This window comes from Hibiscus syriacus, unplaced genomic scaffold (genome assembly GCF_006381635.1).
Source record: "Hibiscus syriacus cultivar Baekdansim isolate YM2019G1 unplaced genomic scaffold, ASM638163v2 tig00110633_pilon, whole genome shotgun sequence".
NCBI lineage: Eukaryota > Viridiplantae > Streptophyta > Magnoliopsida > Malvales > Malvaceae > Hibiscus > Hibiscus syriacus.
Genome location: NW_024062806.1, coordinates 1,688,610 through 1,760,698, shown reverse-complemented (window position 1 = coordinate 1,760,698; position 72,089 = coordinate 1,688,610). Strand labels below are relative to the sequence as shown.

The window sequence follows — 72,089 nt, the reverse complement described above, 5'->3', positions numbered from 1 at the left end:
AATAAATTGAGTTTATTTTGCAAATTAATTTATTTTAATTCAAACGATGCAATGCATGTTTTTTATATAGTTATTTTATACTCGATTTGAGTTTTTTGATAAAATTGGGGAGGGGGAATATTTCTCGTATAAAGGAGAAATAGACGAGATAGTTTTCCTATTGGAAGATGAGGAAATCTCGTGATTTCTTCTCGATTAAGGAATGTTCTCTAATAAGTAATTTGAAACAAACTAATCAATGTTCAATAAATAGATCATATTTTAACTTTATATTTTATTTATAATTTTCACTACCGCGACAATATATAAGGGGCTGAGTACTAATTTTGGTCGTTGGGGTGCTAATCATTCTCCATGCGTAATCGACTCCTGAACCCGTTAAATCGGATTTTCGGTAAACGCATACCAATTTTTTTCTTAAAAAACAATTTTTCTTAAAACTTGTTTTAAAATACGTTTTTAGGTATTCGACCTACCTAGCCTAAAGGTCTATGGCAACTCCTGTTCAATTTAATTCAAATTTATTCAAAATCATCAGTTTTTCAAAATAAAATCATAATTATTTAAAAAATAGTTATGACAGCTTTCATTGGCAGTGCTTGAGTTCTTGATGCAACCTCAGCCAAAGGAAGTGTATGGTGTATTTGGAGGAGGCTGGGAAAGACCTGCAATGTGTTTATGGCAGCAAAGGCTTTTGGAAAGCAGTTAAAACAGCAAGCTCAGGCTGCTCAAGGACAACACAGAAATGGTATAATTAACTTGAAAATTCTTTTAATATTTACATTATAATATAATATATACAATTTTTATATACTATAAATTTGGATGATAAAATGGTGCTATAAACTTGAGTAATTTATATTTTTTTCATTTTTTTAAAGGAAATATTTGTATGATTTAAAAAGGAGAGTCGCCATACAAACAAAGCTGCAATGATTCGAGCCCCATTAAAAAATATTTTTATGCTTAAATGGAAGAAAAATAGTGCAGCAAAACATTGTCGAGCACAAAGTATACAACCGATCGAATATTCATCCTTAATCCAAATCCATTTTTTGGGCTCGAACGAGTACTGATGGCATTTGTTTTAACTGCTGCAGGTAGAGTGAAGTGGATGAAGAAGAGACCCCTGCTCAGGCTGAAGCTCGAGCTAATGCTAGCATGAAACTAAAGATGGGAAGATTCAGCAAATTTTGGAGTAAGTTTAAACCGTTTTTTGGATCAAAATACTAGGGATTGGAAATGAAGAAAAGTCCCTTACACAAATTTAAATAATTTATGTATAAGTACGAACTAAACGATCTCAGTAATAAAGAATTGTTGTTATTCTTTGAGGTCTCATATTCGAGCATTATAAATACTAGAGGTGCGAGGATTCAATGTCAAATGATTAAGAGTTATTTTTTAAAAAAATACTATATTGTACTTACCTCTATATTATAAAAAATAACTACAAATTGCATACTAAACTTTACGATTAAGTGTTTGATTTCCTTATTTCTTTAAATTTTATTTTAAGTTTATTTTTTATTAAATTTAAATCATACGTTCTTAATCTACTCTAAAATACCTCATTTTATTGTTTCGGTTCAATATATCAATTTTTTAAAGGTAAAATTTGTTTAAATATTCATGAAATAATTAGCTAATTTATTTTAAATTATTTTATAACATTTGAAAAAAATCATTTAATTATACAATTTACATTTGAAGTACCTTATACAGTACACGAAATATTGGAAACAATAAAGATAAAAATTACACATAATTATACAATTTATTAAAATTTATATAAGTAAAATTAGCATCATTATAATATGAATGCAGTATGATATAGATTTAGATTTTCAATGTCCTTATTTTTTAAGAAATATAATGTTAAATCTATTATTACGATTTATTTTTAAAAGAATTTAAAAGGTTCTAGACCAGGTTGTGGAGTTTTGGACATAAACAAAATAATGGATTCACGTTCAGGATATTAAATAAGAGCGAAATAAAAAATTTAAGGTCAAACAGTTCTCGGCAACTGACATTGATGGGCGATGGTAATTAGTGGCGACGACCATGTGGATTTTGATTGAATTTAGAGATAAAATTAATATTTTATCTTAAATACAAAGATTAAATTAATATTTTATCTAAAATTTAAAATTAAATTAATATATTAAAATTTAACTATTTTTACTAATCTGTCACATCAACGACCTAATGAAACGATCAACTAAAATAAGACCTATCAAAACACTACAAAAGTGTTTATAACTTTAAAACGGTGACCAAAATTAAATAAACCGAAAATAGAGAGATCGCCAATTTATTTACCCTTATTATTTTTAGGATAAAATTAGTTAAATATTATAATCATATAAATTTATATTCTTTATATTTTATATTTGGTTTAAATCTACTTTTCCAATTTATTAACTTAAGTGACGCCTTACAATAATATTTGTTAGATTTAAAAAAATGGATATGATAGTAATTTCTGAGTAAATTGATGTTCAAATAAATTCATGACACTAACTTCAATCAAAATTTTAATAAAATAGTATAGATTTATAGACACGAAGACCTTTTTCGCTAAGTGAGTTTTCGGGCTATATGATCAAGTTTAATCCAAATCACAATTTTTCCCCTCCGGATTACCTGATTTAGTTTTAATTAATTTTGATTTATCCATGTTGCATATTAATTTTGATAGATGAATCTGTTAATAGAAATTTTTTACATACAGAAGACCTCAAACTTAATACATACTTAAACGACATCAAACTACTACTATTTAAATCAAACCATGTTAGTTAATCCAAATCACAATTTAATTTAACCACTTGAACACTTATAGTTCAATCTGGAATTAAATATTAGTCTTGGTATATTATATATTTTTTGTTGCTCTCCTGGTTTCTCATAGTTTTGCTCTGACTAATTCGGATCGACATGTATTTCATACTTTATTTTAATAGGTGAGCGTATCAACGGAGATTTTCTTTTTGAATTAATCATTAGTATCGATCTATTGACCCACTAATCCAGATCGGGTACTGCAGTGGCGAGGGTGACCATCCCAACCCTATAAGCACCATTTTTACCTCCCCATTCCAACAGTTCCACGTTACAAATCCCATCAGCTTCTAGTACTGCCAGCAGCCCCTCCACGTTGCAAATTCCAGCAGCTTCCAGCACTGCCAGCAGCCCCTCCACATCCTCGTTCCAGCAGCTTCTAGCATGCATCAACCGCACACCTTATCTCCCCTAAGATGGCCACCGTCATATGTGGGTGACCCACTGAGTTACCTTCCTTTAACTGGTCCAAAGGGAGAACGAAGGAGCCTATAAAAAGCCCCATCGATTGAACCTGAAGGAAGGGAATAGATCACCAACAACACACAGCTACAAAACCGAAACAAAAAAAATAGAGGAATAAGGAGCAACCAACATCGACAGCAAGCAAAAACGGACGACAGCAACCCGAGAGCAAGCCAAAACATACCAACAAAGCAAAAACAGAGAGCAAGACAGAGAGACCACGACAACAAACAAACGAAAAAATTGAAAGGAGTGCTTACCATCGGCGTTGTAGCTTCAACACCATCTAGAAGTCTAAAAGCCGAAGGTATTAACTTAGATCTATAGAGTTTGGTAGATTTTTAAGCAAAATTAAGCTTAGATTTGGGTTTAAGATAAACAAGGCTTCGATTTGGTGGGTTTTGGAATTTCGGCCATCGTGGATGGTGGCCGACGACGGCGGTGATCGGCGGCGGAAGGCTGTCGGTCGGTGACCGGCCTTCCTCTGTTGGATGATTTTTTAGAGAGAATGAGGAGAGAAATTTCATTCTCTCTCTTAGAGAGAGAAATGAAATGAGAAAATGAGAGTATTTAGCTCTTTAGGGCCGGTTGGGAGGCATTTATACCCTCCCCAAAACGACGTAGTTTTGGGGAGGGGCTTTTGGGTAAATTCGCGCAGGATCAAACCACGTGCGTAGTCATCTGGTTTTGTAAAATTCTATTATAGTCACTGAAATTAAATTTAGATCCTTATAATTCGGTCTTTTAATTTTATTTATTTATAATTTAGTCATTGATATAAATATATAGATTTTAAGCAAATAATCGATTTAGCCATCATAATTTTGTTAATTAATATTTTAATCCCTAATAGCATGTTTTAATTTAATTTAATTTGATGTCCGAATTTTATATATATTTATTTTAGTCCCTAAATTAATAATAGGAAAAATAGCATATTTAGTCACTGAAATATTAAATAATTATTTATAAATTAGATATTTAATTTTAATATGTTATAATTTAGTCACTAATTTTAATACTTTTATTTAATTACAAGTTTTATTACTTTTTATCTTTAGTTTTAATTTTATTTTAGTTACTGTTTAAATATATTTTAATTTTATATGTTTAATATTTTAATTATTATTATTTTATTTTTATTAATATATATTATTTGATTAATTTAAAAATTAATAATATTTGTTTATTTTTAAATAATAAGAAAATAACAGTCTTAATGGAACTAGATGTCATATTTGGTATTTTAATAAATAAATATCTTAGTTATAAAAATATGAAAAATAATATATTTTCATAAAAATTATTAATAAATTTTAAATAACAGAATTATAAATTAAATATATCTTTGAATTTTTAAATTTCCAATAATAGACAATTTATAATTAATGAGTATCAATTTTGGGCATTGTGGGGTGTTAATCCTTCCCCAAACGTAACCGACCACGAATCCCTTTTTATCTATTAAAAAGATCGAATTTTTGGTTAAACGCAGACCAGTTTATCTTTTAAATGATATTTTCTTAAAAACTCTTTTAAAAGATAATTTTTAGGTATTCAACCTACCTAACCCAAAAGGCTGATGGCGACTCCCAAAACATTTTTTAAAATCAAAATCATTTTTTATTCGCTTTACTTTCCCGCCAAGTAAAAATTTCGTGCCCGGGCGAAAACCGGTTACGACAGCTTGACGACTCCGCTGGGGACCTGGTTAAGCTTTGAAATTAATTATAAATTGTCTCTATCAATTAGAAATTAAAAATTCATATATTTAATTTATAATTCTTTCCTTTCAAATTTTTTATATATATACTTATTATTTTCATAATATTTTATATATTCTTCTTTATTACTGTTTTTATTTTATTTTTAAGTATTAAATTTCATTGTTTATTTGTTTGTCAGAGGTTTGAATATTTCTCCTCACACACAACACATTGCTTTGCATAACATAAACTTTATAATCAAGCTTGTACCTTTTAAGTGGGAGTGAAAGCGACGTCTTTGTGAGAATTTATTCTCCGTGTTAGACCTAGCAAGTAACTTTTGGGGTTCATATACTCTATATCTTCGTGAAAATTTATTGTCCGTGTCAGGCATAGAGAAATGTGTCCCTCGATCCGTTTAAGTCTGTAATGGACTAGGATTGAAGGTTTGGCAACCCAAGGGGCACAACAAGGACAGTTCGAGTACCTTTACTCCTAGAATTGAAACATTGCATATAATAAACCCTAGAAATTCTCCTGATCAAGACTGTACTGAACTTCTATCCGTAGGAGTACACAAAGGAGAAATAAGCTCTAGCTTTTAATTTATTTTATTTTCTTTTCTTTTTCTTGAATAAATGCATGCGAACTAGAAATCAGACAGTTAGGTTAATTTTTCCAAACAAAGCATGGAACTAGAAAGCATGAGGTTAGGATTTATACCTTGATAGATAGAAAAAAAATTCTTTCCATTAATTGGTACTAACCAATTTATTTTTCTTTTCTCATTTTTATTTTTCATACATTTTATTTTGCTCTAACTTGTTTGTATTAATTTCTTTTGTTTGCATTGCATGATCATGGCATAACAAAAAGGTGTTGAATTAAAATAATGTTCATCAAATTGGAAAGAAATCATAAATGGACAAAAAGTTTTATGATCAAACAAAATATGACGCGACCAAGGAAATACATCCTGAGGAAACTCAGAGGATTAAAGCGAGCAATGCACACAAAGATCCTGTTATAGTAATACCAAAAGTATTATACAAAGATCCTTCCAGATTGTTACCAAAAGCAGTCTATGGTAAGAGTATCAGTCAGGGCATTCAGGATAAAAGAGGTTTTTATGAAGCTCAAGCATGTTATTTGAAGGATCAAAACAAGAAATTGAGCACAGAAGTGGAAACCATGCATGAGATTTCCAAAATATCAGTCAAGCCTTTAAAAGTGCTGGCATAGGAAACACTCCAGAAGAGTGGATAACAGGGGTCACCAAATGAAAAAGAATTGCAACATATATGAAGATCTTGTCCAAGAACTTCTTGGACAGAAAGGTTCTCTTACAAGGGAAAAAGAGCAACTCCGAGAACTGAACAGAAGATGAAGGAACACCAGAATGTCATAGAAGAAGCTATAGTCTAGACAAACAATATGGCCCATAAGCTGATAGACTAACTTGGCTTTAGATAAGTTAGGAGGGAAGTATCCCCTATATGTAAAGTTTTATTGAAGTTAGGACTGAAAGTTGTCCCCTACATGTAAAAGTTTTGTTTGATGCACAGAAACTTTTGTGTTCAATGAAATCTGTTCTAAGATGATCACTCTTGAGTAACACCTTTTCATACATGCATTTGCATTTTGCATTTTTGCATTTTTACGTTTGTATTTACATTTTCATTTTTGCATTTGCATCTTTGCATAATTATATTTTATTTCAAATTATTTTACATACATTTAATATTGACAACGTGGAATAATTCATGGAGAATTCCATGACAGAATTTTTGAAATCAAAGTAGAGCTAATTAGATCTTCCCAAAGAGGGATAATAGCCATGAATGAAATTTTATCAAGGGTTGGTAGAATCAAGAAACTGCAAGAGCAACTTACCAAGAATCAACAAGATATGATTGATCAAATAAAAAAGTTCCAGGGTGATTCAAGTGAACAAATGGATCAAGCAAAAAAATTCCAAGATGATTCAAAAGAGCAAATGACAAAACTAATGGATATGGTGAATATTGTGATCCATGGAGAGAAACCCTTAGAGGATCCTGTTGTGAAAGATTTGAATGGGATTATGAATGATGTAGCTGATGCAATAGAAACAAATGACCAAGAACTCGTCAAGAGATGTGGAAATCCAATAAGGCTCCCAGAAAAGGCGACAAAGATCAAGCTGAAGTGAAGCATAGAAAAGGTTCAAAGGCCATTGAAGAAAGCTAAGAAAAGCAAAAAGAAAATGAAACCTTGCATTCCAATTCCAATCTCATATTCAGATTTATTACCCTTTCTTTTTGAAAATGACCTCATAACACCAATTCCTCCAAGGCCTAATACTTATTTGCGTCCAGATTGGCAGGGTGTCAAGAATTCATGCAATTATCATTCTGGAGAGTTTAGCCACTCTACGGAGAATTGTAAGGTTGTGAATTTAAAGGTCCAAAACCTCATCGTAGAAGGGTTGCTATGTTTTGAAGATGGGAAACCTAAGCTTCTCAAAAGCTCAGAACTGGTCGAAAAAGAGAAATGTTCGAATTACTATCTGTCTCATGATGATGGTCAAGAATCAAACATTTTGGTCATCATTCAAATGGTCTTCAAGAGAGAAAAATAAACAGTTGTAAGGAGACAGTGATGTCAAGGGAAATTCTACCCAAGTTTCCTTCAATTTCGTGTAGCAAGTTATATCCTGAGTTACTCAAAGCCCAACTTATTACCCCATATCAGGCTAAGCCTTTATTACCTCCTTACCCGAGATGGTATATTGAGAAAGTCTTCTGTGACTATCATGCTGGAGCACAAGGGCACTCCATTGAGAATTGTGGTAACTTCAAACGAAGGGTTCAAGACCTTGTGGTTTAGGGAATCATAGAAGTGGATATTAGTCAGTCTGTTTTGGTCAAACAATCGGAAATTAAACACCAAAATGAAGTTGGTAGTATCAAAACAAGTGAAGTACATGCCGCAGAAAACGAGGAAAACAAAGTACTTGAGCCAAAGATAAAACGTTCAATTTTCAATACCTCTCTGATTATAAATAATAAAGAAGTAAAAGGAGAGGTAATTCGAGACTGGCCCACAGGTTTAAGAATGAATGAAAAAGATGAAACTCTGAAGAAACCTCAAACGCCTGTATCAGATTTTCTGAGAACCAGTAAAAAGAGTATGGATACAAAGAGTCTGGTGAATATTACTCCAATTACAGCCGCTATATGTGTTCAGAATCAGGACAAGGCTATTATTCGCAGTAAAAGTTATTCTGAATCTAAAAATGAGCTCAATTTCTAGCTAAAGAAGAAAAAGATGATGATGGAGACTACTCAGGAGGAAGAAGAGTTTTATCTGAAAGTTTATCCGAAGGGCTTGACACAAGAAATAATCAAGAAATGGGGGGCAAATGAGGATGAAAATTCTGGGCCAAGTACACACCCAACATTAGAGGAATGATATAGCAAGTTAAACAAAATAAGTGGAAGTTGTTATCTACCACTGTAGTACCTTTCTATTTTCAGCATCCTGTTTAAACTTGTTTTTGGTCCTTTCTTCACCTTTTGTGCAATAAATAAATTTGTGTTTCTTTTAAGGTTATGAGCATTGAGTCAATTTTGCAATATTGCAGTTCTTTGAATACCAACTGGATTAAAAAGCTCTTCATGATTAGAGTTATAATCTTTGACAAAATATCAGGACTGAAAACCAGAAAAACAAGGACCCTTGACCTTACCTCAGAAGAAATACACCCAAACACTATCCTATTACAAATATGAGATAGCCTTCTCCTATTGAAAGGAATTACAAAAAGGCTTGGTATTTATATAGGAACGTACAACATAGGGCATCGTTGGTGTATTACATTACAAAACCGACTCTAATATTTTTCTATTGATGATGTTCGATGATGAACATAATCTTTACAAATAGGTAAATTTAGTTTAAGTCAGTTGCTTGGGAATTGAACTCTAACAAAGAGAATTTCTGAATTCCACCAAAACACCTAGACTATAACAGGTTCTTCTTAACAAGCTTAAGAAATTGAATTTGGATACCCATGTTATATTATTATATATACAATAAAGCGTGAGTTATCCCCTTAAAGCAATTGGTTAATCACCCCAGCTTTATGGATAATATTTAGCTAATTTGTTATACTATTATATACAATAAAATTGTTCCTCTAGAGCAATTGGTTAATAGCCCAACTTTATGGATAAGTTTCAACTAGTCTGATAAAGGTAATTATATTATTATATACAATAAAGCTGAATTCAGCTAGCCAAAATGGCAAACAAAATCACTGAATAAAAATGGACAAGGGAGTTGCAAAACACCTGTTATAGTCAACTTCACACAAGCACTCAGAAATTTCATTTTTAGACCGATATTTTTGCACTACTTTGGTTATATGAGTCTAAATGAAGGATTTCAGAGAATTGAAATGGAAGTATTCTAGAAAGTCCAGTAATGAGCAATCCTAGTTGTGTCATTTTGTATGCATCCGGTTAAAATACCAAGTCCTTAAAGTGAGGCATGTGACAAAGTTCACAAAGAGCGAGAGATGAGTGACATCTTAAATAGATGTAACCATAGAAAATAGGAAAGCCATCCTGAAACTAAACCAAATTTTGATACTTGTCAAAGAGTTATAATTCTCAAACATTACAGAGTTGTTAATTCTTTTGATATTCTTTGAATTCATTCTTATGATTTGATTTTATTGTGAACCTGTGATAGCTAACATTTTACAAAAATCTTTCATTCTTTGATAAAGAAATGAGAAAAAACATTTTCAAATATGACAGTCTCAAATGAGGAAGGTCCTTGAAGCAAGTTGTTGTTTATTCTACCTCTATTGTAGAAAAAATGAGACCAGAATGATGAAACATTTCACTTTTTTGAAAACAAGTGGTTCAAAAGCCAGAAAGTCTGGAGAATTGAACTTGTAACGCTCTCCTGTGACATTATTAGCAATTCATCAAGAAAGATTATCACTTATCTCATGTTGAGGGCGATAAGTATTACCAGACAAATTATTTTCCTCAGACATTAATCCATGTTCTCTAGAAGATTACATCATAGAGCTATATGTCCCATTAAGGTGTATTATAGGAATGAACAAGCCCCCACTTACACTCTGGTTATACCGTGATACTGGCTCAAGTCTTGATACATCATTGCTGCTTCTTTTATGTCGATCATTTTCCTTGTCAAGATTATATCCATTATATCCTTCAGAAGATTGTTGAACTTGAATTTGAGGAATTATGGCACAGAATAAGACATTGGAACAGATTCTACACTTATAGACCTTTCATATGGGGTAACATTGGTTACAAGATTCCAAAAGTAGAGATAACCAGTTTTACTATCAACCAAACTTTTCCATGTTTCGGGAAGAGTGAGATATAGCAGTGAGTATCTTGGAGCAGCAGAAGAGGCAGTCACTGTAGCAGTCATTTGCAAGAAAATGCACCAACAAAAATCTTCTAGTTCATCCCGACGATGTTTATTTCTTCCAGTAAGGTTGTTATACGGGATTCTACCAACAACAAGGTCGAATTCGCCAAATCTACTCATTAATTGCTCCAACTGATCATCATTCAGTTCTTGCGCATCTGTTTTCAAATGTATGCCAAGCTAGTAGAAGGCAACCTCTGTACCACTAATCCTAGAGAAAAGAGACAGGACATTGATACCACCGAGGAACATCTCCAGCAGATTCTCCTATTCGTGTATGGTTTTTAGGGAAACCTAGAAGCATTTCCACCTCATCAAGTTCAAGTGGAACAACTTTATTCCTTCCAACCCATACCAGATTCCATTTTCGGCACTCATCAAGAACATAATTCTGGACACTAGAAGATCCCAGGAAGGTCATCATCTTTTTGTCAATGGAAAAGCATCATGTATGGTGCGTGGAGGAAGCAGAATAAGATGAATTTTTTTCTCAATTGGTAGATTATGAATATAGCCCCTTTTTCGTGCAGCAACACAAAAATACTTCGAATCTACAAATTCTAGCTCTACATCATGTAAGTACTGTGACATTTCGGTTCAAACACCAACTGGAGCAAGTGCCACATTCTCGTAGTAGAAATAAAGAGGCCCAATAGCATCTTCTGGAAGTGTTCTTTGAGTTATCTGATCTGGTTCGGTAGAAACCCCAAAACCAATCATTGGATTTGGAAGATAAACTACATGATCGTCTTCATTAAGAAGTTTCTTTTCAAGCTTCCTCTGCTTCTTCTTTTTCAAAAAATCATAGCCCGAGTTTTGTCTTTTCTTGTAATTGTGGTCATTGCATAATGGCTTCCTATCTTCTACCGGAAGAAGTGCGTCAGCAGCCTTAGCCATTTGAGCAGCACATATAAAATATGTCAACTTTGCAATTGATGTATCCGAACCACATCTCTCCATGTCTATTGAAGCCTAAGCCTCTAAGTACCCATTTTCGTCAAGTATAACAGTTTATTCTCCTCATCAGAAACAGAATTTAGGACTTCCTCGGTATCAGAAGAACTATATGTTAAATCATCCTAGAAGATCACTTCATAATCAAAGAAAAGTATATTCCAGAAATAGCCTTCACTGAAAACAAGGTTCACTGTGTCAGCCTGGAATGAATTACCAAGCAATTTATACTATTTTGTCCGACTAGATCCCTCCAGATATAAAAAATGGGCACCTCATTCAGAAGAGGCACATATCTTAGACATTTCCGTCAGAATGATTGAATACTTCTTAAGTTTGTGACAACATGAAGAGAATTCCTCAAATTACTTGACAACACTGTTGTTTAGTGACATCAGAATGAGAGTATCCAAGATAAATAGATTTGAGGCACAGATAAAGCTGCAAGTACCCACAATAGTACATTGTCAAAATTGGACCTCGTGGGGATCATGATATTGAAATCAAACAAACATTGAAAGTAAGCCTTACAGTTTAGAAGGTTGGGGCATTTTGAAGGCCCAATTCAGACAGATCCATGTGGGACATCTTGAAAGCCCATTTCAACCAGAAATACAATGGTGGGGCATTTTGAAGGCTCATAGTAATATGAATATTTAGGCATTCTTGGAGGTTCATCTCAGCAAGAGGCCCACGGTAATATGAATGTTTGGGCATTTTGAAAGCTCACATCAACAAGAAGCAAATATTGGGGCATGCTGAAAGCCTATTTCAATCAGAATGAGGAATGTTGACGCATTTTGAACGCCTGTATAAGCAAATATTGGGGTATACTGAAGGTCTACATTATCATGTGTTAAAGATTATTGACTTGATCAAATATTTCTAATGAGATAGAAATGTATGAAGAATGAATATGATGAAACAGTGACAGTGGAGCTGAATATACATAATTGCTTCATTCATCAGGCAGTCATGTTGTTGAACAAATATCTACTCAGCAAGTATGGTTTCAAATACCCAATCTTCTTAACCATTTTCACATGACAGTGTGTTCTTTATTGAACTACATCATGATTGCATGAATAAAGATGGTCCCCATGTAACCATTCGATCCAGGGTTCCGTTTCTCAAAATCTCGACTTTAAATTTTGTATTTTGTATATCGGTGATGATTGGAAATATTTCTTTGAGATTCCGAGCAGTTAGTTTCAATCATGCTGTTGAGGCTACGAAGTCGTTTTTCACATCAGTTTTCACTTACTTGATGACATTGAAGAAATAGGCTCAGCTTACGTATATTACCCTTATTCCTATTGTTACTGGGGTTATCATTTCCAGTCATGGTGAACTGAGTTTTCATCTATTTGGTTTATCATGTGCATTTCATCTACAACAACAAGAATTCCATGAACCTCCTTCTGTACATGGATCCTATAGCTGATGTATTTCTACTTCCTACAACACTCATTATGGAAGAAAACGTGATCGGTATCACACTTACCTTGCTCAAGATGATATCAAGATCAGTTGATATCTCTTATTCAATTTGTCACTAGCATATCTCGTGAATTTGACCAACTTTTTGGTCATACCATCATCTCACTTGTATTCCCATTGAGTTTTGGTCTCAAGTAGTCTTATGATATCATACAAAAGTTCTGAACACTATGAAAGAGCTTCCATGACCAGAAATCTATGCAGAAGCCACAGGAAAGGATGAATATGTTGTCGAATGTTTTACGATCATCTAAGCAGAAGCCACAGGAAATGATGAATGTGTTGTCAAATGTTTACGAAACATCTGTGCAGAAATCACAAGTAAGGATGAATGTGTTTTACGAACCAGTTATTATGGTGTTAAACCAATGTTGCTATCATATGGTGTTTTCATTTATTGATGTGAGATAAAGTTTGTCTCCTTCAACCCCAAGGTTAGAAGTGAGATATGATGAAGATTTCTTTCCACAGAAGGGAAGCTGAAATTCTAACAACAAGAAACTAGTGGAGCCAACTAAGGATGAACGACAGGTTGTTGTTAAACATCTCAACATGATATGGTCTGAATGGCTTTGTTCGAGATCCAATTAGATGTAGAGACATGAAAGGAATTAGGATGAATCCTCCTTATGATGTGTTTCAAGAGTCAAATCAGAACAAACTCTATTCTCCTAATTAATTTGCTGAGTCATGCATATCTACATCTACACTCTTCAAAGATGATAGATTCTCTCTCCAAAGATGATAGATTCTCTTTTCAAATATGAAAGCTTTATTAGATTTTTACACAAGTCCAAGCAAAGAAAGCCGATGTTATCAAAGACAAAAATGGGGCATCAAGTCATAATTCTAATTACGACAAGAGTTTCATAAATGAAATATTTCTTTTGAGACTTTAATGAAATGAATAAGACACAAAGATACAAGTTGATCAGATGGTTCTTTAGAAATGCAAGCTTGATAGCATAAGTTGCTACACTGATATATGCAGAAAAGCCTGTAAAGGAATAACTAAGTAAAGGAAGACTGAGTTCGCCACTTTGAAGTCAAATGAAGATTGCATCAACATTTTTTGCATTCATAAGAACATCATTTGCATAAAAGAAAATGCATTACACTGATAAATTTGATTGCATTCAAATATGAAGTTTTACAGATCTTCGTATGAAAAAGAAGATTCATGATACCTTACAAGAAGAAGGTAGAATTCAAAATCTCAAATACAGGAATCACGCAAAAATCTAAAGAATAGATGGACGCGATCCACAGAGGAAACATTATTTTGAAATGGGGCATGTTACCCAATCAACAAGTTATTTTGAAAAATGAGAAAATGATTTCCAAAGTTTCTCATTCAATCTTTTCTGAAAATGAAATTGTTGAATAGTAAGAAAACGATTTCCAAAGTTTCTTACTTAGTAAGCTATTTCCCAAATTTATAAGCCTTACAGGTCATCCATAAGACCTTCAGTGCAAGATGTTTTTAAATAGTAATTTATCTCACTTGAGATTGTTTTTCTTAAAACAAGATTCGTCTCGCTTGAGACAGTTTCATTAGAAACAGAAATTTCCATCACTCTATGGATCAACTTTTTCAGAGAAAGTTCATAATGAGAAGAACTTATCTGAAGAAGGAAGAAAAAGTTCATAATGAGAAGAACTTGTTCAACATTTTGCTTGATTCTATCCCAGAAAGAGATAAATCAGCATCATATTTTCCAGAGAAAGTTCATAATGAGAAGAACTTATCTGAAGAGGAAGAAGAAGTTCATAATGAGAAGAGCTTGTTCAACCTTTTGCTCGACTCTATCACAAAAGGAGATAGATCAGCACCAACATTTCCAGATAAAGTTCATAATGAGAAGAACTCATCTGAAGAAGGAGAAGAAGTTCATAATAAGAAAAACTTATTTGACCTTAGCTTGATTCATCACCTATGAAGCTGAATCAACAACCCCTCTTTTGAATATCAACATTTCCAGAAGGAGTTCATAATGAGAAGAACTCATCTGAAAAAGAAGAATTTGTTCAACTTTTTACTAAATTACATCACAGAAAAAGATGGATTATCATCCCCAATGGAAAAATGGAAGAGTTCATAAGGAGAATAACATTGTTCAACCTTTTTCAAATCCATCACAGAAATAGATATATCATCATTCCTAGTGGAAAAGTTCATAATAAGAAAAACTCGTTTGAAGTGATCGAAAAATTCATAATGATAAGAACTTATAGCTCATAAGTTGAACATTTCAAGCTAAAAATGGTGCTTTACGTCTTTGCTCCATTCCTGCTCCACAGCAACGAGCAAAGAGGGGCACTTGTAAGCACCATTTTTACCTCCCCATTCCAGCAGTTCCACGTTACAAATCCCATCAGTTTCTAGCACTGCCAGCAGCCCCTCCACGTTGTAAATTCCAGCAGCTTCCAGCACTGCCAGCAGCCCCTCCATATCCTCGTTCCAGCAGCTTCCAGCAAGCATCAACTGCACACCTTATCTCCCCTAAGACGGCCACGTCATAGGTGGGTGACTCACCGAGTTACCTTCCTTTAACTGGTCCAAAGGGAGTACGAAGGAGCTTATAAAAAGCCCCATCGACTGAACCTGAAGGAAGGGAAGAGATCACCAACAACACACAGCTACAAAATCGAAACAAAAAAAATAGAGGAAGAATGAGCAACCAACATCGACAGTAAGCAAAAACGGACAACAGCAACCCGAGAGCAAGCCAAAACATACCAACAAAGCAAAAACATAGAGCAAGACAGAGAGACCACGACAACAAACAAACAAAAAAATATTGAAAGGAGTGCTTACCATCGTCGTTGTAGCTTCAACACCATCTAGAAGTCTAAAAGCCAAAGGTATTAACGTAGATCTATAGAGTTTGGTAGATTTTTAAGCAAAACTAAGCTTAGATTTGGGTTTAAGATAAACAAGACTTCGATTTGGTGGGTTTTGGAATTTCGGCCACTGTGGATGGTAGCCGACGACGGCGGTGATCGACGGCGGAAGGTTGCCGGCCGATGACTGGCCTTCCTCTATTGGATGATTTTTTAGAGAGAAAGAGGAGATAAATTCCATTCTCTCTCTTAGAGAGAGAAATGAAATGAGAAAATGAGAGCATTTAGCTCTTTAGGGCCGGTTGGGAGGCATTTATACCCTCCCAAAAACGACGTCGTTTTGGGGAGGGGCTTTTGGGTAAATTCGCGCAGGATCAAACCACGCGCGTAGTCATCCTGGTTTTGTAAAATTCCATTATAGTCATTGAAATTAAATTTAGATCCTTATAATTTGATCTTTTAATTTTATTTATTTATAATTTAGTCATTGATATAAATATATAGATTTTAAGCAAATAATCGATTTAGCCATCATAATTTTGTTAATTAATATTTTAATCCCTAATAGCATGTTTTAATTTAATTTAATTTGATGTCTGAATTTTATATATATTTATTTTAGTCCCTAAATTAATAATAGGAAAATAGCATATTTAGTCACTAAATATTAAATAATTATTTATAAATTAGATATTTAATTTTAATATGTTATAATTTAGTCACTAATTTTAATACTTTTATTTAATTACAAGTTTTATTACTTTTTATCTTTAGTTTTAATTTTATTTTAGTTACTGTTTAAATATATTTTAATTTTATATGTTTAATATTTTAATTATTATTATTTTATTTTTATTAATATATATTATTTGATTAATTTTAAAAATTAATAATATTTGTTTATTTTTATATAATAAGAAAATGACAGTCTTAATGCAACTAGATGTCTTATTCTGGTATTTTAAAAATAAATAAATATCTTAGTTATAAAAATATAAAAATAATATATTTTCTTAAAAATTATTAAAAATTTTAAATAACAGAATTATAAATTAAATATATATTTGAATTTTTAAATTTTCAAAAATAGAGACAATTTATAATTAATGAGTATCAATTTTGGGCGTTGTGGGGCGCTAATCCTTCCCCAAACGTATCCGACCACGAATTCTTTTTATCTATTAAAAAATGAATTTTTGGTTAAACGCATACCGGTTTATCTTTTAAATGATGTTTTCTTAAAAACTCTTTTAAAATATAATTTTTAGGTATTCGACCTACCTAACCCAAAAGGCCGATGGCGACTCCCAAAACATTTTTAAAATCAAAATCATTTTTTATTCGCTTTACTTTCTCGCCAAGTAAAATTTTTGTGTCCGGGCGAAAATCGGTTACGACAAACCTAGTTTGCTCTATTCGCAAACTAGATTAACAAATATTTTCTACACAAAAGGTCAGTAGATCGAATCATGACGCTTGTGAATGGATCAAATTGAGTTGGAAGGGTTGCAGAATAAAACTGTAATGCTCGATCTGGATTAGTCAGTCAATAAATTTTATTATATTTTGTTAGATGAATGAAAATATTGTGTGTTTTTTTTTCAATTCATATTTTTTCACATAAACTGTACGAATATAAATAAAATACACGCATTAACAGGCAATGACATTATTTTTCCCGTAACCATTGAAGGCAAAGAGAAACCCTAATCATTGAATTGAAACAATGAAATTTTGTGGGGGCAGATACAAATGAGCGCAAAAATTTCTTCCTTCACAAATCTCTCATTCCCATCGGGACAACGTCCGAATTAAAATCTACCCCCTCGATTATAACTTCATTACGATCACGCCATTCACCGCCTTCTCTCTCGGACCTGCCTTTTTTCTATCTCCCCAAAATAGCCCTCCGTCTCATCGTAATTTACCTTCTCTTGTTTTCAAGTCGGGTCGTATTGGATCCGGAATCAGAAGGTAGCTCCGAAGGCATTGTTCATTCTGCTCTTCTAGAATATTCTGTAAGTTCCCTTTTTCTCTACTATTATATAGATTTTATTTATTGATTATTGTTTTTTCTGACAAGCCTAGATGGCTAATTTCGTTTTGATTTTTTTCCTAATCATTCAAATTTCGTTTATGTGATTGGATATACATGGAATTCTTTAATTTGAGCTCTTTTTTTTTTACAAATTTTAATAGTTTTCGGGTTAGGGTTTGTTTCTATATTTCCCCCTTGATTTTCGACTGAATTTGCGTGTAAGATTTTCGTCTTTTCAGCGTTAATGTAATTTAACTAAAGAATTGTTGCTATTGAGCTTGTCATCTCTAGGTTACTAATTAAGATTCATGCTCAAGGAGCAAAGAAATCAGTTATTCCGAATTTTATTGTGTCATTTCCATAGCTTTGAAGCGATATTGAGTGTAGAAGCAGTTCCATAGGGGTATTCAATTATTTTCTGTAACTTTTAGTTCTGTTATGAAGTTAAGCATCATGAAAAACGCAGCAATACTCATGGTGTTTTTGGTAATGGCATTTGGTTTAATTGATGTGTTCTTTGGTATTTATGTGAGGATGCCTTTTCGGCCTTTCAAAGGAGGTTTTATTGAACATAAGTTATTCGATGTAGTTTATAGGAGTAATTTTTCGTAGAAAATATAAAATGAAGATTGAACACAAAAGTAGTGTTGGAGATGTTCTTTGTGGAGACTAATGAATATTGTTTTAGAATTGAACTATGGAGGCTAAGCGCCTAAGCCGTATTTGGTTTTGGTTCTGTAATTTTGGTAGATGGATTTGAATTGGAGACTTCGAGTGTTGGATTTGGGCCTACGGAAACAGCTCATCATAAAGCTATGAAAGTTTAATTTGTTAGCTTTGAACTTAATATTCTTTGATTGACTATTGGGGTACAAAATCGGGTTATAGAAATATGAGAGACTTAATTCTGAGGCATTCGAAAATATAGTCAACTTTTTTGTAGAGGCTATCTCATTTGCCTTGCTTCCCTAAATTGATTTATGGTTTTCGGGGCTATGGGTTATATGATTCATTTGGACATATGGTTATCATAATAAGTGCAGTAGAAATTGTGTTAAAAGCAGATTAATCTGCTCAAGGGACAAATATGATATCAAACAAAGAAGTATATTGATAAGTTATGGAGTTTACTTTTTTTTATAGAAATAAGAGGCCTCATTAAAAATCTCCCTCTTAGAAGTCCTTTACCCTAAGGCAAGAACCAACTAGCGGAAGGAGGAAAAGAGTGCCTCAATATATTGATTTCAAACAAAGTACATAAGACTTAAAAACACTCCTGCAGTTACATAAAACTTAAACACACTCTTACAAATCCTTACTGCTAAACACCCAAACCCACTGAAACAAAGATAACAATCGCCCAATCCCTCCTTTGCTAGCTTATCAGACTCGCAGTTACAACTCCTAGGAATCCACCTCACAATAATCTCATTCACAGAAACAATAGATACTATATCCTTACAAAATTTGTAAGAAAAGTAGGAATTGTCGTTTGATCTTTCATCCAATCCACTGTTAACTTACTATCACTTTCCACAATGAGTCTTCCCTTCGATACCCAATCTGAAGAGAGAAATATGTCTATGCCTTTTTTGATAGCTTTCAACTCTACTAGAATGATAGGAGTAGGACCAACATTTTCTGAAAAAAATAAGCTTATTCCGATTCCAATCTCTTAGAATACCCCCAATTCCAACAATCATCCCAACACTACTAACAACTCCATCTACATTAATCTTATAAAAATCAATTGGAGGGAGACTCTAACAGACCACAGGCCTATTCAAATCCTTAAATGCAGAAAAATTATCTGCCAATGAAGGATCACCAATTAAAGAATATGGTCGTATAGGGGGTTTTGTTTAAGTGTTCTGTAAATTTTATAGTTTTGTTAGTTTGTCTTCTGGCTGTATTTTATGTTCTGTGCCATTGATCAATAAAATCCTAAGGCACTCTTTTCCTCCCTCCGCTGATTAAGGAACTTTCCCAAAAGATCCATTAATCAAGAAGGAGGTTTTTAATGAGGCTGTAATTCCTATAAAAAAAAAAGAATCCACCTGAATAGAGAGAGTAGGATACTTTGCTAGAAACCATTTCACTAATCTGAACCGAACGGTGAAAAACAATGAGAATCTGTCCAGTTTTCCACTTTCAAAGATAATTTCATTTCTGATCTTCTATATTGACCATAAGACTGCCCCTGGAATAAACTTCCACTAGCAAAATAGGGCCTCAAATCAGACCAAAAGGGAGGGAGGATCAGAGGGTATAGCTAACCTAATACCCCAGAAGCCTATAATTTTGTTCCACAATTCCCACGAAACCTGACAAGCAATAAAAAGATGCTGAACAGATTCTTCACATTAATTACATAAAGGGCAAAGAATATCACCCCTATAAGAACCCCCTTTTTCTTCAATTCAACTCTCACCGCTACTTTTTTATGGGATACTTGCCAAAGGAATGCCTCGACTCTAGGAGGAACTAAACCCATCCACACACATTTGTTCCACAGAAATGATTCCTCATTAGAAGAGGAAAAAGACCTCCTGCAAGCTTTTACTGAAAACAACCTCTCACCTACGCCATCCCATAGCAAACAATCTTCCATAGAATCAATTAATTTAATGTCCTTAAGTCTATCCAATAACTCTAACAACTGAACCACTTCCCAATCACAAAGATTCCTCCTCGTCTTAATATTTCACTCTCATCCATTCGAATCAAAACTTCCAAAATCAGCAACATTGCCCAATTGATTTGATGAAAGGGCAAAAATCCTAGGAAAAAGAACTTTCAAGGAAAATCCCTAACCAAGTATCATTCCAAAAGGAGATCGAATTGCCATTCCCTACTTGTAGCTTTGCGTGGGATCTAAGGCAACCTCCAATTAAATCATCTTTGGTGAAGTTATTCACAATTCCCCTCCAAATCCAAGAGTCCTTGTGAGAGAGGACCTTGGTAATATCCATGGAATGACAACTAACATTGTGTTTGCTACATAAGAATCTCTTCCACATCGAATTTTTCTCATTAGCAAACTTCCAAATCCATTTTCCCAAGAAAGCTCGATTAGTAAGTTTCAAATCAGCAACTCCCATACCTCCGCCACTCATCGGTTTGCAAATCTTATTCCAACTGACCCAATGCATTTTCTTCTTCTCATCCCCTCCACACCATAAAAAAATTGCCATCAAAGAATTTAACTTCTGACATATAATAGATGGCATCTTGAACATAGATAGATAGAAGACCGGTAAGGATGACAATACTGACTTGATAAGCACCAATCTACCAGCCATTGACAAAGAGGAAGCTTTCTACCCTGCCAATTTCTTATTGAAGTTCTCGATGACCGGCTCCCACAATTTCTCGTAATTCCTTTTTGCCCCTAATGGAAGGCCTAAATAGACCGATGGAAAAGAACCAATAGAACAGCCAATAGCCGAAGCCCAATCTCCCAAGATGTCATCCTCCACATTAATACCATAAAGTTTTCTTTTAGCTAAATTAAGATGAAGCCCCGTCATTAAGCTAAAAATCCTCAAAACTCTTCTAACATTCTTAATCTGGGTAATGGAAGCTTGACAAAAAATAATTAAATCATCTGCAAATTGAAGATAAGACAAAGTAAAATTGTTTTGATTCCTGCCAAAAGAAAACCCTTGAAATAGGCCAGATTCCACAGTTTTAGTTAACATCATATGAAGTAATTCACCAACCACATTAAACAGAAGAGGAGAAAGACTACAGCCTTGTCTCAAGCCTTTAGCAATAGGAAACTCTTCTGTAGGTGACCCGTTCACTAAAACCGAAATTGAAGTAGTGGCAATACACTGTGAAATCCATGAACACCACCTGTCACCGAAGCCCGTGTCTTTCATTAGCCTTAGAAGAATATGCCAGTCCACAGTATCATATGCTCTACTGAAATCCACTTTAAAAATAGCCCCTTTAAGCCTTTGTTTCCTCCAAAAATCGATTCCTTCATTAGCTAAACATGCACAATCCAACAATTGCCTCCCCGGAATAAAAGCAAACTGAGTGGGGCTTACAATATCATTAACACAGGATATAAGTCTTTTTGAAAGAACTTTTGAGAGAAATTTGTATAAGTTGCCCATAAGACTAATAGGTCTATAGTCTTCAATACTCTCTAGATTACCTTTCTTTGGAATCAAGGTAATAAATGCATGATTTACCTCATGAACCCACTTCTTCCCTTTATAGAAATCTGAGAAAAACTCCATGATCTGCTCCTTCAAATTATTCCAATATTTCTTATAGAAGCCCATGGTAAAACCATCTGAACCAGGAGCTTTTGAACTTTCAGAGGTTGAAATTGCTTGCCAAACTTCTTGCTCATAAAACTCTTCTTCAAGATAATCCCTTTGAGCTACTATCAATTGCTTAAAATCAAAATTAAATCCGTCAACTTCCAAAGTTGATCTCGCATTATAGGCAGTCTTGAAGAAATTGAACACACATGCTTTTATCTGTTCTGGATCCTTAATAACCCCACCTTCAGATTTCAATGAATGAATCGTATTATATATGTTCCTTTCATAGCACTCTAGTGAAAAAACCTTGTATTTCTATCTCCATCTCTAATCCATCTATTTATGGACTTCTGAAACCAAATACTCTCTTCGATTCTCAGCGGCCTCCATAACTCCTTTTTAAATTCAATCAACTGATCCCACTCACCTGAAGACAAAATTCCAGCTTGTGACTTTCTGTCCAAATCATTAATTTTGAATTCCAGCAGCGAAATGGACTCTGCCAGCCCTCTGTGACTGCTTCCAGACCATTCTTGATTTTATTTTTAACAGCCCGTAGCATCCTGAAAATTCCCCTTTTATTCTTCTTCTTCTTCTCGATTGCCATTGATTCTTTAACCAACTCATCAAAACCTTGTTCTTCCAAAAGAAAATTAAAGAACCTAAAAGGTTTAGGTCCCCAATTAATAGAAACATCCTCCAACAAGATCAGATTATGGTCTGAAATTGATTTCGATAAAAGACATTGTGCAACATTAGGAAAACTGTTAAGAAATCTGGCACAAATTAGAAACCGATCTAATCTAACCCATGTTGAAGATTCTCTATTGTTACACCAAGTGAAAGTTCCTCCTGACATAGGCAAATCAATAAGGTTAGCTTGTTACACAAATGATCTAAGTATATCGATGGCATGCCAATTTTGTGATTTCCCTTGCTTTTCTTCCGGATCAAGATACGCATTGAAATCTCCCCCAATACATACTGGTATATTCAGAGAAATTACAAAATTCAACAGCTCCCCATAAAACTCCTTTTCAGTTTCAATAGGAGGCCCATAAACATTTATAACTGCAAACTCCATTTGACCATTCATAAATTTCCCCACTAAAGCCAGAAACCTGCTGACCTGTGATTTGAACCACACTTTCATTCCACATACTAATCAACCCCCCGATGATCTTGAGCTGGGGACACCAATACTCCCTTTAGCAAATTACCCCCTATCCTCCTTGTAATCGACACATGCCATTGTTCCAACTTAGATTCTTGAATAAAAAGAAAAACCGGTTTTATCTTCTTTACTTGCCTTGCGACTGCTACAGACTTCTCACCTCTCCCTAGACCCCTTATGTTCCATGAAAGAATACTTAATTTATGCATATAATAATCAACCCCAAACACCAAAAGACAAATCCTGCAAATAGCATATACTGTCCAACAATCATCCTTCCCTTACAACCTCTGAACCTTTCTCAAGACTTAAATTTTTTTCAATAAAAGCCTCTTTCCCTTCCTTGAATGAAATACCTAACATTTGACAAACTTCCCATGTAGCTAGTGCTTCCTCCAACAACTTCGGAAAAAGGAATGAAGAAGCAGTATTAATATTTACCAAGTCCAAGGCTTCAGTGATTAAAACTCTTTTCTCCCTTCTATGATCTTTTGCAATCCCTGAAGTAGTAAAAGAAGTTGTTGCCACAGTCTCTGAAAATTTGCTGCGAATTAGGGGGATCATAGATATACTCTGAAAATTGTCAGGACAAATATTATCCTTATCCTTCTCGCATCCACTAATTCTTGAAGGAAGTTGCTGACTATTTCTAAATTCAGTAATATTTTGTTTATGCTCCAGAATACCGTCTGAACCAGTGTTTTCTTCTTCAATACCCGAACACAACCAGATTCTTCTATCTCTTGTCCTTCTATACACTCTAGCAAATCGTGCTCTTCCCCTCCTTCCATCAGGTGCACTTCCCCTCCTTCCATCAGGTGCACTTCTTATAGACATACTTGTAGAAACAGGATATCCCAGATTCCACTGCTTAGACTTCCTTACATTAACTTCACTGTTTTCCTCCTGTATTAGTTTTCCTTCTACTTGCTTACCGAAAACATTACCCTCAACTTCCTGTACTCCATTTTTCTCCTCTATTATGTAGCATCTTTCATCTTCATTTGATTCCAAAAGAGACTGAACCTTGGATTGATTTTCTAGCCCATCCCATTTAAATTTCACAGCAGGCCCAGTAGGAATTATTTTTGTAACTGGCGAATATGACTCTCAGTTAGAATCAGAATGGGCTGAATGACACTGGTCCACAACTTCTCGCAGCCCAAGACCCGCATAATCCCTATTAAGATTTAATTCAAATTCAAATTTGCCTGACACCCCATTAATATTGGTTTGCGTGGGTGGATTGTAGTTAGACGATATTGGAAGGATCAAAGCACCAAGAGAGAAAAAGATAACCCAAGGAATATTGTACATCAACCGTTGAGAGAGAAATGGCGAAAAGTAATTTATTTTCCGAGGAGATTTGGAAGGTGTTTGTTGATAATCTTAGTCGGAGAGTGTCAAGACGTGCATTAAAGGAAATGTTCTTAGTTCATGGTCCAGTTCAGAGAGTCTATATCCCCAAGGAAACTAGAAATCCAAAATACAGATTTTCCACTTTTGCTTTTGTGCAATTTGGAAATGAGAATGGTTTGAGAAGGGCTGTAGAAAATCTTAATGGTGCGGTCATAGATGGGAGAAGGATCACGGTTGGAGTCGCAAGATACAAGGAATCTCGTGCATGGTTAGAGCACAACAATAACGATTTAAAGAAGGTTGTATGTTCAATTACTGCATATATTTCGTATTAAAAGAGCCAGATGATGTTCATAGAAGTTTGAGGGATGACAGATCGTATAAAGATGCATTGATGTCTAACAGGAGGTCGAAGAGTGTTCTAGGGATCAAGGATATGGCCACTGATGGTCAAAATAGGGGAAAAGTCGAGAAAAACATCATGGAGATGTATATTTCATCTGAGAGCTCGAGCTGGGTTAAAAGATCATTGACAGGGATTATTAAGCATTCATTTGAGTTGGATTTTGTTCATAATGCCTTAGTAAATGAAGGCTATGACGTCCAGATTGTTAGATGGTGGTATGTCTGGAATTCTTGTGTAATAGTTTTTAATTCAGTTGAAGAAATGTTAGACGCCTGGATGAAGAAGGAAGAAGATCTTCAATTCTGGTTCGATCGTTTAGAGCCATTACTGAACGAAGATGGTGTTCCAATGGCTTTTTGCTTGGTTGAGTTATTTGGTTACCTCTTTATGCTGGAATGAATCTTTCCTTGAAAATATAGCACGGAGATGGGGGAGGGTGGTAGATATTCTTGATGACACTAAGCAGAGGGAAGATCTTACAAAGGCAAGACTTCTAATTAGGGTGGCTAGCCCTTTTGATGTTCCAGACCAGATTACTATTGGATCATATGGAAGATCTTTCAAAGTCACCATGAAGATTGGATCGGCGAATGATGATACTATTTTCTTTTCCACCAATCCTCCGGTAGTCAGTTCCAATGAGGGGTAGTTTGGAGCGTTCATGACTGAGAATGAAGAAGACAAGGTATGGCCAGAAAATGAGGAAGGTTCTGATAGATCGTTTGAAGAAAATCGTCAGAGAGTGGACAGTTGGATGGAACTGGGCGCAGCTATCGAGTTTTGTGGAGTTGGTGGGGATAATCGATTTCCAAGAATTTCAAAAATTGGATCAGATATTAATGGAAAGTCAGAAGTGCAGAATAGGGGGAGTATCAAAGTGGGTGAGTTTGCAGGTTTGGGGTTGAGAGATTCAAATATGTCGACTGATGGGTCTGTAGCCCAATCAGAAGAAGATGAGTTTTCTGGGCCTATGTAATAAGGATTATTCCTGCTGGGCCAAGAATTAAAATTGATAAATTTGGGAATATTGTTCAGGATCAGGATTTGGCTAAGTCAGGAATTTACAGTAGAGAAGAAGAGGGGAAGAGGTCAGATTCAGAGATTATTGAACAGGTTGGTTTATGAGCCAAGGATTCTAAGTTAATGGTGATAAAACCTACCATTAATATCTCAGGAAGTAAATTAAAGGGTAGACTGTTTTATAAGTCTGATAGTTCGTTAAGTACCAAAACTGGGCCGTTAGAGAAAAGGAAAATCAGAAGTTACAAAAGGGTCTACAAAAGGTGTAGGGGCAGAAAATACTGGCTGGGAAGTATCTTGAATTTTAAGCCTGAGAAAGAAAATGCCTTAATCGTCAGGGACTGGAAAAATTTGAATTCTAGAGGTATTCAACTGGATAGTTTGTCAGTGGATCTAGAGTTTCAGGGTTGTGAGGATGTTAATGATGGATTGAGTTCAGGGGATAAGAGTGTGGATAGGGTGGTTGAAGGATTGCAGTCAATGGGTGATAATCATTGTTTTGAATCTGGTTTTTTTATCAGAAGAGCTAGAAGACATTTGTTAAGGGAAGCTTTAGAAAGAGTGAGCATTTCAACAGCTTCCTCTTCAGGCTTTTTAGATTTATTGGAAGAAGCTTTAGCTACTTTGGAGATAAGTAAGCTGCTGGGGATTTCTTTTAAGCAAGGACAACAAGCCTTTTTGGATAAGATTATTAGTTTGAGAAAGGCTTGAGGATGGACAAACAGGGGGATTTTGCGAGGGGTTTAGATGGTTGATTGCTCTATGATGATGTTAAACTTATCTATAATAACATGGAATGTTAGAGGATTGGGTAGAAGAGAGAAAAAAAGGGTTGTTCAGAGGCTAGTTTCTAATTACTATCCTCAATTTCTTTGGTTGCAGGAAACGAAATTGGAGAAGATTCAAAGGTCTTTTATGAGAAGGAATGGGTTAAATAATTTGCAAGGGGTTATTGAGTATCCATCGGTTGGTTCGTCAGGGGGGTTACTGTTTTGTTGGGATGATAATGTATTTGAGTTGCAAAATCAGTGTACAACCAGAAGATTTATTGCTATTTCGAGGAGGTTTCGTGCAAATAATTTCAAGTGCAGATTCATTAATGTGTATGGCCCTTCGGTTAAGGAGGAGAAAGAGAGTTTTTTTGAAGAGTTAAGCATGTTCATTAGAGGACATTCTGAGCCTATTTGTGTTGGAGGGGACCTTAATGTTTATTTACATGAAGATGAGAAGATTGGTAGAGCCTAAAACAGGAATTCTATAGAGATTTTCAGTCGATTTCTTCTTCATACAGGTTTAATTGATTTGCCATCGAGTGGAGGTAAGTTTACTTGGTGTAATAACCAAGATTCCCCGACCTATGTTAGGCTGGACAGATTTTTGGTGGATAGCCAATTCATGGCTACTTTTCTAGATTTAACACAATCGTTGCTGCCAAGATCATTGTCAGATCATAATGCTGTAAGAATTGAGAATGGAGGTGTTAATTGGGGGAAAAACCGTTTAAACTGTTTAATTATCTGATGGATGAAGCTAGATTCGAGGATCTGGTCAGCTCTTCAATTCAAGAATGTAAAGAGATACAGAGGAATGCTGGAATTTTAATATTCTGAAAAAAACCAAAACTGCCATTAAAAATTGGGCAGGGAAGAGAGATAAGTATCCTTGAGCTTTAATTTCAGAATTAGAATTGAAGATTCAAAAATTAGAAGTGGAGGTTCAATAGCAGCAAGATGGTACTTATGATGAGAAAGCAGTTGAGTTAAAGGAGTTAAGATCAGAGTTATGGAAGTTGCATAAGATAGAGGAGCAGATTTGGTTCCAGAATTCTAGATCCAAGTAGGTAGAAGATAGGGACAGAAATACTAGATTCTTCCATACATGTGCTTCAGTTAGGAGGAAAAGAAATGCTTTGAATGCTCTTATAATCAGGGGGAATGTTATTCAAGACCCTAATGTTATAAAGGCCACTGTTAAATACCACTTCTTTAAGGGTTTTAATGACAAATCAACCTTAGAAGTGAAAGATATTGGGTTGGATTTTTCCAGAATTTCAATTCAGCAGAGTATAAGCTTGGAGAAAGAATTTACTGAGGAGGAAATTTGGGATACTTTAAAGTCTTGTAATATCAATAAAGCCCCGGGGCCAGATGGTTTTAAGTTGGGTTTTTTCAAGAGACATTGGAATGTACTTAAAGGAGAGATTATGAAGTTCTTTTCCAATTTCTATTCGGGGAAAGAGTGGGATCATGGCATCAACCATACTTTTATTACTCTTATTCCTAAGGTCTCTAACAGTGGTGACCTTAATGATTATAGACCTATTAGCTTAGTTGGTGGATTATATAAGATCCTCTCTAAGTGCCTATCGAGGAGGTTGAGGAGTTGTATTTCAGACTTAATTGGCCATACACAATTTTCCTTCACCCAAGGGAGACAAATATTGGACTGTTCTTTAATTGCAAATGAAGGAGTGGATTATTGGAGGAAAAATGGTCTTAAAGGTTGTATTTTCGAGGCAGATTTTAAGAAAGCTTATGATTCGGTTGATTGGGACATTTTGTTTCTATTAATGGAGAAAATGGGATTTGGTTCTAGGTGGAGAGGTTGGATAAAAAAATGTGTAACCACAGCTTCGGTTTCTGTTTTAGTGAATGGAGTTCCTACTGAGGAATTTCCAATGGCTAAAGGACTTAGACAGGGGTGCTCATTATAACCTTTGTTGTTTAATTTTGTTGGAGAACTTCTCAATCTGCTAATTTTAAAGGTTGTGGAACAGGGACTGTTTTCCGGATTGGTTTTAGAAGGGGTTGAGGGTGCTTTCAAATTATCCATCTACAGTTCGCGGATTATCTCATTATAATTTGTGGGGCTTCTAAGATGCAATTCTAAATGTGAAGAGGGTGCTTAGAGTGTTTCAAGTGATTTCTGGTTTGTAGCTCAACATGAAGAAAAGTAAACTGTTTGGTGTGAATTTGAATGAAGAACTTCAGCAGTGGGTTAATTCTATAGGATGTTCTGTGGGTAATTTTCCCTCTGACTATTTAGGACTGCCTTTGGGAGCTACTAGAAATTTTGCAGCACTTTGGAGTCATGTGGTTAATAATTTTACTAATAAATTAGCTGGGTGGAAGGTTTCTTCACTGTCATTAGCAGGAAGGTTGGTTTTAATAAAGTCGGTTCTATGTTCGCTCCCTACGTATTATTTATCTTTATTTAAGATACCAGTTTCGGTTCTTAAATCTCTCAACTCTATTATGTCGAATTTCTTATGGGGAGGGGGAATAGGTGGAAAGAAGATTCATTGGGTTAACTGGCAAAATGTGTGCAAGTCAAAATTCGAGGGAGGCTTAGGTATTCGAAAACTTATTTTCATGAATATTAGAGGTATGCTAATGAAAGGGGGTCTGTTTGGAGGGACTTCATTTGTTCTAAATACAATATGGATCCAACTTGGTTAATGTTTGACAGAAAAGTCCCACAAAGAGTATCTTGGATTTGGAGATCGGTGGTTATGAATCACTTTAAAGAGGACAGTATTGGCTCCAAGTTTAGAAGTTTGTACTCCTTCCGAGTTGGAGATGGCAAATTGATAAGGTTCTGGCAGGACAGTTGGGCTTTGGATTATCCTCTTCTAATCATTTTCCTATGATTATTTTCCATTTCCACTAACAGAATGGGCAAATTGTTTGAATTTGGGATATGCAGTTTTGAAGAAATTTAAATGACCGGGAAGTAAGTAGTGGGTTAATTTGATGAACGTTATTTCCTCTGTTTCTCTATCTATGGAATGTTCTGATGGGGTGTATACTGTTACATCTGGCACTAAGATTTGTTCATCCATTACTTTGGGTTCGAAAGAGGTAAATTTTTTGAAGAAGATTATTTGGAGGGGTCAGATTCCGCCTAGAGTGGAATCCTTTATGTGGCAGGTGGTGTTAGGGAAGCTGGCTGTTAGGACAGAACTGGTTAAAAGGGGAATTCAAGGAATTGAAGACATTATGTGCCCTCTTTGCAAGAGGGAGGAGTCTCCCACGCACTTGTTTTTCACTTGTTCGGTGGTGTGGACGATTTGGAACAAATTTCTGAATTTCTGGAAGATTAAGTCTGTTTTTCATGTTAATGCTAAAAACTTCCTACTAGCTTGGGCTAATTTGAAGTCTACCTCTACAATTTGGTCTTTTATTCCTGGGGCAGTCCTTTGGACAACTTGGAAAGTTAGGAATCATATTGTGTTTGAAGGAGGAAAGTTAGATTTGGCTGTTTTTTTTTTCCTAACAAGGTTTAGACTAGCTTCTTGGTTCCTTGCTAAGTACAAAGAGGTTTCTATTCCTAAGGATTCTCTTATTTCAGATCGTTCATTAGGGGATTTGTGCTCTCTCAATTCTAATCGGCTTGTAACTATATTGCCTTGGTCTCCTCCTCCTAAAGGTTTTGTAAAGTTAAATGTTGATGCTGCTACTACAAGAGATTGGAAGAAGAGTGGAATTGGAGGTGTTTTGAAGGACTCCTCAGGATTGACTTTAAGTTCTTTCAAGGAATCTGCTGGTCCGGGTCCTCCAACTTTTATAGAATTAAAAGCTATTCAGAAGAGTCTAATGTTCTATGCGAATTTACGAGAGGAAGGGTCGTCTGATTATCGAAAGCGACAGCAAGGTGGCTGTAGACTGGATTAAGGAAGTGGATTTAATTCCTGATGTTTATGCTTTTTTGATTAAAGATATTGTTCAGAGGCTTAATGTTTTAGAAGGTGTTGTTAGATGGGTTAGTAGGACAGCCAATTTAGAGTCTGATGCCTTAGCTAAAGAAGGAATTGGTTGATTCTGTGTTTTTAGTTTGGTTGTTTTATGGGTGTTTCGAGTTATGTGGTTCTGTTGGGTGTATTAATGGTTGTATCTTATGTAATTTTATGGTTCAATAAAATCCTAAGACACTCTTTTCCTCCTTCCGCTGATTAAGGAGCTTTCCTACAAGCTCTATTAATCAAGAAGGGGGGTTTTAACGAGGCTTGAAATTCTTATCAAAAAAAAATATTGGTTTGCGTGTGAGACTTTTTTTCAGAGATTATTCCCCGCTTTCTTCAATCATCCCACTTTCTTGACTTTTGTAAAGCTACATGACCACCTTTGACGAAACTCCCTCAGCTGACCTTCCTCGATTGTCTTCTTCCTTATCTGCACATACTCCATCACCCTACTTCGAATAATCAACACTGTAGCCATCATCTGAATAGTTTTGCATCTCTTCTCCATTTACATCAGAGCTTGCTTTACACTTCGCGACCAAATTAATTTTAACTTTAAAGGATCTACCATATGATCCTACAGTAATAGTTTCGGGTACATCGAAAGGACTTGCTACCCTTAACAACACTCTTGCCGATGAGAGGTCCTCTCTATTTCTTGTCTCCTACGGGATGCTTACAAACTTTCCCCACCTTCCTGCAAGTTTCTCCAAAAAAGGTTCATTCCAGCTTAGAAGTGGTAAACCAACAAACTCAACCAAGCAATATGCCAAAGGAACACCTTCTTCATCCACCAACGGAGCTAACCAATCAAACCAGATGTATAACTTCTCTCGAAAATTCGACCACGCCTTTAAGAAATCTTCATTTGAATTGAACACAATAATACCGGCATTCCTTACATATCCCCACCTAACTATTTTTACCTCGAATCCCTCCTTTGCCAAGGCTTTCATCACTACATCAGCCTGTAAGTGATCCCTTGTTAAGGAATTCTTCACCCAGCATGAATCTTGTAATGGTATGTGCATTTCCCATACATTCCTTGCTCCATTTTTTTTCCTATTCTGACCTCCCCTGTTTTCCAGTATTTCATGATCCAATCTCTTTCTGTTATCCACATTCAAAACCTCCTTATACGTTCTACCGTTTCTCAGACTTCGTGGTTTCTCCAGTTCCTCCTGTTGCCTCCCATTGTCCCCTCTAACTGGCTTATTACCTTCCAACTGTAATCTATTTTCCTCTGTTTCTCCTTTCCTACCCTTCTTATACTTTGCAACCCCCACCAAGACTCTCTTCCCATCAATCAGCGTTCCATCAACATTCTGTATTGCTCTTCTACAGCCTTCCTCCATCGCATATTGCACAAAGGCAAACGTTGATGATTTATAATTCGGTTTAACCATAAAACTTGGAATAAAGACCCTCACTACTCTTCCATAATGATTAAAAATATCTCTTAACTCTGATCTAGTAACTCTCTTACTAAGATTGTCGACAAAGACAGTCCATTCCTCATCGGAGGATGAATGACCTGTCACATGGAGTTTACTTGTTTATGGATTTAACATCTGTCTTATTGATTTCGTAAATAATTTTTATTCGTCTCAAATGTTAACATGTTTCTTTTCCCACTGCATTTTTGGTGATGTAAATGACCTTAATATCTGCAATTTAATTTTGGTTTTTGCATAAGCTTTCTTCTATGCTGTTTTATATTGTTAGTTCCTACCTAAACTCTTTCCTTTCTTCAGATGTTTTCCTTCAAATTTCTTCTCTAGGGAACGACTGCTGCATTTTGTTTGAGTTTAGTGCTTTGCATGCTGTAAAAGGATACAAATATATTGTTTATTTCAAAAGGATCTGATGAAGCTGAAAGTCTCATCGCCTGAGCTCGGTGGTATTTCTCCTCCTGATTGCATAAGTGAACCTGAGGAGAAAGAAGTTAGTGATGAAGAAGATGATGATCGGAACCATAAGCATCGGCGGCGGGATACATGCTCTCAACCTTTAGAGAGAGATTCTACAGATCCTTTATTTACAAGGCCATACAGAAAGCGCAATAAACCCTTTGGAAATGGGCATAATGAATCTCAAGCAGGTGAAACCTGGAAAAATTCTAACAGTTCGCCTCTAGAAAAAGACTTGAGACCTAAGTTTGATAGAAGATTCCCTGGGTTAGCATCCCTTCCTCGAGGACATTTGAACCTGAACCATAGAATTAGGCCAAACCAAACATTCAGCGGAGATTCTGGTCCTTGCCGCGGAAGAGGAAGGGATAACTCCTCTTGGAATCAACGTGATTCTAGGTTCAACTCTGTTGATATTGCTTATCAAATGGTTCAGCCAGGATCAGTTGCTCCAGGTCTCTTTGCAGGAAGGGGATTGCCAAATCTTTCAAACGCACAAGCCCCATCATGGAGTGCCTTTGGGCTAATGCCAGGAATACCAAATGGTGGTCTTGATACGCTCCATTCTATTGGTTTACAAGGGGTACTCAGGCCGCCGATGAATTCTTCATTAAATATGGGCATTCCTCTCCAACGTTGCAGAGATTTTGAGGAGCGTGGATTTTGTCTAAGAGGAGATATGTGCCCAATGGAGCATGGTGTCAATCGTATTGTTGTGGAAGATGTTCAGGTATGCATTGTGCTAATGTTTATCCTGATTTTGACATGTGGAGGCTTATGCTGTTTTCCATGAGCCTTTATATGCTTGTTCATCCAATATAATTTCACTTAGGACCAGGTAGGGAGATTGTTCATCCAGTTTACCTTTGGTGCCCTCAAAAAGTATAATGATGAGCAGTGTGTTAAAGATTTTTTTTCTTTTTTTTTAATGTTAAAATTTTCCATTTTAACAACTTTTAAATGCTTGTTGGCAATATACTTGCATTATATGCTGAACTACCAATAGAAGAAGCGCTTTAACCTCAGCCTCGCTCTTACATTTTAGTCTAAATATTCTAATTTTCTGAAATGTTCTCAATATTTATTGCTTGCAATCCAAATTACCTTGGTAGGAAAGTTTCTTGCTCAACATAGATTCTTTCTTATAACCTTGCAAGATTTAGCATTCCCCGTGTATCTGAGTTGACGGTAATTTTCTTTTCGATTTGCAGAGTCTGTTGCAGTTTAACCTTCCTGTCACGGTTCCAAGTGCACAAATATTGGCAAAACCTGCTGGCCCCGGGCCACCACCTTCAGGCCTTCCTCCTTCAACCACTTCGACGAACAGCAAAGGCATACATAGCAAAAATAATAAATCTGGAATTACGGAGGATGCTGTAGGTTTGAATAGTGCATATTCTGGTTCTACTAGTGCAAATGGTGATTTGTATGACCCTGATCAACCCTTGTGGAATAACAATGGCCCAGAAGCATCAGCTGCACTGACTGGACTTCGGTCACCCAAGACTAATGAAACAGAACCGTTGCCGAATAGTGACATCTCTGATCGTCCTCATGGCTGCTTACGTGATAGTGCTGATAATGAATTGCCAATTAGAAGCACCGGGTCACAGTGCATGAACTTGCCTGTTTGGGGTAGAGTTGGTAGCTCCAGAAGTGGAATAGACACAAAAGACAAAATTGGTCCAATACCCTCGGACCATCCTGAGAATGAAACCAAAGAAGAACAGGGAGCACTTCCTAGCTCTCAAGACATTTCTTGTCTTGTCAGACGGATCAACAGTGAGGATGATGGCTCCAAAGTTATGGATTCTTCATTGAAGTCGCAGATTGATTTTTGTAGTAGCCGAAAACCAACACAAAAGGCACTTCATACGCTGTTTGTCAACGGGATTCCCCAGAAATGCAACAAAAGAGAGGCTCTTCTTTCTCATTTTCGTAAGTTCGGAGAGGTTATTGACATCTACCTTCCATTAAATGGTGAACGGGCCTTCGTCCAGTTTTCAAGGAGGGAAGAGGCAGAAGCTGCTTTGAAGGCACCTGATGCTGTAATGGGTAACCGTTTTATTAAGCTTTGGTGGGCTAATCGGGATAACATACCTGTTGATGGAATAAAAAGTGGCAGTGGCGTATCTGTAACTCCACGTGTTCTAACAGCTTCTTCTATTCCAGCTCAACCTGTTGCCAATAGAGGAAAGGATAATCTTCTACCTGTTGCTCAAAAGAGTAATGTTGTCCATGGTGCCGATGTGCCTTCTCTGAACTCCCCTAAGCCTGTTAGAATGAATGGTCCCCAGCTTCCATCTCCATTGCAGAAAAAGTTAGACGCTCTGGAACAAATGAAAGAGGAATTGTGCAAGAAGCAGGAAATGCTGGAGCAAAAGCGGAATGACTTCCGGTGCCAGTTGGACAAACTTGAGAAACAAGTACAAACAACTTTCTTTAATTTTATAGACAATTTTCCTAAATATGCACTTCTCGAGTATATTTTACGTTGTCACAAGAATTGTTGTGTTGAAATCAGGTTCGGAAGTTGCATGTTTTTGGTCTTGTTGAATGATAGTATATTCTGTAGCCAAGTGATGTGAAAAACTTCACTATTGGACCATGCATGCATTTTATTTTCCAGTAGTTTGATTGCGTACACACGCTGGCATTAGTAGAGAGAGAATGATGGAACAGAAAATGAGGGTTTTAACTGTAAATGTGGGTTTAACATCTGATTCTATTTCAATCTTTTGCAGTCTAGTGTTGTCAAGGGAGATCTACTGACTGAGCCAGCTGCTAAGAGGCAAAAGGTGGGTATTGCAGCTGATCCTGCAAAAGCTTTGATTCCTGGTTCCTCTGAATCTGGTGCTTCTGCAGCAAAACCATACTCCATAGGGATGACAGATAAGAACAAATTGACTGAGAATGGTGCATCTCAAAGCCCAAAACCGAGTACCTCCATGGGATTGCAGGAATCTACAAGCTCAAAGCAGCAGTCTCGTAAGCCTCATCTGTCTGCACCTATTAGGCATCCATTCCCGGCGAATAAATACAAATTGGACAACCGACCAATTGCATTTAGAGTTATTCCGCCATTGCCTTCTGGTTTTGCAGATGTGAGTTACCCTCTCCCCTTTTCCTCATCTAAGAATTGTATTTACTCCTGGTATTTTATGCGGAAGAATTATTCCAAAGGTGTAATGAAGCCAGTTAATGAATAGAGAACTTTATGCTCTTTCACATGAAAATTCGAGTATAATCTTTTGCATGCTCTTTGAGGAAACCTCTGATATTTTGATTCTTGGGTATATTGTAGCTATATTGCTCCGATTCTTCATTTTTCTTGAAATATCAGTATCCGACATATATTTAGAAATGGGTATAGCGATATGATCCTACGGAAAAGCTTAGGAAAAAAAATCTGACAGAACCATATCAACCAGGTCCGAGTAGCATGTAACTTTTGTTCTTAGTCCTTGATCCTTGCCTAAAATTCTAGGCATGAGTCTCTCTCCCCTATCTAAAAGTGGCAATTATAATGACAAAATCAATTGCGTCTGTGCTCTTTGTTGTTGTCAATGAGAGGTAACTCATATCTGATTATCAATTAGGTTGCTGTTTTGAAGGAGCACTTCTTACAGTATGGAGATCTTTTCTCTGTGGAACTACAGGACGTGGAAAATGAAGATGCCGATGATACCAGGTCAGAGCCATTGAAGAATTGTTTGGCGCTTATAACTTATGGCACTCGCCAATCGGCAGAAAGGGCTTATATAAATGGTAAATGCTGGCAAGGCATCAATTTGCAGTTCAAATGGCTGACATTTAACACCAACTCTCGTAGCAAAGAAACTCCATCTTCCACACCCAAGGAACCATTAGAAGCTGATCGCCAGACAGAAGAAAAATCAGCATGCACCATTGCCCAAGAAATCACCGTTGCTTCAGGCAATGGGGAATCTGGGAATTCGGATCGAGAGAGTTTCATTGAGCATATGGAATCGGCTGAAGCTTCGGAGCAGACTCCATCCCCAACATCCAGCATGCAAGAGTCGCCTAAAGGCGACACAAGTTGAGGATCGGAACTTGTTTTTTCAGATTTGTACAGAGGTAAATAAATTATTCAATCTGTTGAAACTCTATCTCACTCTCAATAGCTGAAATTTCATTTCCTTTTATTTCTAGTTTTATATTGTTTCATGACTGGGATTATATGTAAAAGAAAAAAAATAACTTCGACTTTCTTTTAATCTTTTGAAACGCTTGCAGGTGTACACTTGTAGTTTCGGATCTAAATCGATTGCTTTAGGTTTATTTTAGTAAAAAAATTGATGTATTTTAATTCAATTTTTGTCAATAGTTAAATTAAGTTATCGAAGCTGACTAATATTTTTGACTTCGTTTTTGCATATAAATATAAATTTTTCATATGTATTCAGGGCATGTTTGTGAGTACATATAATGTGTTTTAGTAACAATATATATTTAAAAAATTTGAAAAACTCAAAAATACGTCAAGACATTGATATAACGTATCATATCAAAATAAAATTGGCATGTCCATTGATATGATACTAATAACCTTTGTTTTAGTGGTGGGTATAAATGCATTATTTATCTTTGCAATAAAACGAGACATCATATATCCGATCTTCATTTCAAATTAGGTCTTAAACTTTTGAACATTCTAATTTCATTCTCAAACTATGCTTTCATTTTAAATTAATCCCCGGGATTTTTAACATATCCAATCCATCCCCAAACTATAAGCCTCATTCTGTATTGATCCCTAAAGTTTTAAATATTCTAATTTCAACTTTGAAGTTTTGAATGATTTATGGGGATATTATTGAAATGTTCAAAAGTTTAGGGACTAATTTAGAAAAAAGGGTCATAGTTTGAAGGTGCATTTCAAATGTTCAAAAGTTAAAGGACCAATTTAGAATGGGAGTCATAATTTAGGGATGAAATTAAAATATTCAAAAGTTCAAGGATCAGTTTAAAATAAGACATAGTTTGGGGATGTATGTTGCAATTAACTCATAAATCCAGTAGTTAGCTTTCGTATTTTAAATATTAACATTAATTATAACAATTAAATATTTTTATTTCATAAAGATGAGTAAATTATATGGGGAAAAAACATTTAAAACCACATGATGAAATGTAAAAATAAGAAGTGCTAAAATACAATAAAAGATGAGAGAAATCCTTAATATTGTACAGCAAAATCAAAATTAAGCTTTGAGCTTTAATTGATGCTAGAGGTGTTTGTTTTAATATCCTAAAGCATAATCAACAACCATGTTTGCAAGTCTAAGTTGCTTGTCTAGAGGCAAATAATGTTTCAAGCAAACACATGCATGGTGCATAACAGGCAATAGTATCTGAGCCATACCGATTTCACTCTCTTCGATAACTTGCGAACTCGGTACTGCATCATCCTCACTTGCCAATGATACTTTCATAGCCCAACCGTAAATTCGTTCCGTTGATGTCAAAAGATACGAAGTAAAGCTTTCTGCAATCACTTCCCAGTTCGGGTCCGATAAGAGAGACGTAAGAGTAACCGGTATGTCGTTCAGAACATATGATCGATCTGCAATGAGAAGGGGCATGTATTTGCAGCAAGACCCAGATAGAAGCCCAATAAACTGCAGTGCCTGCAGGTCGATTAATGCGGATTTTAATTAGTTCAATAATGAAGAATAGATGATATCAAAATTTATTTTAGTTATTCCCTTCTATCCACTGGCCTAAAAGGCAAGCCATCAGAACCAAACAAATATGGTTGACAAAACCAAACAAGAGATCGGATCAGTTGAACCTCGGGTTTCTAGTTCAAATGGTTAAACTATCTTGAATAATTTGAAACTTCTGCGAAAAATCAGAATAAAAACATATTTAAAGAAAATCAAGGATGAATATGAACCGAGCCAAATGAATAAGCAGTTCAACATTTCTTGGGGTTTTTTTTTTTACCAGTTCTGGTCGGTTATCTAATCTTCCTGTTCAACTTACATCGTGGAATCATCAGGCCAACCAGTTCAGGTTCAATCGGCTGGTGCGGTTTGGTTTTTAAATGAATATGCCAAATTCACAGTAATGAAGGTATGATTAAGTGAGCGCCTATGTGCATGGCAGACGAAGAGGTAAATCAGGTCATTTTTATCGAGATTAGTTCCTACCGTGGAAGGATAATTTGAAACGCAGCTGATTTCGATGGCGTCAACCAGCCATTGTCTTTTTACGCTTCCCTCCACACGCTGTAAAGTTGCTACAACTTCAATTAGCACACCCCAGGTACCTGAATACAAAATGTTGTTTGTCAGAATAATTCCTTGTGACTACAAGCAAACATTTGCTACACGTTTATGGTGGTTTGTTCACATTTGCCAGAATTTCATGTTCGTTAAAAAAAACACTAACCAAGTGGTTCTGAATTCAGTAAATAAGACTTTGATTTTTCCAGTTCAGCAATTGGGATGGAACCGGTTCGAACTAGCTTCGCTTTAGCTTGAATCCTTTTCAGAACTTCCACAAAGGTGACATCTCCTGAATCTAAATGTGAAACCTGTGATAAACAAATGGTTTACGGATCAAATAAAGAGCGTGTTTGAGGATATAATAATAACTAATTTGCAAGGAAAATGTTCATACATGTAGAAAATCCAATAACCAGCCGAGCCGAGCCTTTGCCAAGCACCTAACTGCCTCGGACCACTCAACCAAGTTCAACTGATTCACTTCCACATCAGCAGATGATTGAGGTGAGGGTAAAAAGGAAAAAAGCACTTCCATGCACCTTTCAATATTTTTAATGTATTTTAGAGAGTCGAGAGAGGCTTCATCTAGACACTGACTGAGACCCTTCCAGCAAGAACTCCGTAATGAACTTTTCTCCCCTGAATCAAGCACTTGGTCTGTTGTAAGGGAAGAAAAGTAATTACTCACGTCATACAATAATTTCTCCTGCCTTGAGCCCGAGAATAGTTTTATCAGGTCTGCCAAATGACTGAGCAGACAAGATTGGAGACTTAACTCCAGCGTCCTGAACCGAGGAAGGTCACACAACTCATCGAGGAATGTCAGCAGTGCATCAAATTGCTTTGCATGGACCAAAGCAAACTGCAAGCATTCCTCTCTAAGGGTTCCTTCCTTATGGGCAATATCCTGTGCTGACAACCGAGTAACTTGAGCTTCATATCTCATACATCGTCTAACAATTGCACCCCAATCCAAGGTTGGTAGCCTGGGAGCTAGTGATAGGCACCTTAAAATAGTGGCTACTATGCAAATATGTGTTTTGGTACCTGTCTGAACTTATGAGAACAAGAAATTATAAACATAAATTAACGAACTAGAAGTAGACGAGGGCAATAAATAAAACTTCACTTCGTAAATAAGGTATAGTAGCATGGACTTCGCCAGCAATTTGCTCTAATGTAACCTTGAATGTCATAAGAGAAAAAGAAGAAATGTTTTTCCTCCCGAAAACATGATGGAATTAAGGAATAAGAATATCTAAGGAAACTTACCCCAGATTGATTAAAAGATTTAAGCCACAGACCAAGCTTCATGACAGCACTGTCCTCGGGAACACCTTGAGATATAGATTTTGAGCCAACAGAGTCACTTTGTGTACTGCTAGCACTATTTAAAACTTCTCTAGACCACAGTCGATTTCGAAGAAATGAAACTGCCCAGGCTGCATATTGTTGCAGTTGATTATCATCAGAGTTTTGTGCAACAAGAAAAATATCTTGCATCAATGATGTTGAGTGCTCTTCACAAGCAGAATTTGTAAGTATCGGACCTGAAATATGGGAATGGTCCTGTTGGCCAAGTACGTGAGTATTTGGATATCACAATAACCAACATAAAGTAGGGGGTCACGTAAATATCACATAAACCAGAATAATACAACTACCTTTTGATCGTACCCAGTGTGCACAGAGGGGTTAAAAGGGTGAAAATCAACTAAATTTCCAGCACCTGCCCCAAAAGCATTAACAATTCCAAGCATTCCACCAAAATGGACGATAGGAGGGTAAGGACGAGAATAACAATTTCTAAACAATTCAAGTAAACACTTTACACGTTCCACGTCAACAAAGTGCAAGCCTTCAGATAATATGCATGATAAAAGGCTCCCAGCTCCAGCAGTTGATGCCATCAACAAACTCTTGTGAAAAGCACCGGATTTATTGACAGACAATAAATCAGAAATGAGGTCCACATAGCCATTGATCAGATGGTCTAATTCATTACCGTCCACCATTTCCAATCTTTGGCAAAAAGCCACCACGAGAGGAAGTGCAAGACAGGATCCTACAGATAAAAGTATCTCCGATCTTTCATTGCTGGAATCAAAGGTTTGAACCGAGGAACTCATATGAGGGATCCAGGATATGATCAAGTCTTTCACCTTGAGCACCGCATCATATGCGCCAGCTCTATACATTGCTCCAATAGAGCTTCCCAAGCCAATAACAAGGCCAGCTATTCCCCATATATCATCGTCCAAATCATTAGAATCATCATCTAACAATTCGGAAGTTATACTAGCATCTATATCATCAGTGCCTGCTGAAAAATTTGCACGGAGACTTTCTAGAGTATTGGCTGAAGAAGCAGCAACTGGATGTAACATTAGAGATAATGTTCTAACTATTCTTCCTAATAATCTTTCTTCCAGCATCCTGTGGTTTTCTTCATTAGCATTAGAGTCATCTGGCGCTTCAACTCTGGAAAGAAGATCTTGGCAGGAAAATCCCAAGCCAATTCCACATGCTCCTTTTACAATGGAACTTTTACTGCAGCACAAAACCTGAACCAAAAATTCCAAAAAGTAAATAAATAAATATATAAAACCAGTAATTCTATAAATATTCCAAGAGACAGAATTATTCCCTTAGCATTAGTTACAGCTACGAAAATGGAACTGAAGTTCCTTGCTCTAATACATACACTAAGAAATTAATAAATCCTTCGTTGAACAGTTTATTCGTCCACACTCCTAAAACAAGGAATGGTCATAATTGTGTGATCAATAGAAAAAACTCAGCCAGCAAGGATTGTTCTACAAGACATAGAAACCCCATAAACAAAATTTTGTTTATTGTGGTGTTCACACTCTTGCATGTGTTGGTATCTGCATTGTGTGTGTAAGCAAGAGACGAGGATAAAGATGCTCTGAGAGTGAAACAAACATATCTCTTAGCATGTGTAAAAAACGAGGATTGTATAAGAAAAAAAATTGGAAGTGTCACATCCCAATCCCCAAGAACATTATCTACTTTTAACAATTTAAGCAAATAAGTTGTTCTTGAATCATATTGGTAACTAATAACTAGTTATTTTGGTGTCTAACCCACCTTTAGTAAGTACCAGAAACTTCAAGTTTATAGTTAGCAGTTAGCACCCAACCAAGTTGCAAATTTACATGTACAAGAGAAACCTTAATACTAGGATTAAAACATCAGTATACTACGCTCACTCAACTTTGACATTCTTTTAATAAGAGAGAGAGAGAGCCTATTTTTTGGCTTCCAACTGTTTCCTGACTTTCTAGAACAACTTAAAATACACCATATGGTAACAAGACAAATTTTAGTTCTTTTATCATTGATAGAAATTCTAGGCCCCAACCTAAGGAGATAGGGTCAGGGTCCAAGCCAGCATCAAAGAGACTATACCTCAAGAAGTCCAGTAATATTCATAAATTTTTGCTCATGATCTGTCACATGCAAGGAGCTTGAGATCAATCCAACAGACATGGCAGCTGACCATTGGCGATGCTCATGTTCATACTGAAACAACCAGCCCAAAAGAAACTTTGAAGCAGTTGATTTAATGATATGGGCAGATGGTGGCAAGACCTAACAACAGGAATAAAAAACTGAAGATCAGGACGAAAAAATGTTGTAGGTGTGCACCTTAAACATTGTCATCTATCTACATTGTCAAGGCAGATTTTAGGAAGCTATCTAATTATGGAGTTTACAGATGAAGTTATCATCACTTTGAAATCTCACCGCACAAAGTGCACCAATAGCCAAAGCAATATTTTCAGCAGATCTAGGAATAGATTCTTCAGCAGCTTGCATCAAGGTCTGCATGATAAAATTAGAGAAACAAAAGTATCACTTTTACTAAATACAATGTATTGAAATAGGTACAATAAAAGGACTTGAATACAGGACACAGGATGGCAAACCTTCAGAATACCATTAGCAGCTTTTGAAGTTTTGTCTGAAACAATAACTGAGGCTTTAGCATCAATAGACAATATATTAGCCCTCATCCAACATCGCACAAAGGCTTTCCATGATTCAAGTGAAAGAAGTGCAACAAAAGTATTTCTTGAGAGTTGAAGGGATGCAGCTATTTGCATCATCATATCTTCATATCCAGAATGAGAATCTTGCAATCCCTAAAAGCCTAAGAATGTCAGACTTAGCAAGAGCAGAAAATTCTAATGAAAAGAAGTTGATAACTCAGATTATCCTACTCTAGCTGTGCCTTGGCTTTTCAAATTGCTAGAAATAAAGGATCCATAAAATAAGGCTGCACCAGGTAATTCTCCAGCATTACTTCTTTTTCCTGCCACTGAAATGATCATAACAATTGCTAGATCAGAGAATAAAATGCACCTTACAGTTAAGAACTTATAGTTGAAGCTTTTTTAACTATTATACAGAAGAAGTTGAACTTATAAACTTCAAAAGATCTCACTTGTTCTAAGGACATAAGATTGAGGTGGCAAATAGTAAGATTTTGATTTACAACCAATCTTTTTCCTAGGAACCAAAACTTCTTTTCAGAAGGCAAAAAAACCAATCTTGTCATACCTGATGAGAAGATCACCTGTGGAAACACATCCAGCAACTTCTCAATCTTACTTACTGGGACCTTCTTCTCCTTTACAAATCTTTTTCGGTTGCTGGAGGAAGTTGACAGAACTTATGAGTACAGGAAACAAAACTACTTTCTTGAGTATGTTCTTCTATGATCATTACCTATGTTCATGTCCAATAATTTTCACTAGAAGTCCTTCCAAAACCTTAAGTACATCTGGATTTGTCTCAGAAAGAAGTAGATCCATGACCATTTGCTTGAAATTTGAAATATTCTTCACAATAGTTGGAATCTGGAAAGACATTGATTAAAATAGAAGATACTCTATTGTTCGTATCCCAAGAGTATAAAAGAAAACTAGAAACAAATAGAAAAAAAAGAAACAAACAAACATAAGCATGTAAATGAGAAAGGTCTGGTTCCTTAAACCTCGTATTTGATTAAGGCCTCAAATGCGGAGGCCTTTGCCTTTGTCCATTGTAATTCATGACCCATATGCAAGGAGCAGCCAACAGTCCATACAATCTTCAGTACTTCCCTTGAGGCATCTGGGTATGCATCAGCATCCATTGCACCCCATCTTAGAAGAAAGCAGACACTGACAACAAGCAGAAATTAGAAGACTTTGAAATTTTTAATGTAAAAGATAGAATTATTACTTATCTAGTGAGTATGCAAATCTAATATTTGTTTTATACAAAATGAATACCATAAAGAAGACAAATATGCATCATAAGTGATTGTCACATTCAAATATAACAGAACACCTTGTGGTAGGACTCAAGATTGTTACTTCGGCATTTCAAGAAAAGAGTCCCATATTTCCACAGTAGAAATCCAGAATTATTGGCATCATTATGAAAATTGTCATCACAACAAATCAGGAGAGATCCAAGTTCATCCCCCCCCTTTATACAAATTTTACATCAATTGACTTCACTTGAACGGATTTTTGCAAACTTTCAGGCTTATGGTACTGAAACATTGAATTATTGGCATTGTTGTTGAAAATGAAGCCTCAGCGGGAAAATACCATGCAGACAGCATAAGGCTGGGCTGCAGTTGTCATGTAACCTTGCCTTACCGCTCCTACCATTGATCAGGAATCAGTTAATATCAAGAAAATGTTACCTATAGGCAAGAATTGGGTCCTCGTTATAGCTTCGCACATACTTTGCAATAACATCCCATGCTGTATAAAAATCTAGATGGATATAAAAAAAAATAGAACATAGATTCAGAATACCTCATATATCTAAAATCAGCAAGGCTAATTCGTATGATTGAAAGATAGAATTGGAGAAAACAAGATAATGCAGTTGAATAAAGAAATTAATTAAAAAAATTGGAAATCAGCCAGACTGTTAAAAAATAAACAAGAAACTAGGAAATATAACTTGTTAGTGTCATTGAATTAAGAGCATTCATAAAAAATTAATCAGGCTACAAAATAATGTTAAAACCTTTTCCTAAACAAGGGTCGGAAAGGAAAGATGTTTTGAGACTATATGCAGACAAATACATATATATTATGATGTAGTGGACCGACATACACAGGCGTTAGTGATTCTCAACTGAAAATAAGTAACTTAGAAAATTTAATCCTCTAAGAAATGCACAAAAATATGCATCTTCAAGTTTAAAAATCAAGGTTACCAATCACATCAGCTTCACAAAGGTGTGCAAGACTTTGAAAACCAAGAGCTTGAACTGTGGGATCTGGACTCTCAATGCAAGCCTGTCAATTTGAGGTAAAAGGTGGAGGGGGTAGAAAACAATTTGCACAAGAATAAAAAAAATAGAAAACAGCTTAGAGCACTTCATACCGATACAGACAAGATAAGGTCCACACCCCTATCAGGGTTCTTTCTGCAAACATCCTGAATGGAGACAGCCATACTGATACAGATATTTCTCTCATGCATAAACTCAGTGAACCCTTTTGGTAATAATACTCCCTATATGCCAAGGAAAAGTAAATATAAATTAAAATGCGGCATATAAATCATGCAGATGAACTAGAGGCAAACATCGGAGCTTAACACTCGATTCCCCTAATGCAGGTTTTAAACATGAACATGTAAAGAAGTGTATTTTTGGAAGAGGAACATGCTAAAAACATTTCTCAATAAAACTTATTGAAGTGAATGAGAAAAGTCTCCTAATGTGACAAATATCAGCGGTGTACTTCCAAACAGCCCTAGATCAACACTTGAACTGAGCCTCAGATCTCTGGTATTTAGATGTTGACCAGAGGACCACAAATTTTGCTTGCCTTAAAATTAGTACTATATTTCTAATTGGTTCCCTAAAAATCAAGAGTAGAAACAAGAACAGGTATACATGGTATAAAGCTCAAATACTAGATAATACTGGCAGGACTAGTCCAACTAGAAACCACGCTACTAATAAAGCAAGAGTACCAGTGCCCCAACCCTTGAACTGGTTTGATAAAAACCTGGAAAAGTGCAATCTCAAAGTTCAAGATCAAAAGAGATACAGGATATTTTCAGCACACCATCCAGGATTGATTAAATTCATTTAATCAGCAGTTGCAAATATTTGAAACACAAATGAGCAGGGTTCTCCAGATAAAGCTAATTTTGCAAATTGAGAAGAAAAAAATATTCGTAGAAACATTAAAGGGCTAAGTTAACACAGGTCTTAAGTTGGTTAACTAGCATGAGGCAACAAGGGAAGAATTGTTATAGTGCTTACTTGCAAACTACCAAAGGCACGGTCATTGATCTCCCAGGTTTGGCAAAGCAAGCGAGTAGCTGTCGCGTACAACACTCTGAATATGAAATAAGTATATGCTAAGACAAGTTAAAAAAGACTCTTCATAGTTCATAGCAAAAGAACAGTTTAATGGTTCATCCGAAAACAGCATTTAAGCACAAAATAGAATTTGATTCTTCAAGAAGAAATCAAATGAGTGTAAAAATTATTTATTAAAATGCAGCTCTTATCCTTTATCAGAATAAAAAAAAATAACTTCTCAAGCATACCAGCAGATATCTCTTAAGGACACCTAATAACAATAAAAAAGATTTAAAAGGATGCAATATCCAAGCAATTATTAATGATACCATGCGACAATGTGTTCTAGCATGACGTATTGTTATGAATTTCAAGTTGATGCAAAGAAAACCAACACAAGATGAAAGAGAATGAGAAAATTATTTTCTAATAAGTAATAAGCACATACGGCTTTGCATTCTTGTGAAGCATTGGCAAGATAGTTTGAACTACAAGTGGAATCAGCCCAGTCTGTGATGCAAGCGATGGAAGCATTCCCAAAATCTTAGGCTACAAAGAAATTATTATGAATATTAGAAACAGATTAAAGGAATCATTGATGGGGAGGACTAGAGATGATGTTTAGGGAAGTCAAGGAACTCTCACCAGCAAATTCCAGTAGACAACGTCTTTTCTGGTGAATATATTATTATAAAATAAAACACTTAGCAACAAAGAAACACCTAGTTTTGGATCCAAATTGCCAATGGAAGCTAAAGCATCTATAGCAGCATTCCCGAGTGATGGATGCATCACCAAAACAACAGCAATTGCCCCAAGTAGCAAGGGAATTTCTAGAAGGACATGAGAAAACATGAAGTAGAGATTTTATCCTTTAAAATAAATACAGTGGATACTTTCATCAGTACTGAACAGGTACAACGAAAATTTATTTTCATCTTACCAGTTAGAAGTATTTCTTGGGATCGTGGGACAGGTAGACCTGATTTTCTTCTCTCAACAATCCACAGAGCAAGCTCTTTTAGTTGATAAGCCCAAGATCTTGGTTTGTCATGCATTGTTTGGACATCAGTTCCACAAGCAGAAGATAAACTTAGAAAGAAAGAATTGGGCAATGAAAATTGATCCTGTAAAACAGAAACAAACAGTGTAATTCTTCAATTACTTTTTTTATTTAAATAAGAACAGTACTAATTTGATAAAGTATCTTCGTCCACAAAATAATTGTAAAAGCAAACAAATAAGTCTTTCCGGTAAATGTTAATTATGATCTTCAACACCTGTGACTAAAAACTTAATATTTAATTGGGAATCTAAACCACAAACAAATACATTAATTCTTATATTCAACATTATCACCAAAATAATATAAAATCTTAAATATTAGATACCAAGAACATACCTCAAACCATATATGTTGCAAAAGCCTGTAAGCTATCAGTTCAGGTCTGCTAATAGATTGATACCCCAGATTCTTGCGTAGCTTAACCTTTGAAGTACTACATAAGTTTACCAGAAGCCTTTCTAAAAGGACAAGCAAATCATTTGCAGCTCCTTTAACTGATTTAGAGGGAGATGATATGAGGCTGATGACGGGAAATATAACTAAAAGCTCCTCACTAAGGAAATATTCAGCTCTGCTAGCAGCATGTTCTACAGAAGTCAGTGCAAGGGTATACCGTAAGTACTAGAGGGTTCAGGAATTCAAACTATACAAAACAAGTGATAAAGGTTCATCAATCATCCATTCTTGCAATAGCCATACAGCCGACATGCACAAATTAGAGAGGGAGGCTAGCTAGATGTTGATTTACAGTGGCATAAACCAGGATATAATTTATGGTCAATGTCCACAATAACAGAAAAAATATCATAAAACAACGATTTAAGTTAAATAGAGACTTCCAGATGATTTAGAAAATTAAACATATGTCTCATATAGAAGTATTAATATTTTACACACTCCTTTGACATGAATTCATGCAGCATATAAACGTACTAAAATTTTACATACTTTTTTGACATGGATTCATGACAAATAAGATTAAGTCAGAAGCTTAGAAATATAGTTTAGACTTTAGACTTTAGACTACAATAAAAATTCAGTATGTAGCAAAGAAATTTCTGAAGATACAATTTAAAGGGAATCAAGAGAACATAATTGACATAGAATGTTGAAAATACCAATATCACTTTTCCACTTCAAAATAAAATGAAGGAATTTTAATATTGACAGCTGCTGATGTTCAAGCTCGGACTCGATGAGTAAAACAGATAAGGATAATATTACTGGTGATAATTCTGGTATATATTGCAATCCAAGATCTTTCTGGGAAACCAACATGTGCTTTAATAGCTCAACTATAGACTCAATCCCACTAGACTGCTTGCAAGGAGAAGTACAGAGTGAAAGAACATTCACAATTAATTCCACCCCACATTGTTGAGCTTCAGTAACCAACTGTTAACATGGACCAAAACAAAAGCACACCAGTGAACTCTCATTAGAAAAACAACTAAGCAGAGTAACGAAAATTCTGAGGTCAAAAGAGAATGGTCCAAGTGAAAACTGAAGTTTCTAGAACATACCATTCCTTTTCCAACCAACTGCCTCAAAACAACAGTAAATGAGTCAACCACGCATTCTGTCATGTGACTAAAATTCCTGGTTTCCTGAAATTCCACAAGAATATAGAACTTAAATACCTAATAAAAATGAACTTTCAAAGAGAACAAGTTCCAAACATAAAAGACCAATAAGTTTATATATAAGAACAAACTTAAATATGAGAAATCCATATTAAACATGACACGAAACTTTTAGTACTAAAATTAATCAACATGACTAAACAAAGAAACAAAATTACAAGTAAATTTAGTTGTTTTCTGCTAATTAAATTGCTCCAAAAGGGAAAAGGTAAAATCACGTTGAACTAAAACTAAGCAAATAGTTTGAGTGGGACACGTACTCAAAGTAACCACTCCATGTAAAACTAAAAATCATGCATTCTGATTAACAAAAGCGCTTTTCCTATGTAACTAGTGAAGTTACCACTTACCTCTAAGCTTTTGGGAGGGAAATATTTCAGGCAATTTATAAGTGATATGAAAATGGGCAATGACTGGTTAGGAATTGAACAGCAAAACGAAGCCATTGACGAAATCAACTGTCTACCAAACAAAAACAATGAAGAATCCGAGAAATTCATTCTTAAAATCGAAAAATTCAGAAAAGGTCTCAAGAATTCGCAGACTTCCATCATTCCCAATCCCTTATTTTTCTCCATAAACAACAAAATTTGATTCACAAGCTCCAATTCAACCTCTCTCCGACTGGAAAGAACCTGAAATTTTAAAAAACGAATAATTAAAACAATGAGGATGGCTACGATGATAACTCAAATTTAAATTAATTCAAACCTTAACGAACGGGTGATCTTCATGGGACTCGGGTTTCCAAGACCCGTTACTTCGTTCGAACCCGACGCAAACGATAAACCCTAAGGATTTCACAAAGAGTGGAACGAATTTTGGATCGGATCCTTCCAATGATGATTGGAGCTCCAACAGGGCCCGAGGTAAGTCCATGTTGGAGTCCAAAACGAGCCGGCAAAGCTCGCGAACTGATTGGTCGACGACGGCGGGAGAAGAGGAATGGAGGCATTGGGAGATGGCTTGGGATCCGGGTTCGGAATCGGGTCCCAGGTGAAGTGGAGCGGTTCGGAGCTTTGAGAAAATGGAGATTACCGCGAATCTTTGGAGGGAAGGTTGGGGAAGGCGGGTTTTCTCGAGTAACGAAGTGTAAGAGTCCATTTTTTAGGGAGAAAAATCTCGTTAATTTCCTCGGGTCTGGCTTTATATATATATCTTGAAAGTGTAAATGTAATGACATAGTTACCCTTATTTGGATATAGGCAGGCTGATATTTGTAGGGGCCTAATGGGAATTCGATGATATTTTTTAAATTAAATTAGGTGATTTAATTCGAGCACGTTTTATCTATAAATATTTGAATTTATTTAAATTTACACAAATAATATTCTTATAATTATATAAAAAATTATCATATTTTTAATAATGTATAGTATATATAATTTGTAATACTTTAAATAAGTATTAAAATGTTACATTAAATGTTTTTACATGAATTCTATGGGTAAATTACACGTTTGGTAATTGAACTTTACTCTCTTATATTTTACTCATTGTACTTTTAATTTTTTTTAATTTGCTCACTGATTTTTATAGATTGAATTTTTTTGTCACTTCGTCGTTAAATAATTAAACGACATTATGACATGACAACTTACATCAAAATGAAGTCATTTTGAATTCTTAAAAAAATAAATTTTAGACTAAAACGACGTTTTAAGTAAAATATGATCATGCCATAGTGTCATTAATTAGTTAACAGCAGAGTGACCAAAAAAATTGTATCTATAAAGTTCATTGAATAAATTGAAAGTACGATGAGTGAAACATGAGAGATAATAAAATTCAACTACCAAACGTGTAGTTTACCCTGAATTATATTAACTATTGTTCCTCTTCCATTGTGATTTATCTTCAACTATGCCCTTTTTCAACCGATTTTCTTAGAATAAATGTCCATTAAGTTTTTGAAATATTAGATTGAAGTTCTAAATATGATATTGAATTCATTAAATAAATTTAGTGATAAAAAAGAAGACTATACATTGATAAAATAGAAGATTATTTTTCAGATATCCTTTTAAAGATCTTGAATTCAAATAATTATGTTTGTAAAGTTTGTAATATATATATACATTATCAATATGTTAAAAAATTCATACGTTTGAATTCTAGAAATTAAAGTCATTTGTTCGAATTCTAAAGATCGAAGTCCTATGTTTGAATGTGTGCACTATGAACAGTGGTGTATCTAGGCCTAGGTCTACCTAGGCTATGGCCCACCCTTTGCCAAAAAATAAGGTAAATTAATCTTTATTCACCCATTTATTATTTAGTTTTTGTTTTGATCATTCAATTGTTATTTATTTTAAATCACACCAAAGATTACATTTTGGTTATGTTTTGGTCACTCGTCTTTTAAAAATTAATGGTGATGTTAATATGTCATCATAAGATAATGCCAGATCAGGATTGAAAAATAAAAAAAAAACATATCATGTTAGTATCATTATTAATCTTTTAGCGACAAATAACCAAAACAGAACCAAAACGTAACATTAACTATAATTTTGACAAAAATAATTGTTGAATGACCAAAACATAGATAAGTAATAGGTAGGTGACAAAATAGATAGTTTACCCTAAATAAAAATATGTGTGAATTATGTTAAGAAAATTAATATATATGTATATATATATATATATTACTCAAAATATATTAATCCAATTAATATTTTTTTTCTAAATTTAATCTAAATATATATAATTTTATAAAAATTTTAAATTAAAAATATATATTAATTATATTAGATGAATTTTTTATTATATTTATATTCACGCAGCTTGTAAATTTTTTCCAGATTCACCATTTGTTGAACTTTATTTTCTCTTTTATTTTTTTCATTAAATTTAATATATTTAATTTTTATTTCAAACCTTTTTAATTGTCTCATTAAACTTAATACATTTAATTATTACTTAGCCGTTTTCTTACTAATGTTATAAAACTAATGTTATATATAAGTGTTGTTATATTACAAAATGACGTAATTTTGGTGAAAATTCTATCTTTTTAAAATAACGTTTGCAAAGTGATAAAAAAATCCCCTGATAAAATTAAAATCTTTTAAACTTCAATGAACTAAATAGGAAAAATAAGAAAAAATAATGATGAAATTTGTAATTTATTCAAAGACCTGATGACCAAAGTTCTAATACTACCCGTCAACTCTCAATGGTCCAGAAACCATAAACTGGCATTTTTGTGTCATTTTTGTTCATGACCAGTGGTGAGGGGTGACCACTAAAAATTTGGAAAATAACATCTCTCGAATCCTTTACCAATTTTAATTTTATCTTTTAAAAATTCACATTATATTTTGTTTTTAATATTTTTATTTAAATTCTTTTTCTATTTAAATCATATTTTAATAATAAAATCTTGAAATTATATGAGAACTCTTTGAAAGTGCACAAGACAAAACCAGAAATGGACCGAATGAAAAGAAATTAAAGATAAATCGAAAGGAAAAAAAATGAAGCCAACCATTCTTAAAAAAATTAAATTAGTATATATTTTAAATATTTTTTATGAAAATAATTTATTTTCATCCCTTAAAATTTCTTACTTAAAATTTTATAATTTATTATTTTATTAAAACCCTGCGTTCATGAACTCTTAACATTAATTTAAGAAGATAAAAAATATAAAAGAAATAACACATATTATTTATTATCCATAATCTTACACCTAGTACAAAGGCTAGATTCAAAGAGGACCAAAATAACAAAGACAACAACCAGACATTTGAAAATGACAAAGAACAGTAATTAAGCGCATTCTACTGCATGCAAACACTAAGCCCTAACACCCTGATCATGAGTCTTGTAGTTGTTCTCAATATTCTGCCCAGCTTCCTTGGTCTTCTGCCCTACATACCCCACCATATCTTGCATGCCCCTCTTGGCCCAATCCATGTCGACCTGCTCGCCTCCTGAACTCGGCCTCAGACGTTTAAAGACATAGGAGAGCGATGACAGACCGATCACTCCCAAGGCCCCCGACGACAAGAAACCGATCACCGCCAACGTAATCGTGATGGCTGCGGGGACGAGAACGGGGCTGAAGATGACGAAGAGCGGTGTCGCCACGGTTAGGCCGATGACGGTGCCGGTTAGGGTTAAACCGGATAATGCAAGGAGGGTTCCACCTAGGGGAAGGAGAGTGAGGGCTGCTAGAATTTGGCTTGTTGAGGGTCCTCCGCCGGATTGATAGTTCTTGCCGCCGCCGCCACGAACAACCTGGTCGAATCGGTGCTGTGGGTGGATTTGGGCCTGGATAGGGCGGTCACGGTCAGCCATTGATGAAAGCTTGTTTAGGATCTTTTAAGTGACAAACGAAAGATTGAAGATAGACAGAGAACAAGTATCTGAGGGAAGAATGGGGTCGGTGTGGGATTTTATAATGGAAGAGAGGGGTGCAATGTGGTGACACGTGGGATGATGACTTGGAGACCTGAGGCTCTGCATGAGAGACAAGTTTCCCTTTGATTCCTGCACAAAAATGCAAGGGAACAAAACATGGGATAAATTAACTTTTAACCATCGAATTTTATAATTTTCTCAGTTTGGTCTTTAATATTCTTTTATCAACATTATTCCATGAACTTATATATAGGTCCGTCCCTTGGCAAGTGTAATTTATGATACGTAATATGATCTCAAAATTTAGGGACCAACACTTAAAAAGGAATATGTTAACCTAGAAAAAAATTGTTTTTTCATGACAAAATTTACCAAAAAAAAACTTATGATTTTCTCTCTTAGTATCTCAAGAATTTAATTTAATCAAATTTTCCTAAAAATTCTTATTTATGTCCATCCCAGTTTAAATCTTTTCAAAATTTTGATATTTTATAAATTTATCTTATTATAAAATATTTTATGGGCTTCATTTAAAAAATAATAATACGGGACCTACATATCTTTTGGGAGGGGTCTCCTTATATATTTTCCGGCACTGGCATTTAGTATAATATTCGAGTATCAAAACACAAAAGTGACTGAAAAGGAAGAAAATTGATAAGTTCATGACTAATATGAAAAATAATCAGGGATTAAATTTAAAAAGGTTACCAAATTTAAGGATTAAAAGTTATTTTATCCATAACAATGACATTCTTTTCCCCACCGAAATCTCACCGCTTCTCCTTTCCTACGTTGTGGTTGCCTGGTTGGGGAAGACACCGATCGCCAAGTATTAAGTTCTATAATATCTGAAATGGATGGAAGAAATATTAGTAATTTTATCTTTTAAAAATTTTATTTTTTTTATAATTTATATATTTTATTAAAATTTTATAATTTTATATATTCTAAATTTATAAAATAAATATTAAAAAATTGTATATCTCTTACATAAAATCTTATGTTTCGTTTTTTTATTCTTTCTGAAAAATAGAACTCACTAGTTTTATTGAAATTGAAAAATTATTCAAATTATTTACAACCATAACTACATAATAAACATATTTTCCTATAATCATTAACACAAGAAACTAATCACCTAAGGTCACACAATGAACATGCAAGAAAAATGTCAAAGACCTAATCAAATAAAAAATAGGTATAAACAAATTTGGCTATACCGACAAACAAACCACAAAATAAGATTGTCGCGGACATTTTCGGATGGGCCCGGAATTGGGCTTCGACTTGAATGAAATAGGTTAGAGTCGACACCGATCATTTAAAAACAATTTTAAGTTGACCGGACACCATCTTACATGATCTGCGTTTTACTAGAAATATGTCGGGTTCGAGATTCAGTTACGGTCAAGGAATGATTATCACCCTTGAACCGCACTTTCGGTACCATTTAATTTGTCGGTTTTCTTAATTACAAAAATTAAAATTAAAATTAAAATTAAAAAATTCAAGTCGAATTAATTACCTTTGATCGATTGAAAGTATTCCTAAAAAGTCCAAAGTGTTAGATAAGAAATAATAAATAAACATTAAATAAATCAAGAACAAAGAATAAAAAAATAAAATTATGAAATAAATAAACTATAAAAGACTTAAATTAAGGAATAAGTTAAAGCCTAATAACAAGATTAAGAAAATAATAAAATATGTAATGAATTCATAGGAGTTAATATTTGAAACTAAAAAGCAAGGTGTAGAACGAATTTAATTTAAAATATAGGATCTACAATACCAATTAAACGCTTATCTTCTAAACAAATGTTAAGAACCAAAACGAAAGTCTCTCAAATACTATGGCCAAAGTCCAAACGCCATATATGTATGAATACAAACAACCATAGGCTAAAATATAAACACATATAGATGTAGTAACCAAAGTTGAATAATTTCATAAATGCATCTATCATAAACAATGATCAAAATAAGAGAACAAATAAATAAAAACTCAAATAAAAGTAAATAAATTCCATTCAATGACCGAAATGCAAACCTTACAAAACACAACACTGAAATGTAAACTTTACCAAACACAACCCTCTTTTCACGATTACACCACACGTGAACCTTAACACCTAAAATGGTGTCATTTCACGCCAAACATATAATCAAAAACAAAGCTGAACCGGCCCCCCAAAATTTCATTTCACTTTTCTAAAACCTAAAACTCTCTCATTTTCCTCTATAATTCCTTCCCGCCGCAGAGAATGGTGAGACTTACAAGTCTCTTCGGCCACCGTGAATCGATGGCTATGAGGTTAAAACACTCGGGTTAGCCCTTAAAACCAAACCCCTCACGACCTAGCACCCTAAATTCGACCCCACAAATCAACGAAAATCAAAACATAACTTTAAAGGTATGATTTTTACATTCGGTTGTGACTTTTAAGGCTCCGGTGAAGCTACCAAAGGCATGATCTTCTCTAAAAATATGTTTTCTCTTCTTTTTTTGGTTTATTTTTCTTTTGGTTTTTCAATGTTTTCTCTCAGTTTTTTATCCCAAATCTCTCTTATATATAGCAAAAAAAACTATTTTTAGTGTTTCCTATTGGAACTAAAACGCTTATTTTGTTGCTTGTTGGTGAGGTTGGTGTCGAGAAGAACGTCGGGAAACTCGGGTTGTTGGAAGCGGCTGGATCGTAACTGCGGCACTGAGGAGGCTGGCTAGGGTTCGAAAACCCTAGATGTTTCCTGTTAGGCCGATTCGGGTCTGAACCGGATCTTGGGTCAAGGCTCCATTTGGATCTAGGTCGCGGGTTACTGGCTCGGGCTGCAGCTTGGGTACCTTGTTTTGTAATTTGGGCTTGGGTTTTGGACCTGTAAAAAAAGCACATGTAATAAATATAAATATATGTATATTTAATGAATTATAAAAAGTAATAACATAATAATAATATATATATATAATTGGATAAAAATTAGTGTCCACAGTTGCCCCTCTTTTCCCTTTATCGTGTAACGGGAATAGGGCAAAGATTACAAGACACAATTTTCGTTCATCACGAATGTATCACCAAATTTAACATCATCTATTATAGGGATCAATTCCCCTTTTATCAAATATCCTCTATCGTAGAGTTGAAGCCCGATGAAATGATATGAAATTGAAGCCGTAATTCAAAATTTGAATCGGAATGTGGCTTCTCGTTGCCAAAATGTAGTCAACTTCGGTCTTCTTCTCGGTTTAAAGACCTTGTTTTGAAAATTTGATTGGAAAATGGTTCCTTGACTCCACCATGTGGTTGATAGGTCATCGAGCTAAATGGAATCGAACTCGACAGTTTTTTTGTTGACATATAGCCCTTCTCACCTTGAGCTATGCTATAAATTTGACATACCCTTGAGCTGAATGTAATCGAACTCGAGGGTTTGTTGACAGATAACTCTTCTCGCCTTGAGTTATGCTATAAATTTGCTATGCCTTTGAGCTGAATGTAATCGAACTCGAAGGTCTTTATTGACAGATAACCCTTCTCATCCTGAGTTATGCTACAAATTTGATATGCCTTTGAGCTGAATGTAATCGAACTCGAAGGTCTTTGATGACAGATAACCCTTCTCGCATTGAGTTATACTGTAATTTTGATATGCCTTTGAGCTGAATGTAATCAAACTTGAAGGTCTTTTGTTGACAAATAGCCCTTCTCGCTTTGAGCTATGCTGTAAATTTGATGTGCCTTTGAGCTAAATGTAATCGAACTCGAAGGTATTTTGTTGACAGATAGCCCTTCACACCCTAAGATATGCTGAAAATTTGATATGCCTTTGAGCTGAATGTAATCGAACTTGAAGGTCTTTACTGACAGATAACCCTTCTCGCATTGAGTTATACTGTAATTTTGATATGCCATTGAGCTGAATGTAATCAAATTTGAAGGTCTTTTGTTGACAAATAGCCCTTCTCGCCTTGAGCTATGCTGTAAATTTGATGTACCTTTGAGCTAAATGTAATCGAACTCGAAGGTATTTTGTTGAGAGAACACCCTTCACACCCTGAGCTATGCTGCAAATTTAATATGCCTTTGAGCTGAATGTAATCGAACTTGAAGGTCTTTACTGACAGATAACCCTTATCGCCTTGAGTTATGTTGTAAGTTTGATATGCCTTTGAGCTGAATGTAATCAAACTCGAAGGTCTTTATTGACAGATAGTCCTTCTCGCCTTGAGCTATGCTGTAAATTTATTATGCCTTTGAGCTGAATGTAATCGAACTCGAAGGTTTGTTGGCAGATACCCTTTTCGCCTTGAGCTATGCTGCGAATAATTCTTTTAAGTGAAAAATGGCTCCCCTTCACGGGTCTAAGCCAGTCATAATTCTTTAAATGATTCTCCTTCATGGAAATCCAAGTGGTATATTCCTCAGGTGGTTCCCCTTAGCGGGTCTGAACCAAGTGAAATGATCTTTGGATGACTCCCCTTCACAGAAAAGCCATGTGGTATATTCCTCAGGTGGTTCCCCTGAGCGAGTATGAACCAGGTGAGATGATCTTTGGATGACTCCCCTTCACGGGAAAGTCATGTGGTATATTCTTCAAGTGACTTCTCTTTGTGAGAAAGACAATTGAGGTAGTTTGTCAGTCGGATATCATCCATCGTGGAGTTGAAATCTGGCTCAAAAATTTTAGCTGGAAACTGGCCACTCATTATTGAGTTAAGCTGAACTGGATCCGTTCTAAATTAACTTTCGAACCCGTCTGAAGTTGATACTAAGATCTATTGATCTTTCAATATGTCAAGTTGGTTGAGGTGTAGCTTCTCACTGCTGAGTTAAGCAATTGACATCGATCCATAAAGGGTGATTTTAAATTGAGTATGTTTCGTCTTGAAGTCAAACTTGACTCTGAAAGCTGAAAAAATTATGTATGCAAAAAATGATAGATGTGATGCTCTCAAGTATTTCTAAGATGCATGCAATATGAATTAGTTCGGTTTTATCTCCTGGATGGAGTCTCGTGCTTTGTCTGTCGATCTGGTCTTTGGAATCAATCATGCCCCATTTTCTTCTCGGGTTTCAGCTTTTCACATTTGAGATTGTCCTGTTTGAAAATGTTTTTCTCCTTTCTCTTATTGGAAAAAAGAATATGAAAACATAAGAATTCTGTAAAACATTGCCCTTTAATTCAGGCTTGCAATCAAATCAAATCAAATCATAAACATGAGTTTAAAGAATATAAAGGAATTAATAGCTCTTTAATGCTTTCAGAGTTATAGCTCTTTGACAAATATTCAAATTGATGAGTTGGCTTCAGGTTTGCCTCATATTTTCTAAGGTTTCGGCCATCAAAATGTCATTTCTTTTTTTTTAAACATCACAACATTCCTCTTTTTCTTGGTTTGGCAATTTAATCGGGTGCAGACAAGATGACACAACTAGCATAATCAATTACTAAACCTTCTATTTCGGTCCTCTAAAATCTTCCATTTGTTCAAGCTTTGTAGGCTTCTCTAACAAAGGCGGTGCAAAAATATCGGTCAAAAATAAAATTCCTGAGTACTCGTGTGAAATTGACTATAACAGGTGTTCCTTAACTCCCTTAGTCCATCTTTACCGAAACTCTTTATTTAATTTGCCATTGTCTGGCTAGCTGGATCCATAAAGATGGGGCATTTAACCAATTGCTCTAGAGGGGCATCTCAATATTATTGTATAGATATTATAATCATCTTTATCAGGCTAGCTGAATCTTATCCATAAAGCCGGGGCATTTAACCAATTGCTCTAGAGGGGTAACTCAAGCTTTATTTTATATTATAATCACCTTTATTAGGCTAGCTGAATCTTATCCATAAAGTCGGGGTGTTTAACCAATTGCTTTAGAGGGACAACCCAAACTTTATTGTATAATATTATAATCTGGGTATACGGATCCAATTTCTTAAGTTTGTCAAGAAGAACCTGTTATAGTCTAGGTGTTTTTGAAAGTCAAGAAATCTCATCATTAGAGTTCAATTTCCAAGCAACTGACTTAAACTAGATTCACCTACTCGACTATTCCATCTGTGAAGATCATTATCATCATTGAACGTCCTTAGAAAAAGTATAGTAATGTCAAACATAAAAGATGCCCCATGTTGTCCGCTCCTATATCGGTTCTTTGCAAGAGAATATTACGGTGTTTGAGCTTATCTTATGGGGTAAGGTCAAAGTCCTAGGTTTTCTCGGCTTTTAATCGTGTTACTTTGCCAAAGATCTGTAACTCTGAAACATTTACAAAGTTTCTTAACTCAATTTATATTCAAAGAATTTCAAGTTGTAAATTTGATTCAATGCTCATGAATAAATGCATTGAAATATCCTTATAAATATGAGAAAGTTCAAAAGCAAGTTACAAAAAGAAATATGAGAAAGTAAAAAAAAAAACAAAGTTCAAACAAGATGCTGCAAAATGGAATAAAGCCTCATTAGGATGCCTTATTAGTTGGATTAGGGCCTTCATATGCACTTGCTCCACATTTCTCAATTGTTTCACTTGTCGGAGCTCCTTTTGATGTACCCTCAGATGCATAAATTTCAGATTTGGGAGTGTCCTTGCTTTCATCGTAAAATTTCAGCTTTTTTTGTCCATCATTAGCTGGATCAAGGCTATAAATTTGACACATTCTTGTACATCATGTCCATCTTCATTGTGATAACAGCAATGACTGCCACCTTTGGAATCTGATGTGCTAGGATGTGGTGTAAGAAACCCTGTATTTATCATTTGCCTCCATACCCAAGCAATATGTGACTTCACTTCGAAGACTTTGGTTTTAGCCTTTTTACCCTTCTCCTTGTTGATTGCATTTTCCTCATTCTCTTGATGATTAAACAGAGGGTTCTGTGTGACGTTGGATGATTCTAAATTGTTGAAATGAATCCAGCTCCTGTTGCGCATTCTTCGGATAATCCTCTTAAAGGCGAGGCAGTTTTCAATAACATGCCCCGGAACACCGCCATGATATTCACAGTGCGCATTTTTGTCATACCACCTGGGGTATGGGGGCTTTAGAGGTGTTTCTATATATGATGACACCATATGTGCATCAAACAGTTATTGGTAAAGCTCCTTATATGTCATGGGAATGAGATCAAAATGCTCATTTTCCTTTTCTCTCATTGGTTCTCTCGAATCATTCCTAGAAGTACCTAACGGTACGGCTATAATTGGTTTTGATTTGGAGTTTGTAACGCCTTTGCAAGTGTTGAAAATGCTGATGATCTCTCATTCTTTCTTCTTCAGGGAAGGTTTTCTACTCGACCTACCTTCTTGTTTAATGGTCATTTCTACCATCTTTGTTTTAACTTCCACATCAAATTTCGGAATGTGGTGATAATCTGAATTATTTTGAAGGCTGGTTACAAAGAAATGTGCTTTCGTGGCAGATGAATCCCCTTGACGTCCTGGTAAGATTACCAATTGTGGAGTAAGTGGTACAGCTACCCATTCAGATGCCCCTGCCCCATGGACATTCATTTGATTCAGGCCGGACAACCTTGAAACAATCTGGTTAACCAATAAATCTTGGTTCCTATTGATGGAATCCAAGGTATTTTATTGATTTTGATTTATTTTCTTTTTCAGTTCCTTCCGTAACCTTTGCATGTCCTCATCAAGTCGAGTAATCTTAGCTTCCATTTCCTTTTGTTTGAATGAGTGTGTCCAATGCTCGATGCTGTATGTCCAGTGTTTGTTCCCTTTTTTATGAGATATTATTCTCTTAGTTAATGCGAATGTAAAGAAATGAAATTAACAAAATGCAAAATATGTTTAAATGCATGATGCATGAAATGTTCAAGGCATTGATCCAAAAATGTGTTTGTTATTATAAATAATCCTTATTGGGGACAAAAGTGTTATTTCTTAAGAGACAAAAACATTTTAAAAGTATATTCTTCTAGACCCCGAATAACTTCTGACAGGTTGATTCGTCTTCTGCCTTCGTCTGTCACCGGTTGAATACCCTATCGAACTGCTCTGGCTTCTCTGGCTAAACCGTGCAAGTGACAAGTTGCTTTTTGTATTTGCTCCAAGAAGTCTCGAATGACTGCATCTCTGGCTTTCACTCCCTGCTGAGTATGTTCCTGACGAAAACACTATTGGAACTATCCAAAGTTTATCTGCCTGTTTCTTGAATTCGTCAACAATGGCCTCCAGTTTCAGCTATCGCTTTTCCATCTTGTTCTTGTTGTCTTTGAAGGAACTCTCCATGTATGTAACCTTTTTCGTCTTGCCCCTGCAACATTTGCCAACCCATTTTTAAAAAGTTGACTTTTGATGTGCTTGTTGAAACCCGGTCCATTCTGAGTCTTTTCTGACTATAGCCAAACTTATGTGCTTTTCATCTCTTGTATTATAACTCTTTTGTCCATTAATGCAAATTATTTATGTTTAACGAACACATTTTTGGTGGATCAACACCTCTTTTAAATGATACAAATGACGAAAATAAAATGAAAGAGAACAAAAATGAAAAAAAATTAGTGAGGTAAGGATAATAATCAAAATAATAATGGAAATAAAAGTCATACCCCACATGATATCTATCCCGCAAGTTGATTTTGAACAAGTCATAACCGTATATTTTTCTAGTTCACATGCTTTGAACAGAAAAATAGCAGGAAATAATCTCCAAGCAGTCTAGGGTTTAAAATGAGGTTTTGGGGTGGGCTCTAATTCCCTATAGTCTCCCGGTTTAGGTTCTAAAGATAGTACCCGAGTTCTCCTTACTGGTGCCCTCTTGGGCTTACCGGACCCGTAGTCCTAAGCCCATTACAAGCTTGTGTGGACTAAGTTAAACTCGAGAGGATACATTCCCTTATGTCTATGCGGTGAATAAATTCACACGAAGACATAAGGTATATGAATCCCGAAGGCTACTAGTTAGGCATGTGCGGAGAATAAATTATCACGAAGACGTCACTTTCACCCCACTTAAAAGGGTTCAGAGCTCAGGTATACAACCTTAGATGGAAAAAGTTAAAGATCTAAAATCATTGAAAAAAACGTCAGTACAACTATTTATTTGAAAAATAATCAAAGATAAATAATTTGAATCGAATAAATAAATTAAAATTTACTATTTTCGCTAAAAAAGACAACCGAAAATTAATTTTGGCTTGACTCACTTACCGATCTCCAGCAGAGTCACCAAGCTGTTGCGGCTGTCTTTCGGGTGGGCCCGGAATTGGACTTCGACTTGAATGAAATGGGTTAGAGTCGCCACCGATCATTTAAAAACAATTTTAGTTTGATCGGACACCATCTTACCTGATCTGTATTTTACTAGAAATATGTCGGGTTAGGGATTCGGTTACGGTCAAGGAAGGATTAGCACCCTTGAACCGCCCTTTCGGTACCATTTAATTTGTCGGTTGTCTTAATTGCGAAAATTAAAACTTAAAAATTCAAGCCGAATTAATTACCTTTGATCGATTGAAAGTATTCCTAAAAAGTCCAAAGTGTTAGATAAGAAATAATAAATAAACATTAAATAAATCAAGAATAAAGAATAAAGAAAAATAAAATTATGAAATAAATAAATTATAAAAGACTTAAATTAAGGAATAAGTTAAAGCCTAATAACAAGATTAAGAAAATAATAAAATATGCAATGAATTCATATGAGTTAATATTCAAAACTAAAAAGCAAGGTATAGAACGAATTTAATTTAAAATATAGGATCTACAATACCAATTAAACACTTATCTTCTAAACAAATGTTAAGAACCAAAACGAAAGTCTCTCAAATACTATGGCCAAAGTCCAAACGCCATATATGTATGAATACAAACAACCATAGGCTAAAATATAAACACATATAAATGTAGTAACCAAAGTTGAATAATTTCATAAATGCATCTATAGTAAACGATGATCAAAATAAGAGTAAAAATAAATAAAAAAACTCTAAATAAAAGGAAATAAATTCCATTCAATGACCGAAATGCAAACTTTATAAAACACAACACTGAAATGTAAACTTTACCAAACACAACCCTCTTTTCACGATTACACCACACATGGACCCTAACACTTAAAATGGTATCATTTCACTCCAAACATATAATAAAAAAAAAAAATCAACCGAACCCCCAAAATTTCATTTCACTTTTCTAAAACCTAAAACACTCTCATTTTCCTCTCTACTTCCTTCCCGCCGCAGAGAATGGTGAGACTTACAAGTCTCTCCAGCCATCGTGAATCGATGGCTACGAGGTTAAAACACTTGGGTTAGCCTCTTAAAACCAAACCCGTCACGGTCGAGCACCATAAATTTGACCCCACAAATCAACGAAAATCAAAACATAACTTTAAAGGTATGATTTTTACCTTCGGTTGTGACTTTTAAGGCTCCGGTGAAGCTACCAAATGTGGATCTTCTCTAAAAGGTATGTTTTCTCTTTTTTTGGTTTATTTTTCTTTTGGTTTTTCAGTGTTTTCTCTCGGTTTTTTATCCCGAATCTCTCTGATATTTTTTTTTCGATATCCCCTTCGAATCTAGTTACATGCGCAAATATTGTAAAAAAAACCCTATTTTTAGCGTTTCCTATTGGAACTAAGAAGCTTATTTTGTTGTTTGTTGGTGAGGTTAGTGCCGAGAAGAATGCCAGGAAACTCGGGTTGTTGGAAGCGGCTAGATCGGAACTGCGGCGCTGAGGAGGCTGGTTAGGGTTCGAAAACCCTAGATGTTTCCTGTTGGGCCGGTTTGGGTCTGAACCGGATCTTGGGTCGGGGCTCCATTTGGATCTGGGTTGCTGGTTACTGGCTCGGGCTGCAGCTTGGGTCCCTTGTTTTGTAATTTGGGCTTGGGTTTTGGACCTGTAAAAAAACACATGTAATAAATATAAATATATGTATATGCAATATATCATAAAGAATAATAAAATAATATATATATATAATCGGACGAAAATTAGTGTCCATAAAGATAAATTTATTGAAAGACAACCGAAAAACTGCAAATTAGAATCGAGCGACGTGATAAAACTATCTACAAACATCGATCGTGTATCCAAATCCAATTGAGATTTGAAAGCAATGAAGAACAACATGATAATAAATAAGCACCTCTTGATTGTGGCATGTCAAATTCAACCTTGATGATAAACAAAAATGACAGTCAAACGATCGAAAACATGCTAAAAAGACAAAAGAAAATGTCATAAAGACACATAAAAATATACCATAAAAATAAAGTTATTAAAAGTAAAAAAAGGGGAAAACAAATATACAATACAATAAAATAAAATAAAATAAATAATAATAAATATCGACAATCCACAATTAATATTAAAATTAATATTGTCGCGGTTTATAAACATGAAGAATAAGAAAAAATAATAACGATAAAAAAATCGTTTATGTATTATTTCCCATCTCATTATTCTTCTGTTTACGTATTCGAATTCAAATCGACAGCCTACATGAAGACAGCCAATCCATCATTCTTCTGTTTCCCACCTCATCACAGTCTCACCGAAGTTTTGCAGAAATAAATGCATTCTTCATAAAAGGACATTCTTCCATCATTCATTCAAAAACAAGTGTTTATTTCCCATTAATAATTATTTAAATTTAAATTCGTATTAATATTATATCTTAATAACATAAAATGTAACGTTAACACTTAACATAATAGATTGAATCTATTGAGTAACCTCAGTAATTAAAGAGAGTGTTATTCTCTCTTGAATACTTGGGTTCGAACACTTGCGTCTGCAGGATGTGTGCGTTGTCAATAACTAAGAAAAATTATGAAAATATATTATCTTATAATTACACAAACTATTAAAAAAATCAAATATACCAAATCAAATTAGAAGTTCTTAAATTATATATTTTTTATTAATTAAGTTATACTTAAATGATCTTTTAAATCATTAAATTTTCAAAAGTTGCAAATAGTTATTAGATTTATCAATTTATGATTATAAAATTTGATATATTTAATGATCATTTTCTAATAGTTTAAAAAATATAGTAAATATTTTGTAATAGTTCGATAAAAGATAATGATTATTTTATAACAATTTGATAAATTTAACGATTATTTTATAATAGTTCGACAAAAATTAATATTCACTTTGTAATTTTTGAAAATTAAATAACCAACAAAATATTTGAATATAGTTTAGGAACTCCTAATGTACTTTACCTAAAGAAAATTACTAAATCTAGGGGCTAATTGATATATTAAGCCAAATTAAAAAGAATGTTTATGCTTTAGGCCTCTACGTTCGATTGAGTATATTGGGCTTTAGTCTCTATGACCTACTCTTGTAGGCTTATGGTTTCTTTGATTTGAGCTTTTCCTTAATAAATTAATTGGGCCTTATCCAACTAACGGAATAAAAATGGACCCAAAATAAAACCCAAATATTTTCCTTTATATATATTTTTTTTCTCCTAATTTTTTCTTATGGAAATTCTAGAAATTCTTAACTATTTGACCATAAAAACTTGAACATCCATGCAATCTCTAATGTTCAAACCTAAGACCTCTAGGAATAACAATCATCTTTTAATCATTAATGTAACTTGATTCGTGTCAAAGGAGGCATATATACTTTACTTGAACAGATTATTCGAACTATTAGATTAACTATTAAATAGTTGAACTTTAATATGATGTAGGCACGATAAAACACATATCGGATTGACTATTCGATACATGTACTTAATCAAGGAATAACATATGATATTGTATTTTGAGTAACATTATCATCATTAATATATCATTGAATACAATTATAAATGAGGGATCGTAACACAAGAGATGAATATTCGTTATTCGATAATATAATGTTTACTTTAAACATGAACATAAAAGCTAACAAACAATGTACATAAATAGTTATCAACAAACTTTAAATTTACTCAAGTTGATGACAGAAGAAAGATACACATATAGACACACACAATACACCAACAAGATTATTAAACCAATATATATTTATTAACAGAGATATGGAAGAACACACACATAAAATCGTAAATCAATCAAATATTTATTTAAACGATAAAGGGGGTAGGCCACACACCTCGATAGATTTAGACATTAATCAAGCTGTTATATGGCGTTGTTATCATAGTCTAACGCATAACTGATGTAGGTTATCCACCGAATCTACTTCAAGCGCCCTTAGACAAAAATAAAATCATATAAAAATATTGGTAGGATAAATATGTTATTCGAATAAAATAAATCGATTTGAAAAAGTTAACATATAAGTTAACCTACCAATCAAAGTCAACTTCAGTTAAAGTTAATATTGGTTGAGGTCAACTCCAATCAAAATCAACATTCTAGGTAAATGATAGTCAACAATCAATTTTCAAGTAAAGTTCCAAGTCAAATGGGAAATCAAACTCAAGACAAAGTCAAAGTAAAAAAAATCAAATTCAAATTAAAAGTCAATGATTCTAAGTTACTCTAAGGTTGGATCATATCAGGTTAAATATTGAGTTAGACAATTTGGATCAAAGAGGTCGAGTCAGAATCAATTGAATTACGAATCAGATATATATTAGACAGCTCAGATGTGAGTTTGAAACTCATTGATTTGACTATTATATGAATTCTCACCCTAAAATCGATAGTCAAATAGATATATTCAATAGAATCTTGAGAGTATTGATTCGAATAGCTATGGGTAATAATCTTAAGAGTTAAGAAAATGTTTATCGTTTATAGAGATTGCTAAAAATCACTTTATTCATTCTTCGATAAATTACTCCTCCTTTTAAGATGTTTTATGATTTTAATTTCTTAATTGTATTTTGATCATGTGCCTTTGTTTACTCCTAATATTTTTAACTTACATAAGAAAAAACCGAGTTAGTCAAAACAAGTCTTTTTAACGTGCAAGGAAAGAACGATTTACAACTCGGAAAAAAATTAAGTTGAACCCTCAAGGATATTAGTAATTTTATGTGTTAGAGTGTGTCGTAACCGGTTTTCGTCCGGGCACGAATATTTTTACTTGACGGGAAAAGTGATGTGAATAAATGGTTTTTAAAATATTTAAGGAGTCGCCACCGGCCTTTTGGGTCAGGCAGGTCGAATACCTACAAATTATCTTTTAAAAGAGTTTTTAAGAAAACATCAGTTAAAAGATAAATTGGTCTACGTTTTAACCAAAAATTCATTCTTTTTAATAATAAAAAGGGATTCGTGGTCGATTACGTTTAGGGAATGATTAGCACCCCTATAACACCCAGAATTAGTACTTATTAATTATAAATTGTCTCTATTATTAGAAATTTAAAAATTCAAAGATATATTTAATTCATAATTATGTTATTTCAAATTTATAATTTTAAGAAAAAACTATTAATTTATATATATAAGATATTATTTATTTATTTAGAAATATCAGAAAAGGGCTTCTAGGTGCTTTAAGACAGCTCTTTTCTTAATATTAAAAAATAAATAAATATAAAATCATTTATCTAAATATAATTAAAAATATATAATTTATAAAAGTAAGATATTTATTTATTTAAAAATATCAGAAAATGAACATCCAGTTGCTTTAAGACTGCCATTTCTTAATATTGAAAAACAAATATTAAAACATGATTAAAATAATTTAAAAGTAATTTATATAAGATTAAATTTATAAATAAATATTTTTTATTATATATATTTATATGAATAAATAATAATAATAATTAAATATATAAACATATAAAATTAAGATATATTTAAACAGTAATATTAAAACTAAAGATACAAAATAATAAAACTTGTAATTAAATAAAAGTATTAAAACTAGTGACTAAATTATAACATATTAAACTTTAAATACCTAATTCACAATTAATTATTTAAAGTTACAGTGTCTAAACATGCTATTTTACCCATTTATTAATTTAGTGACTAAAATAAAATTATATAAAATTCGAACATCAAATTAAAATAAATTAAAAATGTTGTTCGGGATTAAAATATTAATTAACAAAATTACAAGGACTAATTATAATATTTACCATAAATTATTAATCAGGATTAAAATAAAATTTATTAAAATTACAAGGACTAAATCTATTATTTATCCTAAAATATATAAATACTGGTATGGACTAAATTATAAATTAATAAAGTTAGAAGACCGAATTAAAACTTGTTAAAATCGATTGGAGTGACTAATTTGTAATGTTACAAAACAGTGGATACTACGAAAAGGGTTTAGCCAGTGCTAAAATTACGCACATACCCCTCCCCAAAACGACGTCGTTCGGGGATGGGTGGCCCAAAATCCGGCCATTTAGGCCATCTCCCTCATTTTTCCTATTTTGCGAAGCTCTGTCTTCTCTCTACAAATTCCCTCGCCGGAGGGAATCGGCCACCGGCAGGCAGCCATACTCCAACTCTTTTTCCCCTAAAAACCTCAGAAATTACCTAGATTTACGGAAATACGTTCAGTATTTCGGTTTTCTTCGGTGGTGAGTGAAGGCACGTAGGAGCTCCGGTTACTGTTGCTTCCTCGGTAAGCCTCTTTCTTATTATTATTTTTTTATTTTGTGGTTGTTGTGTTACTGTGGATCTTCCTCGTTTTCTCCGTTGGTGTTGGTTTGGCTTGCTGGATTGTTGTTGTTGTTTCTGTCTTGTGTGGCCCTATTTTTTTTTATATTTGCTCTCTGTTGGTGTCTCTCGGAGGCTGTCGTCTTCTTTTTTTTCTTTTACAGGTTCGGTTGATGGTCTTATAACCATCACCGGCGCTCGTCTCGGACCGGGTAAAAGAGTGGCAGTTTGGTGAGTCATCGAACTTGTGGTGACTCACCGAACTTGTGGTGACTCACCGAAAAATGGGGACACGTGTGCGGTTGTTGTTGTAGCAGCAAAACTTCTGGAGTCTCATGTTGGCGTCGTGGTAGCGGGTGGAGCGGCTGGACATAGAGGCGTCGCCGCGTGGCCCTAGGGTATCATAACCCTAGGGTTTCTGCTGGGACTATCTGGACCGTTGGATCTAAGTCAGATCCAACGGCTGGAAAGGAGAGCGGCGGCTGGGATGAAGATGAAAACCCTAATCTAATTTAGGGTTCTACTATTGGGCTGGTTGGGTTTCTTGTAACTGGGCCGGTCCAGTTTTGATTGGGCATGTTTGCAATAGTAATTTTTTTATTAATAATAATAATAATTATTATTATTATAAAATAATAATAGTAGTAATAAATAAAATAATAATAACAATAATAATAATGACAACAAATGGATGAAAAATTAGTATCTTCAGAGTGTATCGATGGCGATGTCTATCACATACATAATACAAGCAGTAAGACACAAATACAAGATCATAAAGTGATGGACTGACACAAATGCAAGGTCAGATGTTTGAATTCTGGCGTTTACGAATGGAGCAAACTAGATTGGGAGGGTCGCCATCTCCTCTGCCAATACCCAATCTAGATTAGTCAGTCAATAAATCGAATATCAGTGATTAATTAAAAAAATATTGTATAAATAGATCACATATTTATTTTTCATTTAAAATTTAAAGTTTTAAAGTAGGATAAATTGTGTTATTTTTATCCAACAACATATAAAAGGAGGTGCATGAACTCTTGTAAACTCGTTTTTTTGTTTTTGAATATTACTTGAAATACTTATTAAATAAATATATTGTTTGTAACATTTATTTTTCATGTTCTTTTTAGAAGTTGTTTCAACTTGATATTCTTAAAGATTTTTTATGATATATTTTTCAACATTCGATTTGTTTGTATTATTTTTTTAATTAATCACTTGTATCCGATTTATCGATCGACTAATTAAGACCGGGTACTGCAGAGGTAATGGCCACCCTGTCAACCCAGTTAACTCCATTCACAAACGTGAGGATTTGAACCCGTTATCTTATTTAAGGAATCTAGTGTCTCATATCAGTAAATCAACTGATTATTAGTGATTTGTCGATGTTCTTTTAGAGAAGAGATTAAAATCGTTTGAAGGTATGTATTATATCTTTAATCCAAAAGATTATTAGGGCTACTATATTTTTTTCCTTTTATCTTTTTTTTTGTGTGTTTATCTCCTTGTTATATTTTTGCAGATTTAAAAAAAAAAATTGAGTTACTCTTAAACAAATCTAAAACTTTTAAATCAGATCCATGACTTGAATAATCTACTATCTTGACATGTTACAAAACATATCACAACGTTATACCTTGAACAAGTCTGAAGCTTAATTTTTTAATCATTAATAATGAATTATATATTGTAAAAGAATAAATAAACTTGGGATGATGAACTTATCAAATAACTCAATAATAAAAGAAAATGTTATCTTTAGAAGTATTGAGTTCGAACAATTACTTCTATAAAGTATTTGAATAAATATTATCTTATAAACACTTCATATTATTAAAAAAGGTATAACGCCAAAAATAACCCTTAACATTTACTAAAATGGTTATTTTGACCCTTATTTTTTTAACATTTTGGCCTCCAACATTTTTACTGTGGAGTAAAAAATTCCCTATATAGTTGAACACTATTAGTTAACACACTATTAATGTTATAAAATAAATCTTTTTAACTTAAAATGAAATGTTGGGAGTTAAAATGTTAAAAAAAAAGAATAAAAATCAAAATAACTATTTTAATACAGTTTAAGAGCTAATTTTATTATTATACCTAAAGAAACTGGGATGGTGGATAATCCAACATGGAGATCCTGTTCATATGACATGTTTTAAGAGGGATGTAGGGACATGAGATGCCCTCATTATTAATAAATCTAATCAATCAAAATGAAATTGGTTATATGTAAGAGAGGTTGGTTTTGGACATATTGGGTCAGTTTCTTGTTGTCCTTTATGTTTTTTTCCCCAAAAATTTTAATACTCTTTTTGGGCGGTTGTGTGGTGACCCATTCATCTTGAAAACGAATGATTTTATAAGTGAAAAAGATGGGTGTAGACTGACCCTTTGGGGCCTAGTCTTTGCTATTATTAACATTCACATCAACCCCCCCTTTTAATGCCTTTTCTCCGAGTTTGCGGCTTTCCCACCGCATGCTTCTTCCTTCCTTCTTTTTATATTTATATATTATAATTAAAGTAAATTGAGTTAGGGTAAACTACGTATTTAATACCTAAACTATTAATTTTAATCTGTTTTAGTATTTAAATTTTCAATTTTTTCAAAATCATTCCTAAAATTTAGTTTTATTTCATTTTTAGTACCAAAACTTAAGTGTTGAAAAAATTAAAAGTATAGGTACCAAAATACGTTTAGTACCTAAACCCTACTTAAGTTTTGAAAAAAAATAAAAGTTTAGGTACTAAAATGAACCAAAATTGATAGTTTAGGTACTAAACACGTTAGGTTTTTAACGACGGTGTACTAAAATGAAACAAAAATTAAACGTTAGATATAGTTTTGAAAAAAATTAAAGTTTAAATACTAAAACTGATAGTTTATGTACTAAACGAATAATTTATCTATTAAGGAATTGTTATTCTCATAATATATTAATTTGCATATTAGTCAATTAATAAATTAAATATTGGTTGTTAATCGGATCAAATTTAACTCAACACAAATGTGACATCGACTCTACTTGAGTTTAAAAATACTTTTATTTATTCTAAAAATTTTATTAGAAACTTATTTTTGATTCGATCCGGTTTGATATATTTTTATTTTTT

At 34.4% G+C, this 72,089-nt stretch overlaps 3 protein-coding genes across 5 annotated transcripts; 1 reads left to right on the top strand and 2 right to left on the bottom strand.

The window, feature by feature from the left end:
* The first annotated feature begins 17,471 nt into the window (after positions 1–17,471).
* On the top strand, positions 17,472–36,912 carry LOC120136564 (zinc finger CCCH domain-containing protein 41-like). 2 transcript variants are annotated; one of them, XM_039152555.1, is made up of 5 exons: positions 17,472–17,794; positions 32,576–33,434; positions 33,916–35,130; positions 35,449–35,808; positions 36,304–36,912. In XM_039152555.1, exons 2-5 carry the CDS (start codon positions 32,661–32,663, stop codon positions 36,766–36,768), a joined length of 2,814 nt encoding a protein of 937 aa, XP_039008486.1. In that variant the 5' UTR covers positions 17,472–17,794; positions 32,576–32,660; the 3' UTR covers positions 36,769–36,912. The 2 variants fall into 2 exon arrangements, with proteins under 2 accessions (XP_039008486.1, XP_039008487.1); XM_039152556.1 differs by having other exon boundaries at positions 32,549–33,434.
* Positions 36,913–37,929: 1,017 nt separating this feature from the next.
* On the bottom strand, positions 37,930–50,136 carry LOC120136560 (protein RST1). Of its 2 annotated transcripts, none has more exons than XM_039152552.1 (25): positions 49,733–50,136; positions 49,372–49,656; positions 48,902–48,985; positions 48,497–48,773; positions 47,715–47,965; positions 47,256–47,439; positions 46,958–47,145; positions 46,761–46,861; positions 46,271–46,346; positions 45,379–45,510; positions 45,209–45,290; positions 44,684–44,756; positions 43,982–44,150; positions 43,714–43,844; positions 43,546–43,637; positions 43,206–43,303; positions 42,912–43,127; positions 42,730–42,807; positions 42,391–42,573; positions 40,623–41,522; positions 40,231–40,527; positions 39,353–40,009; positions 39,122–39,266; positions 38,881–38,999; positions 37,930–38,355 (listed from the first exon to the last, which is right to left on the bottom strand). In XM_039152552.1, the coding sequence occupies exons 1-25, from the start codon at positions 50,123–50,125 to the stop codon at positions 37,969–37,971; spliced, it is 5,598 nt and encodes a 1,865-aa protein (XP_039008483.1). In that variant the 5' UTR covers positions 50,126–50,136; the 3' UTR covers positions 37,930–37,968. The 2 variants fall into 2 exon arrangements, with proteins under 2 accessions (XP_039008483.1, XP_039008484.1); XM_039152553.1 differs by having other exon boundaries at positions 43,206–43,297.
* A 2,686-nt stretch (positions 50,137–52,822) lies between these two features.
* Positions 52,823–53,331, bottom strand: LOC120136522 (oleosin 16.4 kDa-like). Its single transcript, XM_039152528.1, has one exon. It carries the CDS (start codon positions 53,324–53,326, stop codon positions 52,823–52,825), a length of 504 nt encoding a protein of 167 aa, XP_039008459.1. The 5' UTR covers positions 53,327–53,331.
* Positions 53,332–72,089: the final 18,758 nt, after the last annotated feature.

Excerpts from the sequence above, each read along its gene's own strand:
- LOC120136564 (XM_039152555.1), top strand. The coding sequence starts at position 32,661 with ATGAAGCTGAAAGTCTCATCGCCTGAGCTCGGTGGTATTTCTCCTCCT. Across the intron at positions 35,131-35,448 it reads TGGACAAACTTGAGAAACAA|TCTAGTGTTGTCAAGGGAGA; the intron begins GTACAAACAACT and ends AATCTTTTGCAG. Across the intron at positions 35,809-36,303 it reads TGCCTTCTGGTTTTGCAGAT|GTTGCTGTTTTGAAGGAGCA; the intron begins GTGAGTTACCCT and ends ATTATCAATTAG.
- LOC120136560 (XM_039152552.1), bottom strand. The coding sequence starts at position 50,125 with ATGGACTCTTACACTTCGTTACTCGAGAAAACCCGCCTTCCCCAACCT. Across the intron at positions 45,291-45,378 it reads ACCTTATCTTGTCTGTATCG|GCTTGCATTGAGAGTCCAGA; the intron begins GTATGAAGTGCT and ends TCAAATTGACAG. Across the intron at positions 44,151-44,683 it reads GACCCAATTCTTGCCTATAG|TGTCTGCTTTCTTCTAAGAT; the intron begins GTAACATTTTCT and ends GCTTGTTGTCAG.
- LOC120136522 (XM_039152528.1), bottom strand. The coding sequence starts at position 53,326 with ATGGCTGACCGTGACCGCCCTATCCAGGCCCAAATCCACCCACAGCAC.